The following is a 66,222-nucleotide window of genomic DNA, read 5'->3' on the forward strand; positions in this document are numbered from 1 at the left end:
GACTACATAATGCAATCTTGGTATAGAAAATGGCATACTAGTTATTACAATAAAGTTTCCTTACAGGCAATAGAACATTGACATGACATAATTATTGACATAATTAAATGTATTTATTGTCAGACCCCCCCACACTTTATGTACAATGTACATTTTCACCGTCACACGTCTGTATGCATATGGCATTTTCTCATAATACTGTAAGTGTTCACTGGCTACTTCTAATCATGCTGAGTTTATTTATGGTGGAGACGAGCAAAGAGTAGCCTAGCCTACCAGAGAAAATGCATTCAACATGAGGAACATAGAGGAATTCACCAAACAATTATAAACAAATTGTGTATTAGGTTAGGGAGTTCTAACATAATTTTAAAAGCTTAATAGATATATAATGAAGTGTTACATACATGGTATACATGTATAATAATAGAATAACTACAAACACAAATGACACTTCAAATGTATTTATTTATAGCCTATAATCATTTTTTTACTAAAATACATACAAAAGTAGATGTCATCATAAGAAAATAAACAGGTTTTTTTGGTTAAAATGAGTGTAAATGACTAGTGGGGTTTAATTAATTAATTACTTTTTAATCTGTGCCGTTCTACCCACATGCCAGATAATCATAATCAGCATTTTATATGTGAAATGTTCTAAATAATTGTACATTCTGGATGACAAAATGTACAATTTTAAATGAAGTTCACAAATTATACACAATAGATATTCCCCTTATTGTTGGCTGCTGTTCACTGGTGGGAGAGCAGTCTCCCTGTAGGCTAATAGTTTCCATAACAGGAATTATGCGTCCATTCATTTTTCTTGATCTCGTTAACATGCATTTTGATTAACAAGTTCCTAAAAACTAAATTTGCTAAGTTGCATTGCCTGCATAATTTTCACAACAATCTATACATCCTGGTGATAAACATCCCTTTATCAATTAACGTTTGCTCATCTTATTTCAAACTCAGTGCAATAAGCAGTAATGTTCAGCATTTTGGAACTTTCAACATATAAAATATATTTTCCTGAGAGATTCAAGGGTGATGTTTTCTCAGTAAATTGGTAGTTTATATGAGCTCCAAGACTTCCTAAACATCACACCCAATATTATTTATACCTTGTTCAGTTGGTATCCCAAGCATACCTGATAACAGGGAGAGGCAAATCTGTGTCAATTCACAACATTCCCCAGTAAACTCAATCCATACAGTAATTCTAGATACTGTGTGACCTATATTGATTTATTTGTATGTTAAGTATATGACAGTTAATCTCTGTCTCTGTGGATGAGCAGCGAATCACAAATGAGCTGCACTCATTTGGGAGCAGGAGCGCTGTTGCTATGTTTTAGTCTAAAAAGGGGTGGGGTGCTGGAGATGCCAGAGACGATGACCAGGTGTTAGAGCAGAGGACCTGCAGGCAGGTTATCCTGGTATCAAATGTCATCTTAGCTGTCATCTTGATGCTGGGATCAATTAATTTTACTTTATTCCATGTGTATTCACTTAATCACATTCAATATCAAAATACTAAATCTAACTTCTATTACATTCTAACATTAGTTATGTATTACTTTCAAAGTTCGCAATACATAAGCAAGACAGTAAACAAACTGTTACCTGGGGACATTTTCACTCGAAGACAACACACTGGTAACTATCACCATAGAAACATATCAGGTTATTTTGGGTAAATAGGTAATTTCTTAAAAAGTTACTGATTTAAACAATACAAAATTAAATTAAATATAAACTAATATATACACTATTTGTATTTATTTAACAGAGCATATTATGTGCCTCAGTAAATAAATGAATAGACAATATGCAAAAAAGGATTAAAATAATACTTATTCAAGTCAATTGAACTTTTGATGGTATTAAATTAGTCAAAAATTTTATTTTTCCAATTATTTGAAGTCTTTGTAAGAGTTTGGACTGTCCTCTATTGAAGGTACTTGCATTTTTATCATGCATTCAATCTTCTCAGTATTAAGAATGCAGCTGAAATGGAAGGATTCTTACCTTTTTTTTTAATCAAATCCACAGATGAGTTAATGACATTGGTATTCGATGTTTGATGTTTGATGATCACGGATGGAGCAATGTAAATTATTGATATGCAAGGGAAATGCCCTCTTTAACATTACAACTGATTTTAATGATTTTTTTTCTTAAATAGTTTGCCACTTTGCTAGATTTTCTTCATTTAATTTGTCAGAACACCATATATGTGTTCTGTCTCATGAACTGTCAAAATAGTTAAAGAGAACTGGAAAATCACAAGCCAATCCCATAAAAACATTCTGCATCAAACTTCTAGATGTTTTACAGTGAACACAAGCAAAGGTTTCTAACCAAATATGAAATTGAATAGCAAATTAGTGCTGAAAAACCTCAAGGTCAATAGCTGGAGACACTACACTTTTCAGGATACATCAGTCAATGGAGTGATTTCATTGCTATGACAGCTGTTCTATTGTCCTTATCCAATTACAAATCCAATTGACTTCAGTAAACAACTTTTTGCTTACCACATGCTGGTCTTCCATTGTCCTATTTAAGAAAGTTTCCGTACAAATGAGTTTATCCATCTACTTGTTGGAATTCACAATACTGTGAACTTCTTCGACTGCACTCTATCACGCAGCCCCAGTGATTACAGAGTAGCTTTCCATTAATAGATACAGTATACAAAAGCCACAAATAGCTCCCAGATAGAGGGCAGACTGCATACCAAAGATAACAATAATCACCACAGTACCATCAGTAACTACAGCAAAGAACATGAATAGAAATCTTCATAAAGGATAATGGTATGTTCAGATACAGATTACAAATAATTACATACTGTACATCGTATCACATGGTAGATGACTGTAGAAAGTCTGGCTTCAAAAAGTGAAATGGAGGGAAACAAAAAACCTGAAGAGATATATACACATGTAAATCAAACAATAAAAATGTTTAAAATAACAATAAAGGTCTTGTTTACCGGTCTCTGGTGACAAAGATAAATCACTCAAGCTAGCTTTCTAGTGATTTACATGTCACCAGAAATCCTCAATAGAATTATAGCCTTATTATGCACAGTTGGTTTACATTATTATTACACTGTGTAACAAAAAAATAAGAAGGTCTTCTGTTTGGTTTGTCTAGCTTGGAAATTTCAAAGTTTAGACAGGTGAAGATCAAGGGGGATCACTGCTGAATATGGGATAATTCATTATTCAAAATACAATCATCCTTCCCCATCCTGGTAGATGGTCCACATGCACACATACCCATGTGCACAAATAAACATCTAAGATCAATGAAAGAGCCCATAACCCTGCATCACCAGGTGTATACTGGAAATTACTTTTTTACACCAAGTACCATATATTCAATCAGAAGTTATCACTGCCAGGAAGCTAAGTTAATCTGTCAATTTCAAAACAACACAAATCATAGAACAGATATGATTCTGTTTGGAGATAGCTACTGTACATTTAAGTTTCATTCCTTATTTTCTTCCTATAGTATTTCAATGCATTTATTGATCATTTTTAGAAAAAAAAAAAGATTTCCAGGTCCTTTTCTTTTCAAAAGTGTTTTGATAGTTTTGAAAATAAGTTTGGTGGTCCCCAATACATTTCTGTGCAATACGAGTACAATCAAACATTTTTACAAATCGCTTTATGAGGAAATAGCAACACAGTGAATATCAGCCTATTGAACTGAATGGAGAGGCAAAGTTCGTCCTGGAGCATAAACACAACTGTGGGCCCACTAACCCAGACTTAGGGAGTTTCAGCGTTAGACTCTTCAAAACAAATGCTCAGCATCACCAAGAATCCAAAGCACATTTCACAAGTCAGCATACCTGGCATGCTTTATTTTTATTTTTTAATATGCAAATAACACAGAGATGAAATGACCTCTTTAACCCACAGGGATCAGGATTCTGTTCCCACTGTATTGTCTGCTAAGAAATAAAAATTTGCTTGGCATCTCAGTCCATTGAATTCACTCGAAAGTTAAGGTCTGGAACGTGCACGGTAAACAAATCTTTAAATTGTAAGTTCAGGACTTTAGCTTTCTAAATTAGTGTTAGTTCAGTTCACCCTGGTTAAACATTTGCCTGTATCCTGAAAACAAGGTTGTGACTGAATCCCAAACAACCAAATAAACTACAATTCTTAAACACACAGCTCTGATTAAATAAAAAATAAAAAATATGTGAGCATTGCATTTTGTTACCGCACTTTTGAAACAAAGTTCCTACTGTCTACAGAAATTCTGAAAATGTGCTTGTAATAATAATGTGACCCAATTCCACCTTGGGAGTGTATTGTGCTTAGAAATGAACAGCAGCTGGAATTATACATTTTTGTTTACTGCAGTTTCATACACCATAAAATCATGTATGGTTGTTTGTTTACTCTAGAATATTCTTGAGTAGATACCTTTCAAGTGAAATCAGATCTGTGAAGGGGAAGTTAATCCCATTTAGAGTCCCATTCCACATTCCTGCTGCAGCTGCTGTAATCAGTCTTTGACTGGAGGCTGTGGGCTCTGTCATTTCTGTCACACAGGGACAAAGGGTTGACATAGTGACAGGTATAGTAAACTCAGGCCACAAGCAAAATTATTGTGCGCCAAACCTTGAAGTGCATGCAGCTTCAGATATTCTTTTCTTTAATTTCCCATATTTCCTTTTGTCTTTTTATTGTTTTTTTTTTTTTTTTTGTTTTTTTTTTATCAGTATTGCTCCAATATTAGGTTATCATTTTTTTCTACAGCTGTCTTACCTGATTTTAAACATGCTTTGAGTTTGTCTTGCTGTGAGCTTGCCTAGCATTGAACAGACCATTCAACTCTAAATATAAACAGGATGCTTGACAGATTTTACAAACTCTTCTCTCCTATGGCTAGATTTTTTTATTTATTTTTTGTACATCCAGCAATGTGTAATTGCACTACATGTATCGTAAACACTACCTGCATGAGCCTTTGCCAGAAACATCATTTCTGTATGAATTCAACTACATCAGCACAATATACAAAGTATGTTAGTCAGTGACTTCCTGTTATACACATGCTTTTACAATTTGAAATTGCTGCTTAGCAATTAACTAAGAAATACGCTCCCACTGAGGCACATTACTAACAGGATAATTTGCAGGGTGTAAAAACAGAACAAAGGGCTTTAATACAGATTGTCTGTACGGGAACCTGGATTTTGTAACAGGTACCCACTACTTTTAACAATTTCACACTTTATTCAAACAAAGAAACACAAATATTTGGCAATATAAGAATAATATTTCCAATTTGGTACATAGAGAACAAGTTTCTTTATGAAGGTTTGCATAGTAATGGATTCTTTTTATATCATATTTAAGAAAAAAAGTCTTAATTTAAATTATATTCCAGAGCCTGAAGGTCGATTTTTTCAGACTCTAGGAATACAATATATCTTTATATACAGCTTTGTGGCTTGTGCAATCAGGTAGGGATAAAAAAAACAATGTTTGAGCAATCTGGTCAGCTCTGGCAGTCAGCATTGTCTTGATCCTCTGGGTGCTCATCAGGATCCTATGTTAACTGTTCAACATCCACGCAAGAGGTGAAGGAATGAGTGAGGATAATATGAAGTATCTTAGGAAGAACATTGAAGGGTTGGGGGATAGAAGCAGAAATTAAAAGAAAAAAATATTCAGAGAAGGAAAAAGTGCAAATAAATAACGACAATAACAATATTAAAAAAATATTTGAAGAATGATTATGTTATGTATATGACTGTGTTTAAATTGTATTTATTTAAAGCATATAATTAACAAGGATGCTATTTAATATCATCTTTAACAAAAAAAAAAAGTTTTAAATTAATTTAAATTCTATTCCTAAAGGAATATAGTGTGGTCCAGTGGTTAAAGTCCAGGGCTTTTAAACAGAAGGTCACCAGTTCAAATTCCACCTCTGCCACAGACAGTTACTTGTTCAAATCTCAGCTCTGCAACTGACTGACTCACCGTGTGACCCTGAGCAAGTCACTTAACCTCCTTGTGCTCCATCCTGCAGATGAGATGTTAAATCAGTGTCCTATTGTAAGTGACTCTGCATATAATGCACAGTTCACAGCCTACCTTTGTAAAGTGCTTTGTGATGGTGGTCCACTATGAAAGATGCTATATAAAGATATTATTAAAATACAAGCACAGACGGAATTACCCTGTAGTTGCCATTTAATAATATTTATTTAATATTTAATAATAAATTTCACTTAGCATACAGTTAGGTGGCGTTGATGATTGCAGACATTCCGGATATTTCATAGAATTAATTTCCTGCTAATATCATTTTGTTTTAAATACACACATTCAACAGTGTAATAAAAGTGTAAGTACAGTGTGGTTACTATTCACAGCCATTGGAGACAGTATCCTCTTCAGTTCCTGTATTAAAGAGGGATTTGGGGGAATTTCATTTATAAATCTTACCTAGTTGTCGTTTTGTTTATTTTATTCATAAATGTATTTAGTTTTGTTCTGAATTAATTATTTTTTGGGGGGAGCATCAGTATCATTTTCTTAAGTCCTCTTCAGATGCTGCAGATCCCTAAAAGGTATGGTTCCATATTCATTGTATAGAATGATTCATGAAAGAAAATGCTGTTATTGAGTACAGAAACTGGAAACACCACCAGCGCCATCTTGTGGATAGGCTGAGATGGTTCATTTATCGTTCACATAAATCTGGTACAGTTTTCTCTGTATGGTTTGTATATTCTCTGTCAAGATAATTGAATCTGAAATAAGAACATATGCAATGTTATTAAAAAAAAAAAAACACTTTTCCTGAAGGCTTCATCTAGGGTTAATTAGCAAACAGGATGCAAGCCATGAGTGAGAGCTCCAGAGCAATGTGCTGCCACTGCAACATGACAACTTTATATCACACTGGTTAATCATTACCATCCTTGCCATGATTTCACTGTGCTTGAATTGGTTTAACTACATATTGCTATGTTTTCACCATGGTATACCAGTGGAGAAGATGTGTGGACATACTGGCTATGTCAAGCCTTTATAGTGATTCAGTGGCTTCAACTGAGTTATAGTGAAAATTAGCTCCGTAAATTAAATTAATATGACAATTAAACATAAACATTTTTGGTCAATACAATATTTTCAAAAAATAATTTATAGAGATTTGATTAAAATGTGTTTTGATGTCTTCTGTATATTGTTATGCCTTTCATGTTAGATGCTCAAAAATATTGAAAAAGATTGATTGAAATACTGCTTTAGCGGTCTGTTGGAAACACTAAGGTCCCTATTTAGCAAATACAGTATGTGCGAAGCTGTTTCAGCTTGGGCAAAAAATGACAGTGTTAGCAAACCACCGCGATAGAGCACAAAAACATGATTTATAAGTCAGGTCTCATCCATGGGCTAACTCACATCAAATAGTGAATCGCATTTTAAGGATTCCAAATATTCGCTCAATTACAGTACGAGCACATTTAAAGGCATGGTTATACCACTGTTTGGCAGGAGTCGTGGGGTTGAGCAGCAGTGTCAGTAGCCACTGCTTCAGTGGATACCCATTATCCCCTATCAACCAACCCCTCAGACTGTCATCCCGCTGAAACACAGCTGCCATCTGCGAATTAGCGAGGATATGTATTGTATAGACAAATTTTAATGGTCATCTTGAACCTCAAATACATGTTACAAATTCAACAAAAGGAAATGTAATGATATGAAGGGCCTGTACTTTTATTTCCTCCCTACCACTAGTACTCAGTCTCCTATGTGAATTCCTGCCTTTTCAGCCTTTTCATCCTTTTGATACCTGCGAAATAGAAATCCCTCAGGAACAACAGAAAAGAACAAGTATTAATAATATAATATCTATAAACATGAAATGTGGAAATGAAAGAAAAGATAAAAAGATCTTACATAATTGTACCATTATGAAACTCAAAGATCTAAAAGGGCATACGAGTCGCTGGTGTATTTTTGTCTGTTTAAAATGCCATTAGGATTCTGTTTTACTGATTTGAATGGCAGCATAATTTAGACTGCTGTTTATTATACATTCCAATAAAATTCGCACATCCTGGAAGCTATATATATATATATATATATATATATATATATATATATATATATATATATACCCAGATATATATATATATAGGTCCAGTGTTTCACAATGATAAGCAGGAATAATGCTTTGGATCATGATCGAGCAAAGTTCAGACTTATCTTGTCACCAATAACTGAATTATTAATTAATATAATTGAGAATCATTACCAGGGTGCAGTTTCACTTTTGTTAAGTATATATGGGGGATTTTTTTGTGGCATATGTGAATAAATTAGCAATAGAAATATGTCATTTTTAAGTTTTAGTTTTTGTAGTTATTTTAGGATTGTTTTGATGCACAGTGATATTTCTTCTTGCATCTGGCCATTGACAATAACAGCAAATTCTGTATTTTATATTCACAAGATAATATTAACATAGTTTCATACAATCTGATTTTAATAATGCAAATTGCACTTAAAGGTAAAGTCACCGGTACACTTGTCCCTGTGTTACCTGAATCTGATAAAGTCCTTGATACACCTGTCCCTGTGAAACCTGAATCTGTTAAAGTCCTTGATACACCTGTCCCTATGTTACCTGAATCTGATGAAGTCCTTGATACCCAAGTCCCTGTGTTACCTGAATCTGATAAAGTCACTGATACACCTGCCCCTGTGTTATCTAAATCTTATAAAGTCATTGATACACATGTCCCTGTGTTACCTAAAGACTAAGCAACTTCAAATGACATTGTCCTTGTAATTTTATTGGCCCTTGTGGGTCAAAAGTGGCCTGTTAGCTTTTTCACTCACTAATAAAGTTAAGTGTCTACGTGTCAGTTTGCAGACAGGCTTCGGGACGAGGCGTGGTGGGCTTCTTGAAGGTTCTGAAACATCCCATACTATATGTAGACAATAATGCTATATATTAATTACCATGAAGAGATTCTGTTGTCAGGAGGGTTAACTGTAATTATGTGCCCAGATGATAGAATAAAATCATATCTGGGATGTGGGTGGAAGAATACTACTAACCAAACTAATTTTGATTGCTTTTATTCAACTGAGCATGTAAAACATGGCTATAATGATATGTCTTATTGGGAAATATACTTACTGTATTAATTCTATGTATACTCATTTAAACGCTGACACAGATTGTGGTTAGCTGGTGTATCTAAATGTTCTTGGGGTAAACCCTGATCCAGACATGAGGGCACAGCTTGTTAATATGGATAAGGACGGCCTTGATAAGAAAAAGCTTGCAATAAGATGAAGCACATATATAGAACAAGTTGTATAGTTCTGTTAAACGAAATGTGGGTGGTGTATTAACTGCTGTAGCTTGTAAGTTATATATATGGAAAAACAAACTGAAAGAATGTATGTGAAAATGTATTAATATATTGGGTTAAATTCCAGAGACAGTTGAAATTGGTTTTGTTTGATCAGGACCAGGAGATGCTTGGGTTGTGCTTTTCTACTTGCATAGCAGTGTCCTTGAACACTCTGTTGAGTAAATATCAGCTACTCGCATAGCAGAGTCCTTGAACACTCTATTGGGTACATCCCATGTTATCAAAAAATAAATATAGTAACCATTGGAGGAGGCTGGGGTTGTGTGCCAGTGGCTATAAATAACAAATGTAAAGGGTGGTCCTTTGTAGTTTTCGAGGAGCTACCCAATCCATATGACAGCATTGTAAGCTATGAAGATTTCTATTTAATAAAAACTACTCTGCTGAGATGCAATTAACAAGAGACTATGCATTTTTCTACACAAACTACACCCCCTTACATTTGTATGATATTTGCAATCATTCTGAGTTATTCTAATTGCAAATACTATATATTGTATTTTTTCTTTTTTTGTTGTTTTTTTTTTTTTTTTTAAGTGTTAAGGTGCATTTACTTTGGATGCAGTGGCAGTTCTACATGCCTGTCATAGACATAATGTAAGCTAATGTCTTTATTAGTAAGCAGTAACACCATCTAGAATACACCAGCGTATCTCCAGAAGGCTCTTACTCAAAGTGCTCAGAAGAAGACATATTTATTCTATAACAAACAGGGTCAACTGTGCTTACTTTGTATATCATGTCTGTATATCAGTTTACTTAAGTGACACATATTAATCCCAGCTGTATAAATGTGTGATCTCCCACTTTTACCATCTTACTTTAATGGCATTTTTGTTGATTTATTGACATGGCCTTTCTCTTTGACTGCATCTTGGACTTTTTTTCCTGCCATTGAACTGCATGCTGGGACAGGTTGGTTATTCCTTGAGCAGCTGGGTCCTAGGGAAGAAGCTCTGTGTTTCTGTGCTCTGTAGTTTTCATGTAAACTTGCTCTTGGTTGCATGTCCCTCTTTAATCATCATCTGAATCAGAATGGCTCAATGAGAATTTGGAAATTGGTTCCTAAAATTTAAAGAACAAGTATTAATACTAGTTTTCCTAAATGTATATATTATTGTTATAGTTCGAATAAATGTTAATACTTGTAAGTATTTAACTTGTGCCTAACTGAAATCATTATTATACTATAGCCACAGCAAGAATAATCATATCCTACTGTGTCATTAGGGTGACTTCAACAAAAACAAATATTTATATTCCTGTCATGGCTCTACGGTACGCACAGCCTCTTTTTTTCAATAAAGGGTTTACAGAAGGTTTATACAGGTTTTACACTGTTATCTTGTGAGTGTTCCCACCTGTGTCTGGATGTGTCTCAGAATGGTGATAAGAACAAGATTGTAATAGAAAATGTCAATAAATCCATCCCTATGGGTCTAAAGGTCAGAGCTTTACCGTTAAGTGATGTAAGAAAGAGTGACAATATTGATTTATGTAACACAGGTGAGAGGAGAGGTGTCTGTCGTGATAAGATGTTAAAGATGCCATATTTCCATATTGAATCATTTAAACAAGCCTTGATGTGTGCTGTGGAAGAGAACAAATATCATCTTTAAAAATGTGCCAATCTGACCTTTTCAAAATGTGTATCATTCAGATACCAATTCTTAGTTTAAAAAAAAAAAAAAACTTTAAGTGTGTAGTCAAATCACTATTTTAAAGATCTTTTTTTGCAAACATTCATTAGTTTTTGTGAACATGTCAATCATTCAGGATTTCGGTCCACTGTCTTCCCACTTTACTACTGTGCATACAACAGACCAAAGGACCTGTTCTTTCGAAGATCGGTCTACTCAGTTGTAAATGCATTTTAAATAACTGACACCTCTGTGCACCACAAACAGTTATCAGTGCATTTGTGTCTTAGGAGTCAAATATCTGAAGAGCTCAAATACTAAATGAGAAAAATGATCTTACTTCTACACCTGGATCCTCGATTACTTCAGCCTGTTGCTCTGGGATGTATAACCTCTTGCTGACAGGGAGCAGGTTATGTGAATGTCCACCATGTAAACACTCCTTGCCTGAAAGTGATGCCCAGCGAACACCAGAGATGTTCCCGTTGTGAGCACTGTAGTTAGGTGGAGGTTTTGAAGGCAACTTGTTGGACCCCTGTTGGTATTAAAATAAAAAAAAATGATATAAATATACTGAATAGTATAGTTTGTGACACATTCTCTGCTTGTTTAAACAAAAAATGGTTTAATTTTGAGTGCATATTATTATTGTAGGAAAGAGGTGTGGAGCATTAGGGCAACCAGTATACAGTCAAAGATTTAAAGGGATGTTTTTTGCATTATCAAGAACCCAGCTGACTTTGTTATAAGCATCATCTGAGGGGGTTTCTTTGCAAAATGTGAATGGAAAGTTTTTTAAGATGCCAGTTGACCCAAAGTAAACAATTCCTTCTTCTTTGTTTTATACGTTTACATAAAAAAAGATCATGTTTCAATTGACCCAACTATAATAAATATACTTTGTGATCTATCATACCTAGTCATTGACAGGGACAACACTTTTTATACCTGTATCAGCCCTATTTGATGGATTGGTTTGGATTTCTGGAGATGAATGGTATAATCTGGAAATATACAACATAGAAAAGATATATGATACAGGATTTCTTATATTTAAATACATTATACCTGTCCTGGTCTTTGTTCATGTCCTCTTCTAAATTGTTTAATTGAACCAATTAAACCTCCATCCAGACTCTGAAGTAGTTCATTTTATCTATTAAACCTGGTATGGAACGGCCCTCCAGGACTGTGATTGGACACCCCTGCATTGCACACTACATTCTGAAATTGATCTGAAAACACTGCAAATATGGGTATCAAAATTTTTGCACAATTAACATCTATGCAGATTTGCCTTCTGGGTAATGGACTCTTGAATATTTCATTAGTATAATACATTCTGCTTTAAATTTCTCTGCTGAAATTCCACATTGTGTCAATGAAATTGTAATGTGCACAACAGACAACCTAAATTAACAACCTTTTTTTTTGTTTTGTTTTGTTTTTGTTTCATATCATTATTAGTAAGGATGAAAATGGGAAGTTGATTTGTGTGCATATTTTGTAATGGTTTTCATGTTTGTACTTTTATTTTGCTACTTGCATTTTGTTTGCTAACAAAGGCGACCTCTGCTGGTTTGCCAGAGTAACTCATTTTGGATCTGTGATTACAATTCAGCAGTGGTACCGTGACAGTAGTATTTGAAGTGACTGAGGCCCACTCCAGCCTTGCAGGCTCTCAGGGGTGCTTCTGGTTTGTTGAAGCAAAAAGCTCTTACTTTGGACAAAGAGGAATGCAGCTAACGTGGACATTTGAAAACTAGTCTATATAAACTGAATAACTGCAATACAGATGCTTATAATGGTGCAACTATCATAAAAAGACAATGGGACTGTAAAAAATAGAAAATAAATATGTATTTTGAAGCAACTTACTCATTTTTTGTTTTTTTTGTTTCTGCAAGCCATGTGTTATATTTTAAGAATTGGGAGTTTTTTTTTTTTTTTTTTAAACAATTGAACTTGAGTATCATATTAAAGCTATTGTAATAATGATTTTTTTTTTTTCCAATCCATTCCTGTATTTCCCCTCTTCCCAGGCAGTACATTTGTATTCTGTGTCTATAATACAGCACAATACTAACAGAAAGTGAGATGTGAGATCAGCACTTCTATATCAAAAAACTGTGTGTGTGTGTGTGTGTGTGTGTGTATGTATGTATATATATATATATATATATATATATATATATATATATATATATATATATATATATATATATATATACTACAGGGTGGAGTTAGAATGCCTTCTTGATTTTATACCACAGTAATGCTTTGGCTTGATTTGTTATTTCCAGCAAATTGGAAAGCTATGTTACTATGACAAAAATAAAAAAATAAATAGTCCAGTGTTACAGTGTAGGTTTGTAGAGTATAGCCAGGAAGTTCGGCGTATTTAACCTGAAGGTTTAGAAAAAGAATAGGCTCAATATATTAATAGGCAACCCTTATTAACAGTATTCATCTTAAAAAAATAATGCCTGAAGTCACATAAACAAGCTAATGGGTTCAGTTACTGGGACTAAATTCTATCTGTCTGATTGTTTCCCAAACATTTACACCCCTTGGGAAATAACGTACAGCTGCTTTTATGATATATCATTAGTTTCTGAAAAAATATGTACTTAAGCTAATAATCCACCCAACAATACTCTCACTTGGAACTACAATTTCTGTGTTTGTATGCCCCTGCTCTAATATGTACTTGTATGCAGTACATATGTCATGAACGATCTCTTTACACACATAACACAGACTGCAGAATAGCATAGCATAACCTATAGTTCGTACACGTACATAGTGTATCAATATTGTGGCAGTTTCATCCAAATGCTTGTTTTACAGTTTGTGCTGGAAAGAAATTGTTTGTAATAAGACAAAGGTAATGTGTACTGTGTGTGTGTGTATATATATATATATATATATATATATATATATATATATATATATATATATATATATATATATATATATATATATATATATATATATAAGCCAGGGCTGGCAATGGAATACAAACCAAGCAATGTGATTGGTGGAGCAAGGTTCCAGCTGTCCGTATTGGATGGATACGGACAGCGCAAGCCTTATCACATATTAGAAACCACTGTGCTGCCTCACAGAATTTACAGTACCGGCAGCCATCTTGTTTACAGTTACAACAACTATAAAACTGAGAGATCATCTACCTGAAAATACAGATGTCTCAAAATACTGAACCACCAAGAGAGAAAAAAAAAAAGTAGTTACACATGTCAAATTAGAGGAATAACAATTAAATTAACTGGAAGATAACAAAACAGAGAAAAATGTGATAAAAATAAGGATATTAATAAAAAAAAAAATCATTTTTTGACCTAAACATGATTTATGCTTTTTTTTTCTTCAAATTCACTGTTTGACCTGGATTATAAATACAATAAAGCCCTTCAGGGTGCCCGTATGTGTCCAACATACAGACTTCTCGGGGGTTCGGAGACACGGCTTCGCCTCATCATGCACACAACACCCAAAGTTTATATTGCACTTATACAGACACCCTGATGGGCCTTATTGCATACATATGTATATTTGTGTGTGTGTGAGATATAGAGATATATAGATAGATAGATATATAATCTCACTTGAATTTGTACATGCTACTATCATAACAATGAATTGCAGGTATTTCAAATGTGGGCAGGTTTCTAAATGGGGCTTATATTACAGTATTCCTTGTAAGAGTTAGAAGTTAAGGATTTGGCCAGTTTTATTAGAACCTAGATTTATGGAGGACAAAGATTTTTTTGTTTTGTTTTAATAAATCAGAAACACCTGCCATAACCCTGCCAATATAGTGCAGGGTCACCATAACCTATAATGGCTCATATTCAACCTGTTAAATCTGAGAATTGTTCTGGAGTGTTATGTGACTTTCTCAATGATTGTGGCTTCTGAATTCCTTTAAAACAGTCAATTTCAGGAGCAAAGTTGGTTCTCCAGAAAAGCCCAGAATCTTTTGAGACAGTTCCTTGTGAAACTCCAGTGGTTTGTACAGTCTTGGAGACAGAAGCACCTGCCAACCAATCTCACATTATAAATTATTTAGGATATGTTGTCTTGCGTATTGTAACTGAAACAGGAAGATTAAGCTTTTATATAATAGAGAATACATATGTGGGGTGCAGTTTGCACATTTATGTGTGTGATAAATATAACAGGTGTTTTAATTTATTTTGTCCAAGCTCTGTATACTTTAAAATAAGAAGTTGCCAGGGCCTAACATTTATTTTTGTTTTAAATTAATGAACAACTTTTCATTGGAAAAACATTCTAAATGCATTTAACCTGGGCTTTACGAGTTCCTTTAATATTTATTACTGTTTTTATTGTTGCCACTTTACAAAGAATGCCACTTCTTGCCATTTAGGTAATGATATTACTACATTTAATCAGCCAGAAACCAGACATTATTATCATCATGTGAAGTCAGAGGTTTAAATTCAGGTCACAAAGAAATTAATATATTTGCTCTGTTTTTAGTGGTAAGTTCTCGGTATATAAAACAACATCTAATATTGACTACATATTATTATCTACAATAATATTGACTATATATAGGCTGTACTGCCTGTATGATTAATTACTGACAACTATCAAAAAGAAAAATAATAATTAGAACAGAATGAGCTAGGAGATAGTTATCCATGGCAGATTTTATAATAAGGTTTTTTAAAAAAAAAAAAAAAAAAAAAAAAAAAAAAATCTGCATTAGGACAATGTCGGAGGGCTAATTAGTTTATTTAAAACATTAAAAAATATATATGGAAAAAAAGACCTGTGCTGTGCTATTTTGTCAGAGGTGGCTCCTCAATTGCTGCAAAGGTGTTATATAAATCATGTAAAATTGGTGCGTGGAGTTATACTAGGATATGCATGATTTTCCTGCATATAAAATCAACTTATTTAGGCAGTTATACAGTTAAAGAAGCTCACTTTGTTCCTAGAGAATATATGACAGAAGGCACTACAAAGCTTAGAGAGGAGGATGATTTAATATTGGCTATGACTATTTCTTAACTTTTTAATTTTAATCTGGAGTTATAAACATCTGAAGAAATGGTGGGTTTGTGTCACTTACCTTCCCTTATAAATGAAAACCTGTTAATGGAATTTCTTGCAAATCTCAAAACATAACACAGTATTGTATGGATGCTCTGCTACTGAGATGTAATGGCAGTGTTAATGATACTTTTTCGGTACGATTATGACAATGATAATAATAACAATAATACGAAGAATATCACCTTGACACATGTCAATTATACGTGTGAGACACACTGATGAACAGATCAATGTACAGGTTCAAATACTCCAAGTGCTATCACAACAGGCTAAGTGGTTTGAATTATTTAATATGTTTTGACAAACGTTTCAAAGGGAAGTTATTTATTATAAACTTTGTGGGTTTGGGAAAATATACGTTATTGGGGTGGTGCTGGTCACTCCTAAAAAACTGGAATAGGATTCACAATTGTGCACATAAAATTACCACTTAATTCCGTGGGGGAAGGGGACAACACTTTCTCCAATAACATAAACTCCCCAAAAACAGACACATACAAAATAGCGAGTCCTTTATACATACAGGTGCTTCCGCCATGCCACTTTTTATTCATTTACTATTTACTTTGAACAGATATTTGAAAAACACCAGATCTGTTTGCTACAAAAAGGAAAATACACCAGTTGCATGCAGTGTTTCAACAAATACAAATGACCAGCAGGGGGCAGAGCAAACACCACTTTGTTTCTCAGCACAGACAGCTTGACAGATGAAATGGTACATTTCTTTGAAACACATAACACACCCAAATAAGTCTATTTTGTTGATATACTTTTAGTTATGCAGTAGTTTTATGCCAGCTAAATAAACTCAGTTGCATACATTTCTACTGTGCTGCCTTTTAAACAGTTTTTGGCAGATGGAAACTAAAAATGATATGCCAAAGTTTTAAGGAACTGTTGTTTGGAAAAAAAAAAATATTGAACTTCAGTTTGATTTCATATGAGGTTAGAGCTTTTCCTGTTGGTTTTATTGTGTATCTGGAGAAATAATGAGGACATTTATAAACAAGTACATTGAATGTAGTTGTGATTTGGCTGAAAGTTATGGAAAAATGTGTGTGTAGTTTTGCCTTCTAAAATGTGCAACCCCCTTTACAATTGTATATTATTCTCAGAAATGTTTTCCTTTGCACTTACTTAAAAAAGGGCCCCAGCTTAAATAACTAAGAGTGTTTTTTGCCTCTTTAATCAGATTGTGTCATGTTTCTTTACTTATGTGAAGAGCCAAAGAATATTCAAGTGACAGAAAACACTTCAAACTGTTTGATAATCTGTTCAGCACTGGGAAAGGGTATGGGAATGCACAAATAAGAAACTTCACATCACAAAGGTTAGTATAAAGGATGAGGAAGTGTTTCAATAAAGTGCCCATCACATATCTTTATACAAATGCATAAAGAAAATGATTTAAAAACAATTTCTCGCTCTTTTAGAATCGGTTCATTACCAAAATAGGATAACAATGTTTTTTGGGGTTTTTTTTGGATTCACACATTGAAACAAGGTTAATTGAATGCACTTGGGCAGGGAAAACTCAGGGATCTTTTTCACAGCAATCCAAAACAGTTATTGGGTCCGTTTTAAATATCTAAAAACAGCAGCACATCCGTTTAGAATAAAACACACTGTATTGCTTACGTAACATGGCCTGTTCTGAAACAAAGCTACAGCACGGGAAGTAACAGTAACATCAACTTCCATGGCATTGTCTTTCATATATCTGCATAGTAAACACAAGTATAACAAAATCAGCAGAAGAAAAAAGGGCACTGTGATAATATTGGTAGCGATATGCAAAAGGCAAAACAATGGATTTTAAATCCTTGATTAGCACTCCTTTAACTCTATTCTTCTGTAGCCCTCTTCCCTATATTTCTATTTTAGTAAACTAGGTTAATAATGAGGTCAGCAACAAGTGGTTTTAAATGGAATTATTCAGATACACCAGAGTTTACATTATTAATAAAACAGCCTCCCACCACTCCCCACCCACCATCTTGACAGATTTGTGCCACAATCTGTACAAAGTTATACAAGAGAAAAAAAAGCCTGTGAAAATACTGACATGAAAAAAGCCATTGGATGATTTCAGGGAAAAATAAATGGAGCATTATGGTTTTCATTTGATTTGATTTTATTGTATCAGTGGTTATATATCAGCAAAAAAAAAAAGAAAAAAAAGCCTTTGCCTGTGAGTTTTGGGCAGTATAATGTACATAATAAAATCAACATCTGAACCAGTTTCCATGGCTTTCTCTTTTGCACACAAACAAAAAAAGAAAATGTAGTGTACCACAGAAACATTAGTTTGGCACATCAGTTTTCAAAATGCATGTTTCTTTAAAGAGATCAATATATTTTTTACATTTCTACACCAACTGTATTTTTTATATTCAATAATCGATTCGTTTTAAAAATGATCTGATTAAAAAGTTAAAACAGTAAAGTCCACAATGCAGTTTCTAATTGTCAGTGTCCATGCTGGGTTTAAAAATTGCTGTTGTTATTCTAGAGACTACAACTTCCTGTCCTCACCAAGCAGTGGTATAAGAAAGTCCATTATGCACAGAGTCAAGACAATTGACAAAGGAAACCTAGTTTTTTTTTTCTACAAAAATAAAATAGACATACCAATTTAAAAATCGTCATCTATTAAGAAACTTGCTGTACAAAACATAAAAAATGTACATCATCTGAGCTGCCAAAAATGTATAAAAAGTATAACCTCTTACATCAAAACTATACAATATTTTTTTTTTATCAGTAGGTCCAAAAATATCTGGACATAATACATCCCATTATTGGTAAAGTGGGACACATTATTATATATATATATATATATATATATATATATATATATATATATATATATATATATATATATATATATATATATATATATATTATATATATATATATATATTCTAATATTACACAGTAGCAGCTACCTATATAAATAGCACGGTTTCAAATTCTTAAATATTTGTGCAGAGTAATGCTGCAAAGACTGGATGAAAACAAGGCACATTCTCCCAGTTAGCAGGGCCAGATACCATCTTACTATTATCTGGAGATGAAATTAGGTACTGGATAAGAAGGGTCCAGGCAGGATCCCAGGTGAAGGTGATAACAGTCAGGGGAGACAAGGTGGTAAATGTTTGAGGAAAAGCTTTACACGGAAGTGGTCACTCTGTCAATAGCATTATTGACCTTGTTTTTGTTGGAATCCAGCCCTTTAGCTGCATTCATGTCATTCCGTAAATTTTCTGCAGTTTTCTTCATGGTCTTCAGCTCCCCGGGGTGTGGAGTGGCTCTCCTCAAAAGGGTTGCCTGGAGAAACAAAGATGAAACACCAGTCATTGCATGATGCCCAGACACTTTCAACTGGTAAAGTTCATACAATAAAGAAACTAACATGTGGCATGTTTTCTATTTGAACCCTATATTGCATTTACTCCCCGTACTGGCCATTTGATTTAGGTACTGTAAAACGGTAAAAAATGAATTACCTGTCACCTGAACACAGTAGGCTCATGTTCACAAGTTAGTAAACGCCAGAACCGATCTGCTTTATTCAATGCAAGCATGTAAGTGGCACCTTGTATAAAGCAGCTACTTGTTTTATGGAGTCACAAAAATTAATTCACTTTTGGAATCAGATTCATTTAAGTTAGACTGTATCTTTGAATAGTAAGTTACATTAAAACATTTTTTGTCCATTTACTATATTATTTTTACAGTAATTTTGACATTAATAATTAGTTGCATAATTGTTTGGAAAAAAATATGAAAATCTATTTTAGAGAATCAAAATCTTATGTACGTGCCTCATGAAAATAGTGAGTGACTTAACATTTCTAAACCCGCCTCTATCAATGTGTTTCTCAGACAGGAGTTCTAATTTCCCCAGCAGGAACTCGAAGAAAATGCTCTGTTCACAAACCTTCCCCTCATCATTCTCATCATCCTTCTCCTCCTCCTGAAACCGAATGGCACTGATTCTGTTCACCACCCGATCGTTCCACGCCTCATCCGACGTCTCGTTAACCAAGCTGTCAATTTCGCCACAGCAAGCCAAGTTATCTGAGTGCAAGAACAAAAACAGTTTTCAAAAATATCAAACACTGAAACTGGGTGTGTGAAAACAGTCAATTTATGTATGTTTAAGAAGCTGACTTACAAATGAAAACCGTACTTTGAGTATTTTCCATAACCTCTCACCCCAAATCTGATTTACTTCCCCATTTTTGTTTGGCTCATTCCTACTTTTCAGCTGTAGAATTTAGGCATGCTGAGGAATGACAGTTTTGTGCAGTTTTAAAATAAACATGTTAGTGTTATTTTTTATTATTATTTTTAAAAACCTATATTATATCTGCACTTCCCAGGTCATATTATTGGCTAAAAGCATGTCAGTCAATAAGGGGAAGAAGCTGGTTGGTTAATGACAGGAAAGAAGCCACTGGAAGGGCAGGAACAATTTCATCCTTCAGATGTTTCCTTAACTTAGTGTAATACTAAACATCACGTTTTTAAATAAAAGTATGTGTTTGCTATAACATTCTTTTCTTGAGGCTTATAAAGCAAATGATGGTGCTCAACAGATAAAATGTATTAAATCATTTTGTTAGCTAAATATTACAGTAAGTGATTTGTATGCGTTTCTCTGGAATAAAACTCCCCTCTGTATTTACTTAGAGGAACTGCAAGTGACTTTGATCTTTCATGTGATGTGAAGCACTTAAATACATATAACATGTGTCAACTTATATCCCAAAATGACCTAGAGGGTATAACCTAGGAAAAGGATCCAGAAGATCATGGTTTCAAACACCAGCTAAGCTGCAGGCTTACTACACAAAAATCCCTGCCACACCTATCGATTGACCCCTTTAAAACGTATACACTATATTCATACCGATAAATTGGCAAAAAAAAACAAAACTGGGGAGCCCACAATAAAAAAATAACAAAACAAAAAAAACCACATCACCAGCAAATGCATTTCAAAAGGGTGTGGAATGGAGAACATTGTGTCAAGCACTACAGTTTGGATTTGATGGCCGACTGACAGATAATGCTGAGCCTCTTTAGTTATTTAATCTGCTGGCTGGCTGCAATATTGACAGTTGTACAGGAGGCAGTGTGGTCCAGTGGTTAAAGTCCAGGGTTTATAACCACAAGGTAACTGGTTCAAATCCCACCTCTGCCACTGACTGACTCACTTTGTGACCATGAGCAAGTCTTAACCTCCTTGTGCTCCATCCTGTGGATGAGACGTTAAATCAATGTCTTATTGCAAGTGACTCATCATATAATGCGCAGTTCACAGCCTACCTCTGTAAATTTTGTGATGGTGGTCCACTATGAAAGGCGCTAAATAAAGATATTACTATTATTATTATTACAAACACAATGAAAGGCATGCACAGAAATGCTGTTAATGCCTGCTGTACAGTATGGGTTGTCACTCCACACCCCTCAAACAAAATGCCATTACGTTTATTGGTAACTAGCAGAATTTGGTTGGGTTGGGGGGCGGGGAGCTAGGAAAAAAACTTTTTTTTGGGCCCCCTACAGATTTATATTAGAGTGCTGTGTAAGTGCCACCCAATTCTGTTCACGTCAACTGCCACAGTCAGACAGTGTTTATTCAAGTATAATGCCAGCAACAGTGTATGACAATTAGAGCTCAAAAACATGTTGGCATGCAGATTTAGCCCAAACTCTTGAGGACAAATGGTTTTCTTGTGTTGTTTCACCAAATATAATAATAAAACCACTTTGAGAATTAATGTTATATTATAAAAAGTCAAACATTAAATAACATGCATAAAACAGGTCTGAAAAACAGCTCAGCACCTCCTCAGAACTGTCAGCTTTATCATGCAGATAAAACCCTTAAAATAGCTCAAGACCCTCAGTAATGTATTTTATATAAAACTAGATTATAGCAATAGAAGAGTATGCAACTCCTACTTAACAATAGAACAACCAGCAACACCACAGCTATTAATCCTTTCATGCATGAAATATTGTAAATAGCTGAGAAAAAGTAGTTTTGGGACACAAATATATTTTTATTGAAAATAGTTTCAGTTTTTTTTGCTAACCTAATTGCTTTGCTGCCAGCTTCCAATTTTCCAACTAAGTAAACATTTCACAGACTGTAACTAGTGCTACATTAAACAAATAGCAGTAAAACATAATTTTATAAAATAATTTTACAGTAGCAGCTAGGGACTAGCTTGTTTATTTCAGATTATTGGAAAAAGAAAAAAAAGGAATGTACAGCAAGGGCTTTACAAAACGAGCCAGGGGTAATAATGTGGTTTAACTCTTTATTTTAGAGTGTCCATCTGAATATACCTCATCAGATTTGATACATGCTTACAACCTTGAGTTAAGTTTGATACATTTCACCTGCTTTCCACAAAGAATTACACTTTGTAACAAATATAAACCAATGAACATGAACTGCTAAATAAGCATCACATTCCTGTGAACATCAAAAGTAGAAATATGTAGCAAAGTTTTAAATTACATGTTTACACAGACAATCATGAATTAACTCAAACAAAAGGGTGTAGCGTCTCGCTTTTATTTTGGCAAATTTGTCAACACCAGCCTGTAACATTAGCTGTAAGCAGACATGTTTTGACCCTTTTTATGCACGAAAACAACCTTTCATTTGTCGAACTAATACCAACATTTGCATACGGCGAAAATATATTAGAAAAATAAATCCATCGATTTTTCATGTATAATACATTACCTAATCATTTCTTTCTTTATAAATACATATTAAGCAATGTAACATTTAAGTAATTAGAACAGTACATTTCAATGAGAATGCATCTAATACTGTAGTGTACCACCTTAAATATCATTTAACTGCTGATCCACTGTGAAAAAGACAACAATGAGTTAAGAGCAGCTATGCATTCCAGTACCGTTCTAAAACTAGTCAGTGTGCCGCATATTTTTTTTTGTTGCTTAAATTATATTCTGCGAGAACTGCAATACTGACAATTTAAGTTACCACGATCATGCAATGGATGATCATATATATATATATATATATATATATATATATATATATATATATATATATATATATATATATATATATATATATATAATTTTTTTTTTTTTTTTTTTTTTTTTTTAAAAAAAAAAATGAAATTACAAAGAATCTAAAATCGAAATAGGGTCAAACTGAAACCTGAAAACGCACAGCACAGCCCTACACATGAGCCTAAATCTCATTTTTAAATCTATGGTATTTTTTCTTTAGGAATATGTATAAATAATTGTACCTGGGCATAAGCAATATTAATAGGTTCCAACATTTCCCTTTGACTCACCATTATATCAATAATATTATATTATTATGGAAATAATAAAGTGCAATGTAATTCTGTGTTGTCGATATAATAATCACTGGAGAACAATGACTAACAATCAAAAATGAATGAATGCCGCTGATGCTTTGAGAATCTGAACGTGAGCTATTACATCACATAGCAACTCTCGCCGATTTCATTCCAGATCTGGGTTAGATTAAAAAAGAATGACGTTTGAAACATATATTTTATCTGTTTGTGAGGAAAACTTCGACCATCTTATATGCGACTGTATTAGGTGTCGGGGTGTGTGTGTGTGTGTGTGAAAAAGTGGAAGACATAATTCCATGTAGACCGCATAGCAAATGACGCCACTGATGTGGAAGCAAGTAGATTACATTTTTTGAAATTTTAAAACAGTTTGTATGAACCCTATGGCGTTTAAGAAGTTGCCCTGCTATAACTGCAAATAAGTACATATGCATGATAAAACAGATACACAGATAGGAAATGTAACATGGTACAATTGAGCACACGATGACTGAAGGGGATATATAAATATATACACTACACCACCAGGAAATAGGTTAACAAAGTACCTTGGCTCTCTGGTTTGGAAGGCATCTGAGGAAGTAACACGCAGGTCAGAACCTTTTCTCCTGTTTCAATATCCACGTCTGTTTGGAACGTAAGCAGCGGCTGGGACTGGTTTTCAGACAGCCAAAGGGCCTTCAGTTTTAGAGTTGTAAGGGACATTGGTAAATACATCAACCTGTTATTAAATGGAAAGTCAAAACACACTAAATACCTGCATAATACCCTTTATACAAGACACAACTTAAAAGAAAGAAAAAGTTAATACTAAAGGCTGGACAAATTTGTTTAATTTGTTTCTATACTGTGACCAACCAACAAACTACTTCCATGGACTACGTAGACAAAGCTAACTATGTAAGACATTAACATGCCCTGCTGCCTATTGTACTTCTATCCTTTGCATCCTAATCTTTCCTTCTGCTGTGAGCACTGCCAATATTTTTGGAATTTCCTAACTGGCATTTCTCTTTGCACGAAAGCAATTCCTACATGAGGGGAGAGACAGAATAACAACATTTTCTTAATAGTTTTGTTAATCAATTTGTTATCATTGTAATTATTATAACTAAAGACTTAGGGCCAAATATTCAAAGCAACAGAGCAACAGAAAAAAGAGGAAATATCATGCAGGCAGAATATACAGGCAACATCTAACATTCCTTGACTTGTCTACTGAAGAAGTCCTTAGTCGATTTATAATTTGATTAAACATAATAACATTTTGGTTTATAACTCAAACATTGAATTAATTTGTGGTTTATTTTAAAGAACACTAATTACCAGTGCTTAATTTGTAAAGAAAGAGTTGCCGGGGCGCAAGTAATGACGATAATACCGTTCTTAAGAAGCACACATTCCAAATCATAACAAGTTTATTTGACAGAGTATTGTACGTACTAGTGTTAGATTTTTTCACGTATTCTACATCAGATATGCAAAGCAGTAGTATGTGCAGAAAAATAAAGTAAAGGCAATTGCAGGACCAATATATGTACATAATTCGTAGGGCAGAGCCACCCCCTCTTGTGGGGGGGGGGGGGGGGGGGGGGGGGGCAATGATGCGTTTTCCCCGTCCACTTCTTTTGCTCTGTGTATATGCACTATTATTCTATGGTTTTTTTCATGGTTTGGTATTTAAATGGTTTATAATGAAATGAAAAGTGGAAAGGCATTCAGATGACTCCAGAAGACCAATATTGATATTAACCAAAAATAAAGAAAAAAACTAAACACCACAACCACCACCACCATGATGATATACGCACCCTACACAAACACTGGTTTGACCCATGGGCCATGCTGTAGTAGTATCTAGCTAGATCTAACATTATTAGTGCTGTGAATGCAACAAAACCCGCAGTTTGTGGAGATTGCAATAAATAAATACATACATACATACATACATTTCTGTTTAGGTTAGATATTTGTTAGCTGGATATTTTAATTTTTTAATTTTATTTTCTATTATTAATTAAATTCTATTCACTGAAAAAAGGAAAGAGACACCCAGACCGTTATTACTGGCTTTACACATTTTTTTTTAATAGGGGAAGTTAGCAGGCGTGGGGGTAAGGGTACAGGCAGGCATGAATGCATTTAAGTTCAACACTAACCCTGGATAAAATGTTGTTCCTGTTATTAAGCAGTAGCATTTAAAAATAACAGAAGCCAGTTTTCACTTTAGTGAAGAAGGCTACAATATTTGTGTTCATTAAACACTTCTTGTTTATTGAAAGTAATGTTCAGCTTTTATATTGAAGCTTGTTGCATACTACTCAATCAATCAAACAAGTAGTGTAGGAATTTGCTTGTATCATTTAAGACGTTTTTCAAATCAAGTAAGTTTATTTCATTTGTGTATAAAAATGACAATAGAGTCGTAGTCCTTCTTTCGCAACCAGAGTCACCTTTATGGCAAGTAAATGGTAAAGTAATTAAATGTCCCTGGCAGTGGACTGTTTTTGTTTAGCGCATGCAAAAACTTGCAGAATGGATAAAACTGTGTTGAGAATGGCAAGAAAAACATTTAATGACATTTTTAACTTTCATAGCTGAAGAGGCGCTGGGGCTATGCTTCATCATGCCCAAATAATGCATCTTCATTTTGCAAAAAGTTGTGATGGCTATATACCTCGAGAGAGAGAGAGAGAGTTGCAGTTGATCTCCTGTGATAATTAATATTAATTTTTTAATTTCCGCAGCGCTGCGATAATTGCAGTTTCTCCGCAAATCTTTTAGATTTTAATTGCTTGCGATTTTACACAAAACATTCGCAACACAAGCAGAGTTGCGAGAAAGATGAGAACATTCGCAAGACCTTTGAATATTTGCCCCTTATTTCTTACATCATACTAGACTTTCATGGAAAAATAATATTTAAAGTGTTGCAGAACATTCTGCAAAATTTACAATAAACCCATTTACTGTGAAATACATTTCTCAACAGTCACCTGGGAGCGCTGGCCAAGGAAAGAAAAAGTTTAAGGATTTCAAAGTAATGCCCGAGTTTATTTACATGTGTGTGAATAAAAATATATGAAGACTATCGGGAATATGTGGAAAAAATAAACTCCTGCAATATTGAAAATATAGGACACAGCAAAGGTAAACTAATATGTTTCTTGTAAACACTGCAGGGGGTTCTGTAACACTTTAATCCCAATAGGAAACTTCCTTATTACAGGTGGCTGTGAGTACTGTTTTTACTGTATTATTATACTAAAATTCACCTTTAAAACAACTTACCTGTTCCCAGCAACATCAAGCACGTGCAATTCAGTGGCCTGGGAAATCTCGGCAGGAATTCGTGCTAATCGGTTTTCTCGTACACAGAAGACGTTAAGACTAGTGCATCCACCAATCTAAATGCAAATAGTATAACACACTGTCAGGTTAATGATTAAATTGGGAAAAGTGTTTATCACAAGACAATTCTGCATTTCAGAAAATCTTTCCATAAGACATTTGACTTTATGCTCAATCTTAAAAAACCTTCACAAAAATATACAATAAGGCTTGGATTTGAAGTTAAAATAAGAATGACATGTATCAAAGATGTTTTATATAGTTATATATTTACAGGTTAAGAAAAAGCAGTAAACAGTATATTCTGGTTGGAATTACTATGCAAAAATACATCTTGAAAAAGAAGAAAGACATTTTAGAAGTTAAACAGTAATTAACAAATAGCGTAAGAAATTAGCAGGTCATCTTGAATTGGCAATAACTCTAAATACAAAAAATCAATCAAAATGATGCCTAAATTTGGATCTATCTATATAATCAGTAAGCCACAGTTAAATCTATGGACCTGGTGGTGCTTTTAAATCAGACACAGCGTTAGATTTTCTCAAGGAAGTAGCAAAAGTAAGGTATTATAAAGTTAGAGACAGCTATGTTGCTGTCCTGTCTTTTTATGCCTGAAAATGCTTCTTTAGTGCACAAACACAGCACAATAACTTAGTTGTGTTATATAATTATTTCAACACTATAGACCGTTAAGAGGTTTTAGAAAGATAACACCACACAAAACAGAAAACGGACAGTTTGACTTGCTTCATGCTGAAAAGCTTAACATAAATGAACATTTCAGAAGGTCTGGTGAGCAATATTTTCCACATTTAATACCTCAATAATTTACAGGAAGGCTTGCATTAGGACCAGATTTTATAATTGAACATCAGCTGTATGATAGCATGTAGCATGTCAACGCATAGCACTATTAAGAGTAAAACATGTAATTTATGCCGTTTTCCACCGTGGTCCTCTTGTTGCCAAGTTCCTCATTGAAAGGAATCTCAAGTACATTTGACCACCCCACACACACACACATTCCATTCTACTATCCATAGAACAGCAGTTTTGGACATGCTACAAGCACTGATAGAAGCAACATGTGAGATGCAGTGTAATACAAATGCTCAAATTGCAATAACGTAAAAGTTATTTACAATCAATGCGTTTCTGGATTATGGTTATTTGGAATGAATGCAGTGCATAATGCAAATGAATAGTGTCTGAAAGCACACAGAACCCGATTTTCGATAGTTCCCTGCTGAGCAAAATAGCAGATCCAGAACAACCCTGCATGCATGTAAAGGTTATGCAAAGGCAAAGACAAAACTTTCAGACTTACTCACAACGCTATAATTTTCCTAATGTTCCAAGCAGCAAATATTTAAAAGTAAAAAAAAGGATTCACTTTTCCTTATTTAGTACAAGAAAAGAAGAAAAAAGAATCTCAAATTCATAGCACACAATACCTTCATCTGTCATTTTAACTAAATTACATACATTTTAAAAAGTTTTGTATTATTATTTTGGGTCAACATAAACTGATTACCCTACGGAGTGGCAAACAGAAAAATACCTAAACCCAACACACAAACCCCAACCATTCTGGACAGTTGGTAACAGGTCTGTTTCTAGTTTATCTACTTTGCTGAGGTGATACAACATGACCTTTAGTTTCTGCATATTCACTAGATCTTTTAGCACAAAGCACAGACGCATTTGGGCCAACTGCTGATTTTGTGTTTAAAGATGTACTCAGACTTGGGAGGCCGTGTGGCTTTTGTTTTTGATGTGTTTAATAGAAAACAAAATCACAATACATTCAATAAACAAAGCTCCTAAGTTTAATAACAACATAACTAATAGACTTTGTAATCTACACACAGTTATTACGACAGTATGTGCAAATCGGCTGAGGAGCAGTTTACATCGTTTCAGGACAATATTGTTTGTTGTTGAGTTGGCCAGTTGCTTTATGAGTAGCTGCAAAGCAAAATAAAACAGTTGCAGACAAACAAAAAATGATGCATAATTTCAAAGTTATATAAGCTTGCACTGTAAAAATCAATAGAATACAGTAAATCCAGATCAATGTTATGTGGTTTGTATCACATCATTTAATATTTACATACCTCTTTTGGTAAAGTCATTAATCTATTTCGGTCACAATTGAAATTTGACATTTTCCAAAGTTTCCCAATACTTCTTGGCAAACGCTGTGGGGGGGGGGAAAAAAAATCTTAATTACTGTTGCAAAAAGCTAACCTACAGAGTACAAAAAAGAGGTGGAGGACTGACTCGAGTCACAAATATAGATGTCTGTAAATTGCTAAATGACTTGATTATAATTGAACAATCTCATTGAATTGGTGTATATAAGTATCTACAGCTGTAATTGAAATCATTGTGAACCTGACGAAAACTTGTTTTGTTGAAATGCGTAGTTCTACCATTCTTTTGTTTTTGCTCGTTTTAGAAAAAAATAAAATAAAATTAACTAATAAAATGAAGAAAATCTTTTTTAAAAAACTATAATAAATCCTGTCCCATTTATGACTAAGCGACCAATTGGTCTCTGGGAATTAAATCTACAAACTAAGGTCGGTGTACCTATTTGAGAAGGGAACATAAGCCCAAACAGACTTTCTTTTGTTTTAATAAATATAAATATATATATATATATATATATATATATATATATATATATATATATATATATATATATATATATATATATATATTATACACACACACACACACACACACACACTAAGTATACAAAACATTAGGAACACCTTCCTAATATTGAGTTGAACCCTCTTGCACTCAGAAAAGCCTCAATTCGCTGGTGCATGGACTCTACAAGGTGTCAAAAGTGTTCCACAGGGATGCTGGCCCATGTTGACTCCAATGCTTCCCACAGTTGTCAAGTTGGCTGGTAGCAGATCTGTACTCCGAATAGCTCGTTCCTCTCATCCCACAGATGCTCAACGGGATTGAGATCTGGTGACTGGGCAGGCCACTGCAGTAAGCTGAATTAACTGTCATGTTTGTGGAACTACTCCTGGACAATCCTAGCCTTGTGGCATGAGGCATTATCCTGCAGAAAAAATTCATTAGCAGATGGATACACTGCTGCCATGAAGGGATGCCCCTGTTTGGCAATGATGTTCAGATATCCTGTGGCATTCAAACGTTGCTCAACTTTTTTATTAAGGGGCCCAATGTGTTCCATGAAAACACACTCCACACCATCAAACCACCACCACCAGCCTACAATTTTGACATGCGGCATCATGGATGCACATACTCATGTGGTTTTCTCAATACCCTAGTTCTCCCATCAGCGTGAAAACAGCAGGAACCAGGATTCATCAGATGAGGCAATGTTTTTCCAATCCTCCAGTGTACAGTGTTTTCGTTCCTTAGCCCACTGCAACCGCAGTTTCTTGTGTTTTGCTGAAAGAAGTGGAACTCTGTTAGGTCGTCGGCTGCCATTCCCCATTCATGTCAAGGTACGACAAGTTGTGCATTCTTTTATGGGTCTTTTGGCACCAATGTTGTACTGGACTGTCAGTTGACTGACTGTAGCCCCTCTGTTGCTCTGCACAATTCGTGTCAGCCTCCTTTGGCCTCTTTCATCAATGAGCTGTTTTCAACCACCGGCCTGCCATTGACTGGATGTCTTTTGGGTGGTGGACCATCCTTGATACACACGGGAAACGGATGAGCATGAAAAACCAAGCAGCGATGCAGTTCTCGACACACTCAAGCCGGCGCGCCTGGCACCTACTACCATACTCTGTTTAAAGGCACTTAAATCTTTTGTCTTGTCCATTTACCTACTGAATGACACAAATACAATCCATGTCTCAACTGTGTCAAGGCTTAAAAATCCTTTAACCTGTCTCCCCTTCATCTACACTGATTGAAGTGGATTTAACAGGTTACACCAACAAGGGATCATAGCTTTCACCTGAATTCACCTTGTCAGTGTATTTCATGGAAAGAGCAGGTGTTCCTAATGTTTTGTACACTCAGAGTATATAAGGATACACTAGGAGCGTTGTTGCTAAACCCAGTGCGTCAGTAATATCATAAATTATGAACAGTTAAACATTAACATTGCAAATATTGGCTTGAGAGTCATGTATCTGTAGTAGTAGGCCTTTGTTTTTTACAATACTGCAATTTGATGCAGCAATCAATACCATGTTTTTTAAATATACAAACCTTTCTCAAATTCTTAACGGTGGTTTAAAACCTGATTCTAAATAAAGTGTTGCCTCGCCTGTATTTCTGTCCCAGCAGCAACACTGTAGTGTTGATCTTCATACAGTGTAATGTACTGCAATAATAATAATATTTCATTAATCTGATTTATATCAGTTCCAAGTATTTATTGTTTTATTATATTTAATGCTACGCCTAGTAAGCTGCAATGAACTGCTTTGTTTATTCATTAAAAAAGCTGAGAAATTGTGGTGGCAGCAATTTGTAAATCTGTGCTTGAAAACACTGCCAGGTAAAAAATGTGTTTCTAGAGTAGGATCCCTGTGTAAATGTTTGTGAATGACCAAAACCAGTTAAATATTTTGACTAGTACCACGTTTATTAAAAAACAGAATTAGGCAGGTCAAGTACTACAAAAATAAACCTTAAAAACAGTTATAATTTGTACTATCTTCTTTTTATTATTACATTTTTTTCCTTGGATACCAAGTGTATATTTCAGGCTATAAAGGAAGTGCAAGTGAGGGACTTGAACCTTGGGACGGAGCTTGGTACTAAGAGTCAAGACCAGCGGTCCAGATAAGCTGTGTATCTGCCATTTTAATGCATTAAAAATAAATGAATAAATAAATCAGAACTACGCATAAATTTAAATGTAATGCATAAAAATACACATAGCAATTTTGCTGCACAGCTTGTCTGCCTTCCCTCCCACCTCCTCTAAAACTTCCAATAGTAACTACATCTTCCAGAATATCGTAAAAGGCAACCGATAAAAAAAGGTGCCTATAATATTAAACAAACTGTTTTATAACTTATTAATGCATGTCCTTATTTTACTTATCTGTATGGCTTTATATTTAAGTTTTAACTTGTTCACGGAGTTAAAGAACTTAACGTTAAAATAGCAGGAACGTAATTAATTTGCCGAGTCAGTGTGATACTTCGAAAAGTGCGCTGAGCCGATAAAGAACCTTGTAGAACACACACGTGGTTGTACAGCAGTTCAAAGTTACATTGCATTTTTTTAATGCCTACCCCATTACTATTAAAGATTGTACAGTATTTATCAAGATCACTCAGGAATTCAAGGTAATGCTGCATTTTACCCCTTGAAAATACATTTTGCTCTCTTAGTGTTAAAATTAGATGATAAATTGGTCCCAGACCCAAAACCTTATCTGGAGCATTGTTGGGTTTGACTCTGACTCGAAGACCAGCGAATCGACTATAGTTCTGGTCCAGGATAAGTGTGATTAACACAATTCAAAATAAAATAAAAAAGGAAAAGGAAAACTCCCAAAATCAACAAAAAATGTAATTCCACAGAAAAGTGAGAAGAAAGAAATGTTTTCTAAAAAGTTTCAAATTAAACTCTCAGTATTTGACAGTTGTGAGCCTTAAATAGGAGGGGTTTTCATGCTGAAGTCCAGCACATTAGTAAACAGCAGTAGTACCATTACTTACGAGAAGCTGGTTATCAGTGAGTACAAGTTCAGTGAGGTTCTCACACTCTCCAATACTTTCAGGCAGGTGTGTTAGCCGGTTCTGGTCAACCTTTAGGATTGAGAGCTGCTTTATTTTACCTACACAAGATACAAGCATACAGGTACATCACTGTCACAGCATCAGCACTGTGCCATGCAAAACTCTCTTTCATTAGTAACAATAAACATTTTGTTTTTTCACTATTGGATGAAGGTCAATTAAGTTCAATGGGTACTATGTTTTGAGGAACGAGTCTTGGAACTAGAACAAGCTTTTAGCTTTTGTATAAAAAAGTTTTTTTTTTTTTGTTTTTTTTTTTGTTTGTTTTTTTTTAACAAGAGTTGCCAGGGTCTTTAACTTCTGCTTAACATTTTGCTTATTTGTGCTTAAGTGGCGTGAAATAAAGTGAACACAGTTTATGAAGACTGCTGTGGGTTTCATAGTGGATGCTACCTAAACAGCACACTTTTTAACCCCATGCATCCTTCACAGGCAAACGGTAAACTATCAAGTAAATAAACCTACAATGATGAATGCATTAGCTAAAATAATTGTCTGCTTTTCTTATTTAACACAGAAAAAAAAAAAAAAAAAAAAAAAAAAAAAAAAAAACACCATATACACACTGCCTGTCCAATTTATTAGTTCCTATACCCAATATCAGGTTAGGCCACCATTTGCCCAGAACATAACCTCAAATGATGTTAACTCATTCAGTCATTAATATTGGCAGGCAATCATGATGACAATTGATTTGTTCAAGTTCATCCCAAACATCCTCAATTGGACTGAGATCCAGGGATTGGCCATGGAAAATGTCTAAAGTCTATTTTTTCCCCTCAAACCATATCATCTTAAAGTTGACATCACCATCAGGATACAACAGCAGCATTGTTGAGTGGACAACTTGATTAAGTAAACTACATTTGTTCTGCTTCCAAAGTAATGAAGGGATTTGGGGTACACCAAGAGAACATTCACCACCCCAGGGTGATGAAAAACCCAACCCGTTCTCAATAAAGTGCTGGCATTGTATCAGCAAGGGTTACCTATTGGCTATGGAAAGTGAAATCATTTCACTATTTCAGGGTCAAGTAGCTAGATTTTGAATACTGGCTTCAAAATAAATGACACAGTCTTTATGTTTGCTGTGGGCTTTAGTAGGTGTTCAAACACTTAGATCATTTCTGTATGTCTGTTACTGTTAGTATTATTGAAGATCCTACAATTGATTATTATAGATACAAAAAATTTCCATGGCTGCACTACATATTCAGATAAATATATAACAATGTGAAATCAAATTAAAAAATGCTCATAGGGTTTCAGGGTTGAAAAACAGGAACACATACCAATACCATCTGGCAACACATCCAATAGATTCTGGGATACGAGGAGGTCAGTCAGGGAGCAGAGCCCACTGATCTCTTCGGGTAACCTTTCCAGTTTATTCTCAGACACATCCAAACACAGCAGGTTATTCATACCTCCAATCTCCTGTTTTAATTAAAAAGGTAAGAGGTTCATGTTCACACATGCAATGTCCAAATATTTCCCTAAAGTAACTCTGGCGTTTTTTACTAAGCAGGTGTTTTCAATGTTATTTTGTTAGATTTTTGCAGACCACAAACAGGGTAGATCATACTTTTTACAATGTCATTTTGGTACGACATAAAACATAAACTTCTCAAGTTTGGAAGTGTTGTTCTTAAGCTCAAATAACAACAAAGCTGTCCATCACTGTATTATATGTGCATTATCTATGCTCAGCAGAGAAGAGTTCTAACACTTTTGTTTCAGTGTACAGTTTATGGCCCTATTGTGATCTACCTCAATACTGTAAATCTAGTGGAATAAAATGTCCCACTGTTGTGAGGATTCTAGAATACGCACACAGTCTTTATTCCAACCCAGACAGTAGGGGTATTTTATTTCATACCTAATAGGGCTTAATTGTTTCAGGATCTGCAAATATTAACCGTACAGACATCCACATTGACAAATACACATAGACTAAGTATCACTTTATCCTTCTCTAGAATAAAGTGGTTCTCATTTTGTGTTTGTTTAAAAAGTATAAATTATCTTACCATAGGCAAATCTGCCAGTTGGTTTCCATCCAGCCAGAGATCCTTCAGGTTTAAAAGTGAGCCAATTACTTCTGGCTGTAGAGGGAAGATTATACAAGTATGTTAGTAGCCTACATGTCCTGCCACAGTTAATAACAAATCAGAGCTATCAGTATAACTCTAATAATAATAATAATAATAATAATAATAATAATAATAATAATAATAATAATAATAATAATAATAATTTATTATAGCGCCTTTCACAGAGGTGTCAAGGCGTTGTTCAAAACAAAAATCAGCATTACAAAAAAAAAGAACAATTAAATCAGTTAAATTCTATAAATACATAAATAAAAATATAAAATAGCTAAATAGAGATCAAATTGATCATCATAAAAGTACAATATATTATAATAAACAATGCAGACTGTAGGAAAATCAAAGAGTTGAGAAACGGTATAGTCTGTTTCCAATTACACTTATTGTGTTTGGAACAATTACATTTTTTAAATGTAAAATATTTCATATATATATATATATATGTGTGTGTGTGTGTACATATGACGATGGTAAGTGGAGTAAAGCTGAAGTGTTAACTTCGTATTGCTGACCGCTTTAAATGGTCTCAACAAAAGTATTTCATTCTCACACAAATACCTAAATACCTGACTACTTCCAAAAACAATGGGAAGGTCTTGTATGAAATACAAACTACTGTAAATCTAAAATACAGGGTTACAAACAGTCTTGGTGTAACAGCTATGGGTTACATGCACTACAGCCCCTCCATTCTGAACTGACCTAATTATCACACTGCAATAGATTTTCAGCTGCTTCATAAAATTAAAGTAAAATTGATCCTGTCTAACTCAATTCTTTGATTTCTCAATTCTTTTCAATTCTCAATTCTTTTCTTGAAAAGTCATATAACAGCAAATAAAAATTTAAAAAAAAATGACGCACCAAGTGATAAAGCTCATTGTTCCCTAGATCAAGTTCTTCTAGTTTGTGAAGTTGGGCCAGTGACCTAAAAAAAATAAAGAAAGAAAATATGCATAATGTGTGTAAAAATATTGATGTCACAAAAAATAATGTGTCTGTTTTGAGAGATATTTAAATATGGGGTACACGGTAGATTCATATATTCCCTGATCTAGGTTACCATTCTAAAGAAGCACAACAATCATTAATTTTACTTTATTGTTAATTTTAAAAATACAAATTAAGCCTGTAAAAAATAAACATCATACAATTAAGATACTCACTCTGGTAAATATGTCAGCAGGTTCTCCCTTAATTCCAGAGAAATTAAATTACAAAGGCTAAAAAAAAAAAAAAAAAAAATTGAAGTCATGAAAGGTACGGCGATAAATTGCATCAAGCACTTTTCCATAATACAGCCTAAAACTAAAATCCACACTACGCAGGTTATTTATGTTGGACATAATTGCAAGTACACCAACTTACAAAAAATGTAATTGACCAAGTGTGTATTATCCAGCATTGCAGGCTTCTGCATTTTGTAGCATGTTTGTTCGTCACAATACTTTGCATACTGTAATGCTTTGTATTTATTTATTATATGTTTTACCTCCTTCGGATTTGCACGGCTGACCTTTGGCAATAAAAGACAGACATGCTATAGTTTCGCTAAAGGGGAATCCCTCCAATGGGGTTTGTAGTCATGCACACATACAATTTGCCTAAGATGGGGTTGGTCCTTCAGAACCTGCTTGCTTTGTGCTTATCTGGCTGTGCTTTTCTGCAAAGAGTGCCTACATGCATCATCTTTTTTTATATAAATTTAACAATTTACAATATTTTGTTGATAATACAATTATTTGCCAAAATATAATTTTCCTGCAATACAACTTTTAACACCGTGTGCTCCACTGTGTGCAAGCTGAAAATGGGGCTGTGGGTATATTATATAAATATGACATAAATAGGCATGAATTTGAAAATTCTCGTATTTGGTATTAATGCAGGTCAAACTTGTACCAGTGCCAAAAACTGAGTACAGATTGCATAGTTATTATAAATACCAAGAATACAAAAATAGCAGTCACGCTTTATTATAAGGGCCGTTTTTTGTTTATTAACTGTAAACCAACATTGCTCATTTTTAGCTAAGGGTTAAGGTTAATAAAAACCTGATTTAATTTGTTAAACATTACTACAGTAATAATTTGAACCGACTTCAAGCATATGATCGACTGAGTATTGATCATCCATAGGGCTCTGGTGTTTGATTGCTTGATCATCCATAGAAGATCACCCATAACAGAAAATAAATAATGTACATTAACATGTTTATTATCTGTTTGCTAACAGTTAAACCAAAAAAAAGTCCCTTAAAAAAATGTGTGACCAAAATAGCTTATGCAAGCTTAAATGGGAATAATGGGATTACAGTTTTTCCGAGAATTTAATTATTTTGCTTAATGGACACAATGAAATAAACCAGGAGGTACCAGCACATGCATTCAACCCTACTGTAGCTTCATCCCAACTGCTGCACCATAGATATCTTTCACATACTGTAAAAGTACTGTAAATATCTAGTACTCAAGGGTTCTGTGAGAAAATACAGCTGTCAGAAACAACGCAACGCAATGCTGGAAAATCTAAAGCTGATACATTAAAATTACTACAGAAAAATTGTTAAATCTGTAGCACTGATGGATCTTTGTCACTCCATCTGCCAGTTTCAAATTGCAGTTCTCCTTAGAGATGCATCAACCGAGTAATGCAATTGCCTTTTACTTCATTTGCAATACAACATGCTCTACTCTGGAATCACTAACTTCAATGCTTTGTATAATAACAGCAAATAGACAACATTCTGTGAGAATAATGGACATACTGTAGTGGTAATCTTAATGCCTTTTCCAAACCAATCTATTGCACAACGTTAAATGCTGTTGGTCTCTTAAAACTTTAAAGACTGACAGAACCTTTCCGGCTGTAATTTCAGGCTACAGCTGTGTCCTATTTCTCTAGTCTGTGTTACAGTAAGTAGGAAATAAACTGGAGTAAATGCAAATCTCATATAAAAGCTACAAAGGAGCATTTTCAGAGATTAATGGCACAGTGATCAGATGAGGCACAGCAATGTGATTTATGGCAATAAATAAACAAATATCCTCTACTCCGAGATGAACTACAGTACAGTACAGTATTTTCTGCAATGCAGTCATCAACTGTAGTGCCTTGAGGACAGACAGCAAATACAACCATCTGTAAATGGCATACAGAAACGAGGAGGCAGGTTGGGCTCCTTTGGGCAGTTGGCAACGGGGGGAGGTTAACAAAGGAGTTAAACATTCAGGAGAGACTGACTACAAGACATAAAACAACAGTCCATATATGCCAAGTAGCGCCTACTATTAAAATCAGAACAATGCATAATAACAATAACAGCTACAGGAAATTATTTTCCGATTAAACAGAAATTTAGCACAGACTCAAATAAGCATAGAACTCTCCCATATCCTAAGAAAAAAGCAATTCAATACTAGGGCCTGTGCTGCAGCAAATTCAAAAGATGCATGCTGACAGCTACAGTGTTGTCTAGTTTTTGAATCAAATAGTCCTAGGACAGAAATAATGCTACATTAAAATTATATTATATATATATAATATATATATATCTAATATATATATATAATAATATATATATATATATATATATATATATATATATATATATATATATATTAATTCCAAGACTTGTAATTAATAACTTCCTCAAGACAGACTACTTTACAGTTTGTTAATGAAACCAATAGTGTGATATTAACCTGCATCTCTGCAATACTACACTCAATATAATCAATATATGTGTAAAAACAAAAAAGTTATAGGTGTAAACTTTACCCCCTTCCTTTTATAATCAGTACAGAAAGTATTCATAGGACCAAATCTTGTTTGTTTAAAACAGTATATGCAGTGCCCACTTTCTCTACAATATGTTGCAATTTTTACCTTAGTAAAAATGTGAACAGTATCTTAATAAATGGAAAATGAAGTAGAGTGACATAGGCGACACTTTATTCACTGTCACATGCCTGAGTGCAACATGTTTGGCGGCTGGTTCTGCAATGCCTTCCATTAAACCGCAAAGGACGTTTTGGTCACGCCTACTGTAGGTCAATCAGTTCCCTACATACCTCCCAAACAATTCTCATTATCTTAGCTCTACTGTTACTGTACATGATTTTCAGGCTTTTACTACATCACCAAGGTAACCCACAAATGTATAGGTTTTAAATATGACTAAATGGAACACAATGAGTGTAACATTACCCCAAATCCATAATCTGCTTTGTAAATAAATAAATAAATCCAAGTAAATGATTCTCTTGGAGCAGGCATACGTTACATCTGTGCACGGAACTGTCAAAGGCTAGTTATTGCTGCTCTCTAAAATGCTTTCTGTGAAAGAGTCCATTATTTAGATCGACAATTACAGGAACACATCAAATACCATCGGAATACTTTCATTATAACCAGACCACAGCCAGCAATAGCAAGGCAATGGACAAAATATTGTAGTGTGTAATGGTCTTGATATGGCAACACACAGGCCTACACAAACACCACATGTGGTACACAAACAACAACTTGTTGCAAGTGGCATGCTGTTTTGCACAGGTGTTATATTTTTAATTTTCTAAAATGTGTGAACAAATGGGGATTGTTGAAAGACTGCAACCTATGTTTTCAAGATTATACAATGTGCAAAATAAAGATTACAGGCTTCCTTATACTGTGCTGTTGGCTGGGTAACGTGGATCACAGTACCATTGCAAACTAGACTAATCATACAACCAATCACATAACTTGGTGCCCTGAGCCCTGTTTAAACACAGGACACTGGCGCTTAAAGTTTATTAAGCTGCCAGCCCTTTCTTTTTTTTTCCCTGTAATGGAAATCTAAATACAACACAGCATGTTGACTTTTAATCTCTGTAAAATGTTATATAAGCAAACAAAGGTTGACAGCTGTGTCTTTTTTATTGTTCTTGTACAGCTTGAGGAAAAACAACCTGCATGCCACACCTTCTACAAACAAATGCAATTCATATTTACCAAAATGTAAAACAGCATTATTTACCAGAATAAACATAAAACACAGCATGGCTTAAATGTTTGTAATCTCCTGTGACAAAGTGCCCGCCCCTTCTATATTATCTGTTATGTGTTGCGTGTGGTGTGTAGACATTGGTACACGGGATATAAACGGGTCTGTGTAACACGAGTGTTTAAAATGTATATGTCTATTTAGGCACAAGGATTGCACAGCACTTCACGTGCAAGTAAAATGTAATAATATGTGAGCACGGGGAATTGCACTTTATGAATTCAAGTGCTGGGATTCAAGTGGATAATTAATTAGTAATTGAATCCCAGCACAACAGTATATATAGATGCACGTTTTCACATACTCGCGGTTGGGTGCTCGGTGAGTGGAGAACGGGATTGGAGACGAAGGAAATAATAATAATAATAATAATAATAATAATAATAAATAATAATAATAATAATAATAATAACAACAAAAACGTAAAGTATCTGCTCACCGTGTTTGTCTGTCTAGTCCGTTTTGTTTGTCTTTTTTGTTTTGGCGACGTGTGCCGTGCCCTGTGTTTTCTGTTTGTTTAAAACTTTTATTTTTCAATAAACCGGCGCCAGCAGGCATCTTCATCATTTCATTTCATCCTGTCTGTTGTGTATTTCATTCCTTCCTGGTTCTGACGCCGCCCATTTCAGCCGTCTCTGTGACCTCCACAAGTACAGTATTTATCATATGCAGTAGGGTTTAGTGCTAAAGACCCCAGCTGAAGTAATGTATTTTCTGGATCCTGGAATTGGCAAATTCACCTGCTTGTGCCTATTAGTATTTATTTTAATATTTTAGCACCTAATATGGTTTTAAATGGGGAGAACATTTCCAGCTATGCAGAGTTTAATTAAAATGCATTTTTATTAGTCCTTAGTATGGGTGTGAAATATCTTAACCAATGTATTCTTGTTTTTTAGATCTTCACATTTTCTTCACATTTTCCTACAGTCCTATCTCATTTCCTATCTCATCTTGGTGTGTCTTTAAAGTTTAGAAGTTTAAAGCACCTTGTGGCCTCAAATGGCTCTCAGAATCATGTCATCCCTCCAAGTAAACCCGATACATCCAGGTGTAACACTCTGCCTCTAGTCAATGTAAGAACTTCTTCAGTACAAAGTACCAGGGTGTTGCAGGGGAAAAGGTTAACGGTTAAACTTTGTCGTTTTAAGTCACCATGATGTTCTGGCTGAAGCAGAAAATCTAAACACTCTGACATTTGAGGCCCATACCAAGTATCTCTTAAGTTTAAAAGGCAGTTTACAGCAGTAAGTGAACACTTGTACAAATCCTGGCTCTATTTAGATTATAATCCCAATTATTAAACTAAATATCAAACTATACCTATGAAACCTGCCATGGAATGGCACTCATATCTGGTTTATTAATATGATTTCAGCAGCCACTTCACATAATCAGCTACCAACTACACCTGGTATTAAAGGATGAGGATTACTGTCATGTCTCTCCATCACTGGAGGTCACCCATCAACCTCTGCTGTTGATGCTCCACATACAGTTTCTAAAAAAACAGAGCTAGTCTTAGAGTGGGATCAGTGCTCATTATCTTCTGATGAAGGGGGTCGTCTACAGCATTCTAATCAAATCTAATTCTCTCTTGGTCCTTTAAAACAATCATTCCAATTTAACCAGTGGTGAATAATGTGCTCTTCTATTCAAACTGAAGTAGTCAAAACTACTGCATGCTGAAATAGACCAAGACACAAACAATTGCTCAGGTCCCAACACAACCTTTTAGGATCAAGGTATTTTTTTTTTATTTTTTTTTGCGTATTTAACTGTCCCAACACGACAGCAGTCCAAAAAATAACCACTACAGATAATCTGTATAAACAGTAGCAGTCCTTAAAATGGGCACTTATTTATTTGTGGCAATTTTTGTGAAATACAGTAAAACTGGAATCCCTGACATTAAGCACACAATAAAAAAAAATATATTATATATAATTACATTTAAAATTACAAAAACAATGATTTGATTGCAACAGAAAACAATTCACATTTACACTTAAGAGTTATGAAGTTAGAGAAATTTAAACTTAGCTAAAGTACAACTGACTTTCCCCATCAAAATAACACCAATTAAAACAAAGCTACACAAAGAGTAGATACAGGTACTTACTTTCCAATGTTATCGGGAAGAGCTTGCAATGAGATGTCATTGATGGAGAGACAGGTTAAATTCCTTAATTCTGGGAAACTCTCGGGCAACCTACAAAGAAATAGTGACACCAATCAGCTTGCAGTAAAAAAAAAAAAAAAAAAAAAAAAAAAAGAAAAAAAAAGGAAAAATTACATAGTTATAGAGGTTGCTGTCATTCAGACCATGATTGATCTTGAATCTTAATTTTAATCATAGGCCGCTCTTTTTTCTGACATTACTACTTATTAATTTCCGGTGGTTTTCCTCAGCGAGGAGGCAGAAGTTTTGTGTCCAGAGATTTCCACAGTTTACTGCAACGGTAATTCAGGAAGCATCAAGACTCTAAACAAGTGTACTAGAGATCATATACTAGAGAACAGCTGGATGCAATTCTCATTCCTTTTTTTTTTTATTTATTTAAAACCCGCCTTCAGTTTAGGAATATGTTGTCATTTTAAATGAGGAAAAACAGGGGGCAGAATTTGGCAACACCATGAAGACCAGTAATCTTTAAACATATTTACTGAGAGGAAGTCTGGTGTCTAAAAAGACCATATCCATGTTGAAGATATGAAGTGGACATGCATAGAATTCAGTAACTTCTACAAGAAGGCTGGCAAATCAAAGCAATACAATCACAATATCCCCCAAAGTTCTCCTTTTGGAATACAAAAAATGCGTGTGTTCTTGAATATGTTGGTACATGTGGAGGAAGAGGGCCGCATTCTTGTCTTTGCACAATCTTTGTATTCAATTGTTTCTTCAAACATTTGCCTTTTCTTCCTACTTCTTTAACCTCTGGTCTTTTTTTTTTTAAATAAATCACCCTCCCACTTATTGTAGCTCATTCAGGGCATTCAAGAGCAGTTCACAATTTGTTGGCAAATGATCTGTAGTTACTTTTAAGTAGTGTTCCACATTTTCGGTTTCTATCTTTAAAAACATTTTCCGGGAATTTTTCTGCGTTTACTTTACATATATTAAAATAAGTAAAGAAATGTTAGCTGAAAACAAATCGGTAAAATTCAGGGTAAAAAAAACTTGTATCCACACTTTACCTGTGGAACATGATGCGTAGCAGTTCTGGCCACAAGTCAAGGCCACATTTTCCCAAGTTAGTTGGTACTTTGTGAACGTTTGGGCAATCACTGTTTTGACAGAAATATTATCTACAGAAGGTATGAACATGACATCAGCACAAAACAAGCCAGGTATATTCGTCTTGAAATCACAAAAAAAAAAAAGAAAATTGACAGAACTGGGCAGTGCAAGCCATCGGGAGACACGTGAAAAATCACACTGGACATTTACATCAATGCGTTCCATAAGTTTACCAACTAAAGCATCACCATTTTCTGTCAAATATTTACGATTAAGATTGTTGGCACTGTCACACAAAGTCACCAATACAAACCCCTCTGCAATAAACAAGTAGCTGTCCAGCAAAGCACAGCTCTCTGACAAACTAATTAGCACAGTCATTCTGCACTTTCTTTTTATTAAAGCGCCTGTTAAAAGCCGCAAAATTGATTGCTTGTCACTCAGTTCACTTCATTGTTTTAGTTTAATGTGTTGCTTATTTTTTAGTATGTTTTTTTATTGTCAGCGAGCATGAACATGCAGCACTTCAGTGCAGCAGTAGTTGCAATGCTATGCATCATCTGACACACTCCTGCTATGTTTGCTTTTTGTATACTTTGAAACACTTTCTTTTGAATATTCATAAAGTCATTTACGTTTAAAAACATTTGTGGAAGTAATTCAATTTAGTTTTTGATCAAGCTAGTAGTTACTACTCCCAGCAATTGCCACAATAATCAAACTTTGATTGGCTAACATAATCAGGTGTTTACGTGTTTGTGAAGTGACAGAGAACCACGTTTGAACGTTACTTGATCCTCTGAAGTCTAAACGTCTGCTGTATCCTAACAAATCAAAATAAAACAGCACTTTAACCAAAATATTGTGTATTTCCTAGAAAATAGTAATGGGAAAATATTGATTAATAGACAAAAAATCGGGTATAAATCAATAAAAACCGACGTCCAGTTAAAAAATTCTGTAATTATTCAGGTAAGACTCTACCCATACAGACAACAAACATGTCAGTTACAATAATATTCTATTGAAAACATATGACTTGGTTTGACACGCTAACTGAAAAAGTATTAAATAGGGGATTGTGGCAAAGTGGTGAACACATGCAGGCGAGTGCAGTGCAGAGCGGATTAAGCACACAGACGAATGATTTACAGGTGCAAGGGTGTTTATAAATGATTATAATGTCCAGAGCCTTAAGGCAAAACCTGCAAACAATAATAATGATGGAAGTGGTACAGCAGCGTTTATCACTGCTGTTTGTAATCCCACGGGTTTGACCCCCTACCAAAAAGTCCCATATTTTCTCACCCACACAAAACACAAACAAAGACACAGTTCCGACAGTGTGATTTTAGTGCTAGCGGTGCAGAGACAATTCCTGTAGTGGAAAAGGCGACTTGTGATATCCGGGTTTACGCTGGTCTGCGGCTGCAGCTCCGAATCATATTTAGTACTCTTTAGTGAGAAAGCAAACAGCACAAGACACACAGTGTTAGTACACAGACTGACAACACTCACGGCTTTCAGTCTTAATAATACGGGCTCCTTCTAGGTCGTATAGTATAACCATATGCAAAGGAACCGATCACTGAAGCTACGCCCTCCTATTTATACCCTCGCCCATGACCCCTAGGTTAACGAGCGCATCCGCTCCTCTAATCCTTGGATGCCACGCTGTCTACCGTCCGGGTCAGTGAGCTTGGGTGCCGTAGCTCCACCCCCTTCCTAAATGGCCGACTTCCACCAACCCTACGGTAAATTGTCTTGCCATTTGCTTAAGGTTATTCTGTTACTTCTTTCTAATGCCCTCACAGGTCAGGAAGGAGATCTAACACCAAGCGTCATTCAATCTCTGTCACAGGGATATATCTCTCAAACTTCACAAAGCATCAAGTTCATCCAAGTTGATAACCAGTGCACATCTCATAATCACGTAGTGTTTGCATAATATCTGAAACGATGGAAAATAGCTGAATAAAATCAAGAGCTTATCAGATTATAGATAAATGCCATCCAAAACACTACAGGAGGCTAGGATCAGAGTTTGGGTTAAGATCATGCAATATCAAGGCAGTTCCCTTTCAAGTCGAAGATGACCACCAACAATATTACACATAGGATATGACTGCCTATTGGTAGGTATTTTCTGAGCTCTCTATACCAGAGCTGCTGATAGGTCCCTTCCTGGGATCATGCCCTCGGTCCTGCCTACCAAGGGATTTAAAATTAAAACCCTGTATGTGATATCACAGCATTTTTTGAAACGTAGCGTAGCTTCAATCTACTGCAGATCCCTTGCCTTTAGGGCTGAAGCCCTTATCCTCAATTGTATTTTTACAAACCCTGCAGTAGAGTAGACCGCGCAGCTGCCTCGGCCCGCCCACGTTGTGTTCCCACTATTATTGTTTATTGTACTCCATCCACAGATTCGCCCACCGCTGCCCTCAGGTGCTTCGGTACCACGGTGCATGCTCAGCCCATTGTACTTCGGTGCCTCGTGCCTGATGTGCATAGCGCCTCGGTGCACACGGTGCTTAGTACCCCAGTGAGTATAGTAACCGTTGCTCGGTGCACACAGTACTCAGCGCACACGGCGCTAAGTCCACTCAGTGAGCATGGTGCTTTCAGTAGTGGTTCCATGTTTCCATGCCTGCACATCTTGCTAGGCAAATATGCCACTCTGTGACAATCCCCCGCTTTGCGTGCGGTGCCTAGGGGGTCCAACATGCCACGGAGGCCATGGACCAAGAGGACTTCTATGGCTAATGCACTGCTTTTTAGCCTAGGGTAGTCGCAATAGACTCAGAAGAGCCATGGGGATAGACAATTAGTCTCCCATGGCAGAGCCATCAGCAGCCCTTGGAGGCCCCATCCCCACTCCTCAGGAGATCCCCTGCGCTCAGGATCCTGTGCCAAAACCTCGCAGTAGCTCCATTTCCCCCCCTAGGCGAGAAGGGTGAAGCGCTCAAGGCAAGTGAAAGATATTATTTTCTCAAGGAGCAGATGGCCCAGGTCCTTGAGCTACTGTAAAGGCAGCAAGCTCCTGCTGCACCAGTAGAGGTCCCGGCCCAGCTACCACCTGCACCAGCTTCGGACCCTGGGTCTCCCATGGGAGCTGGAGCAGCAGTAGGTCACCTCAACATTGAAGGTATATTTAGCAGCTATCTCTGTGTGCCATGCCCCCGTAAACATTGATGTTGTTCTGTAGGCTCTCATGAAGGCCCCATTTGAGCCTATACACTCCATAGAGTTGAAGCATCTGTCTATGAAGAATTTCTTCCTTTTGGATATCATCTCCGCAAAGTGGGTCATTGAGCTGCAGGCATTGTCGGTGCACAGCTCCTGTATGCGGATTTTGGACAATGACAGCAGGGTTTTCACAGAGTACAAAACCTGCTTTCCTCCCCAAGGTGGTCACAGCCTTCCACATGAATCATTCTCTATTTGATTCAGAGGATAGGAGATTAAATTTCCGCTACCGAGTGAGGGCACTGAAGCGTTACGTCGATAGGACAATAGTGCTGCGTCACACTGACCAGCTCTTTGTCTGTCATGGTATACGGACCCCAGGACAGGTCCTCTCAAAGCAGCGCCTGTCGCATTGGATTGCGGACAGTGCCTGCGGTGTATGACAGTGCTGGCTACCACTCACCTGGGAGAGTAGCTGTGCACTCTAACAGAGGGTTGGCTACATCTTGGGCCCGCTTCAGAGGAGCCTCGCTGTCTGATATCTGTACTGCGGCTAGCTGGGCTATGCCGCATACATTCTCCAGCTTCTACAGCTTGAATGTGGTAGATCCTTCCTTGCCTTCAATCGGCACAATGGTCTCTGAGGTGGCATACCCACACTGCTAATCTAGGGTAAAGTGGTTCTGATGCGTCCCTAGTATGCTGCCATTCTTTCTCCCTCGCCACGGCTCTGGTATAAATTTCCCCAAACATTATATTGTTGGTGGTCATCTTCGAACTGAAAGCGAATGTTCGTTTACTTGCCGTAACCTTGGTTCCCTGAAAGAGAAGACGACCACCAACCAGCAAGGTCGCACTGGTTGCCCTTGTGGGTTCGATGCAAAAAGAGAAATGGCTTCCGCAGGTTGACTGTTTTAATCCCTCGGTAGGTGGGACTGAGGGCGTTATCCCAGGAAGGGGCCTATCAGCAGCTCTGGTATAGAGAGCTCAGAAAATACCTACCAATAGACAGGCAGATCCCATGCGTAATGTTGTTGGTGGTCATTTCATTGTCGTTTTATCTTTCCGGGAACCAGGGTTACGGTAAGTAACCTAACGTTATCGCCTTCACCAGACAGACTGATGGAAGGACATTATCCCATAAGGGTCCCTATTTTACTAATGAGGAGCATTGTTTTAAGCACTTTCCAGTAACCAGCCTAGTAGTTATTTTATTAAACCAATATACCACGTTTATTATGAGGTAAGTTATAGTTAATTTGCGTACAAGAAAAGAAAGAAATATTGCATACTTCATTCATATAGTATGAGACACGTGTTAGGCAGACATGTTATCCTCCCTGGCTTTCTTTCAATTGTCTCTTTGATTTCTGCATCTGACCTTCATCAAAACAGAACTGCTTGGATTATTTTAGCATGTGTTTAGTTTTTTAGTTTTTTTTATCGTCAATCATTCAAACATGTGTGTTTGGAAATGTAAATTAGTGGTTCTATCTGTCCTTACAAATTAGTTTTAGGCGGGGAAAAAATGCAGCTAGACCTATTTTTGAAGCAAGGTTTTTCTAGACAACAGTTTGTTTTTGTTTTGTTTTGCAGTGTAAATTGGTTTTAAATGTGTTTTAAAACAAACTTAATAGGTTATTTAATTTGACTAATTTGCTTCAATTTTTCAAAATGTAACAAGACAGTAAAATTACCTTGTTAAGGGGTTACCGCTAAAATCTGCCACTTGAAGAGCTTTACAGTATGAAATGCTTTCTGGAATATCCATAATATCTGCAAAGACAAATGCATGTTATTATGCAAAAAAAAAAAAAAAAGCAAGCAGTTATTGAGCAGCTAATACCTTTTTTATTTGGTTATTATTACTTCAATATCTACTGCATGTAAAAGCTGCTTTGCTGTTTTACCACTACTCTTACATATTCAGTACCAAAACGCACATCAAAGCATTGGGTTTTTTTATAATACATAATTAATGAAAATCAGAAACTGCATATGTGGAGAATTGGCAAAGGATAACTCCATGAGGTTAAACAACCGTGGGCTGAACTTTAACAATAATGAAATCCAAGTCAGTGAAAGTGACTTATCTGAGTCCAGCCTCCAGCTTTTAGTGCACTGGGTCTCACTGAACTGGGTGTAAGATGAAGACCAGTGTATACATGTTAATGTCAAGAGCTGAGGGGAAGCTGTCATTTTGTCCAACAGTTCTATCACCTCTCACCAAGTACATGCCATTTCTTAAAATAAATAAAATAATCCTGTTTACTCACCATTCCTAGATACATCAAGCTCAACTAGTTGCATAAAGTTGGCTATTTCTGGAGGGAGTCGCTGGATATCATTGTCACTTAGTCCAAGTTTGCGTAACTTTATTAACTGGAAAAATGGCTGTAAAAGCAAAAAGAAAAAAAAAAGATTTTTAGAAATAATGAATTCTTGAAAACATTTTAAAATGCACTTTATTCAAGTAAAATGTGTGCTCTTCCAAACAAAACATTAGTTTTTTTTCATGTTGAACCAAAACTTAAATCGACAGTTCTCTTTACTTTATAGCACTACTATGCCCATTCAAACCACATTTAAATTGTGCCCAGTAGATAATGTACAATTACATTGGGATGCTATTTAATGCATTATCATTTTAACTAATAAATACTTAATACATATAATAATACTGAGAAAATTGATGTGTCAATTTTAATTATTGCAAATTCAAGACTTATGAGCAGTAGTGTACACACTTAAGACTCTGTTCTGTATTAAGCTGAAATTCATTGTAATATGGTAAACATGGTGTGATTGTCTACACAGTTCCTTGCTTAAATAGACTGGGAATGAGATTTTAAAAATGACTAAAATCAGAAAACTAACTATCAGCAGACTGGTGGGCAGTGGACTTGTGAAATGCTGAAAATATTTAAGACCTGGACATCTTAGAATATTACTTTCTTCCAGCAGGTGATGGGGGCATAGGCATTATAAAAAATAGTTTTTATTCATGCACTGTACAAAAGACATAACAAAAAATGTGATGATGCCAAGTTCTGGAACTTAAAAAAAAAAAAAAAAAAAAAAACATTGACACTAAAAATATCTAAGTGCCAGTAACTTTTACCCTTTTTTCTTTTTCTCATTGTCTTCAGACAAGTTACAGTGCAACTTCCAAAAAGTTCTCTGGTTACAATTATTCATACACTACTTCTGTAAAAATGATCAGCGCAGACATGCCAAGCCAAACTCTTAGAAGTATAATTAAAGCAATCTTAAGAATCCAGACCTTTCTTTCAATGTGGGAAAAATGTGTTGTGACATAACTCCTTGAGGAGACTAGCAAAGCAATCTATATTACAGATCAGCAGTAGAGAAACAACAATTAAAAAAAGAGGCCTAACTGACCCACTTTACCAGCAGTGGTTTCAAACTGCATTGAATACAATGTAAAGAAAGCGGTAGTGATAACAATGCCAGTAAGTGCATGCAATGAAAAAAAAACACCCAACATTTCAAATAAAATTGCCTGTATGTGTTTACAAAGACTGGTCAGCTTTGTAAAAAGGAAACAACTGTGAAACACAAAATACAGTGAATCCAACCCCTGTATTCAGGCTCAACTTTCACCCCTTTGTATAGACATACAGTATTGTAGTTATGTTAAATAGAATATTTACAAAATAATCCTTAAACTTGATGGATTTATCAGAACATAAAATGTGCATGAAATTCAAAATGAGAAAATAAATAAAAGAAAACTGGTGTGTTATTTGATTTAAAATTCCCATTTTTTAAACCCTTCAGATGAAAAATAGCCTAACAGGCAATTTTTGAAAAATTGAAATTAGTGCACCCTATAAAATATAATGATGCATTTTGCTTTAGAATTAACATGGCCCTTTGAAACATACAGTAAAAGCGCAAGTATCATTATTTACAGTAAATAACTACTGTGAAAATGTACTTAAATGGCATTAAGGAGATTACACTTCATGTAGTAATAACAACCTGAAGCATTTCAGGTTCTCACCATCACTAGTCGAAAGAAGAACAGTGAACTACTGTATTGCATTGAGCAGTGTTGGCTGACATCCCAAATGCCAAAAAGTTAGGCATTAAAAGTATTCACGGGCCTGGCAGAAATTCCTCTGCTTACTCCGTTGTCCATTTTGATGACCTACTTGTCTGTCATTTCTTTTTTCCTGGTCAAACATGACAAAAGTGATATGCTTGTAAAATGATGTTCAATATTCATATTCTCACGACAGCGCAAGTTCTTGAGTTCATGCTACTCAAATATGAGTTACCGTCTTGTGTCATGTCTTGATATTAAGCTTCTAAAAAGTAATATTAATCAAAGTATACTGACAAAAGGGTTTGGTTACTGGCAATTTGATGATGTTGTTTTAAACTGACAACAATGTGAATACTTTTCATAAGACAGCCAAGCCACTGTGCAGCATCCAGGAAAAGTGCTGGACCACAACTCAACGATACATAGACATTTATTTTCCTTTGTAAGGCTAACTTTATCATACACTAGATGGACGAGACAGAAATTGCAGGATGCTGTGGATTGCACTAGGTCGTTCATTCTTCAAGTAGGCCATAACTTCTTCCATCCAACATGACCTACACACATACTGAGTGTAGTTACAAGTAGCAATGTATAGAATCAGTCAAATGACCCTCCAATATGGAAGTTGTAGTTCATGTTGACCAATTGGAATTATTATTACCTTCAGTCTGCTAATTTAAATGAACGAAAGGATTTAAAACAGGTTTTCATTCTTCTTTACAGCAACAATCACTGGTCTGTCCGTCTTCTTTATTTTCTTCTATTTATACAATTTTTTCCAGTACTACAAAAAATAAACAACTGTTTCCAGGCACCAAATCACATCTTTCACTGTAGGGCACACTGTCTAATAGTAGCCTGGCCAGTGGAGTGGGAAAAACTACAGATTGAAAAAATTTCCATTTAGTCAGCTTTTAAACTAGATGTGAATGTTTTATTCAATTTGTACGGATTACACCTAAGATAAATCAAATATAAACAAGTAGCTTTGGAAACGTGTTCTGAATCTTCAAAGGTCAACATGTACCTTTAGTTACATCCCTACTTTCATTAACAGAACGTCTCCCCCCCCCATACACTTCAACTTGTTTTTTTAAGTACATCAATTGTGCTTCTTGCTGTAGCCCCCTCCACATTTTGCCAAACAGTTTCAGAGTACTTATCTACACATCCCTTATTAGTATACTGTAGATATTAGCTTTTACGGAACATGTTTTCTGGTCCACTGCACAATGGTCAAAGGGGCAGACTCAGCTGCATACAATTCGACAATTTAGCTGATTTTCTTTATTCACCAACATTTTTTGAAAGAATTAAATTCTGCAATATAATGCTGTTAATAAGTAGAACATGTTTAAATTACCATTAAACCCAATAGCATCTGTTCACTACATGAAATCACCTCAATGTTTACTCATTCTTATCCTCAATTATACACTATATTTTAACATGAACTAGATCTGTATAAAAATTTAATTGACAATGAATCATCCAACATCCGTAATCCCTTCAAGACCATGTAGAATTGTATACTGTGTGTATATCTATCTATCTATCTATCTATCTATCTATATATATATATTAAAATTGTATGATAGATATATTAATATAGATAGCTTATTTTGTATATATACAGTACGTGTCATGCACTGTATCAATAGTACTTATTTTTTTAAACAAATACAATCCTTTTTTTTTCCCCTTCAGAGTCAAAATCAGAGACCAGGTAGAGAGTTTAAATTTAAATTTAAATACTAATTATAGAAACTTTTAATTTAAAACATCCCTTTAGATTAGACGATTCTGCAGTATGAGAATATGATCCAAAACTTCCCAAGGCAGACACCGTTTTCTGTGCCGACAATGCCCTCCTGTTAGAGGGTTATTCTGGACACACAGCCATGCGATATCCAGGACACACACACTCTACAAGTCACAGGTGTACAGGAGAAAGGCGGCAAATATTGTTCATCATGCCAAATCAAGTACATCTGCAATCAAATGGGTGGACAGTGGCCGTCTTCTCATACTTCTGCTATTTATAGATCACATAAAAGTGTTTCAAAGAGAAAGTAAACAATTTTGAACAAAAATAATTTCCCATACTAAACTGAAAGACATTATTTTAAAACAAATAATTCTCAATGCTGTCTACAAGCCTATACTGTAGGCTAAAATGTAACTCTTCTGTTTCCAGTGTCCAGAATGGACAGCAGGATTCACAGTATCTAGGTAGGGAATTGTAATCCAGATACGGTACCAAACCCATATAAACTCTAACGGATACTGTACACAATCAAACACATTGCAAGTGCAATAATTCACAATGGACTGCATGAGTTGGAGTGTGGCTTGTACAACACTAAGTTAGTGGGTATTCCATCAATTTATGAATTCTCTGTGGGTAAAGTAATTTGAATTCCTTAGGTCACTTACGTCTTGTGGTTCTTGTGGATCGTGGCTTTATCCATTACATTTTTTTATGACTAATTTAGTTTATATGCACTACATACATTTTAAAGCATAAGCATAATATACAGTGCCTATAGAAGGTCTATACCCCCATTCAAAATTCACCTTTTGTTGCCTTATAGCCTGGAATTAAAATGTATTAAAAAGTGTCATCCCCCCCAATTTATTTACACATCCTACCCCACAACTTACAAGTGAAAAAAATATTCTAGAAATTTGTAGAAAATTAATTATAAAAACTGAAATAGCTTGGCTGGATAAGTGTCCACCCCCTTGTAACAGCAATCCTAAATTAGCTCAGGTGTAACCCATCGCCTTCAAAATCACATACCAAGTTAAGTGGCCTCCACCTGTATTAAACTATAGTGATTCACATGACTTCAGGATAAATTCAGCAGTTCCTGTAGGTTCCCTCTGCTGGGTAATGCATTTCAAAGCAAAGACTCAACCATGAGCACCAAGGCGCTTTCAAAAGAACTTCGGGACAAAGTTGTTGAAAGGCACAGATCAGGGGATGGGTATAAAAAAATATCAAAGTCCTTGAATATCCCTTGGAGCATGGTTAAGACTATTATTAAGAAGTGGAAGGTGTATGGCACCACCAAGACCTTGCCTAGATCAGGCTATCCCTCCAAACTGGATGACCAAGCAAGAAGGAGACTGATCAGTGGTGCTACCAATAGGCCAATGGCAACTTTGCAAGAGCTACTGGCTTTTATGGCCAAGACTGGTCAAAGTGTGCATGTGACAACAATATCCCAAGCACTCCACAAATCTGGCCTGTATGGTAGGGTGGCAAGAAGAAAGCCATTACTCAATAAAGCCCACCTTGAATCCCATTTGAAGTATGCAAAAAAACACTCAGGAGATTCTGTAGCCATGTGGCAAAAAGTTTTGTGGTCTCACGAAACTAAAATGGAACCTTTTGGCCTACATGCAAAGCGTTATGTTTGGTGCAAACCGACACAACAAAATGTGAAAAAAGTTCAAGGGGGTGTAGACTTTCTATGGGTGCTAATATCTATCTATCTATATATATATATATATATATATATATATATATATATATACACACACACACACACACACACACACACACACACACACGATAACATATTATAAACAATATAATGTGCATGATAATTAACCTTACCAAATGTTTGAAGGTTTGTTTCTGAACACAAAAATCACGTAATAAATTGGTCACAAATAATTATGTTTTATGTTCAGAACCCTCCTTCTGTATGAACCTTGTTGTGCAATACATGCAGTAGTTGTGAATACACTAGGGTAGCTGCATTTGAACAAACAAAAAAAAAAGTAAAACACAGAGCTTAAAAGTGTTTTCTCTATTTATTTTTTTCTATGTGATTTACCCTAGCGTTTTGTTTACATGTTGAAATCCCTTGTTAAAGGAGTTACAACAGGAGATCCTGTTGTTCATGATTATTAGGCAAGTATCTTGTTTATATTAAGCAATGAAATGGTTGAATTGATTTAAGTATAATGAATCTAAAATCTAGTCCTTCTTGGGAATGTTTGTTGTAATAGTAGAGATTTTTTCTTATACAAAAAATAAGATTTGCACCACAAATAAAAAATAAATAGCAAACCAAAAACTTCCTTTAAGATATACAGAGGACTGTAATCTAAATGGAGGGATCTACTTTCCATTGCATATAAATATCATGTTTTAAAATCAGATTTTCAGTGAAAAAATAATGGATATTAAAGCGCATAAAACTATGTTAGGTAAGAGCCGACAATTTCGAAAAAGACGGAAAATTGTCAGGTAAGGCTGCTACTGCGCCCTTTCCTGACCCATATTCTGACAAGGCTTTCCAGCACACACTGCTTAACTGGTACAGTAGGTGAGTTCACTTCAGATAACGTGTGAAGTCACCAGTGGGTTTCTGAGGATTCAAAAGTTCTCTTAAAACAGCCTAATAGATATCCTTTAGAAATTTAGAAGAGTCACTGTCATAAAAGGATAAGAAAAATCTATAAGGTTCATGGACTGACTGGTTGGAAAATGCTTGTGTAACATTTGTCTAATTTCAATGATCACATTACTACGGAACCCCTAAAGGGACATGGTGTACATTAAAAGGCTACTATCTAGTGGCTAGTGGCCTTCTATTTTCATTGTTACACCATGTACCTTCAGTGGTTCCATACATTACTATGACACACATCCATCAAATTTTTTCTTCCGCCCATGTTTTTGTGTCCTTCATAAACAAAACCAAAGTCCAAAAAAAGAAAGAAAAAAGCTGAAATAGTTATGACAGTTGTAAATATTTTAGGGCTGTGTTCGAAAGTTCGACGGTTCGTTCACTAGACAGGAATTCAAAGGTAATTTTAAACCTTCGAACTTCGTCAAGTTGCATTCATGCACTGCTTTTTTTTTTTTTTCTTTTTTTTTTTTTTTTAAGTGATTTTTGTGTTCGGAAAGAAACCTTCAAACATCTGGTAATGTTTATTGCATTATATTGTTTGTAATATGTTATTATGCATTTCTCTGTATTTAAAGTATTATGGATTTTCTTGTTGTTACTGCATCTTGTAAAGCGCTTTGTGATGGTGGTCCACTATGAAAGGCACTAAATAAAATAAAGATTCATTAATTGATTAAATGTCACTCATGCAAAATCTGATCTTTTCATCTATATAAATACACATCATGTAAACAAAAGTTGGTGTATTAAAATCTACTACCAAATCGTTATACGTAGCAACTCTATACGGCGCCACATGGAGCAAGTTATAGTATGCCAAAGCACATGGGGCGGTACATATAGCGGCTGTAGTGCTTCGGTAAGACAGCACTATATACCTAGAATACCTAATGTACAAGAAAACGTAAGAGAATGGTAGAATATGTTTGAAACATACAAAATATACGCCAACACTAATAACTTTAATTCCGTCCGCCTCTCCCCCCTCCAGCTCATGTGAGGCAGAACTTTCATTCACTCGCCATCGAGAGAACAAAGCATTCTGTAACATAAACTGTATTGAAAGAAACGTCTCGAAACCTCTCTGCTGTTTGGGATTTTTTTATTGAATGCCTAGACCAAAAAAAAAAAGCTTAATGCAAACTGTGCAAGTGACTCGTATCATGGAGGCACATCCAATCTCCACGGTCACTTGACAAGCGTAAGTTCATATTATTAATAGTATTATTTGTATTTTTAGTAGTAGTAAAATGTGACTGTGACTGATAATCTGTTTGGAACAGCAACTGTTAAATAAAGCTTTGTTTTGCCAAAGTCTGCTGCAGTTGGTGTTGCTCCAATGCAAGCTTACTGTATATATCACAAGCAGCATGAACTATGTGTAAATAAAACGTGTATTTTCATTTATTTAAATTATAAAAAAAAAACATTATTACTGTTCTATATAACGTATTTTTAAACTCCATATGAATGTTTTATTCAATTTATATGGATAATAATATAACAGGATTTTCAATCAAATATAAACCAGTAGCTATGGTGACATCACCAGTAAATTATGCAAATTAGTACCATCGAAGGTTTGAACCTTCCTTCGGCAAACCAGTTAAGCAGTGTGTGCTGTAAAGCCTGGTCAGAACATGGGTCAGGTAAGGGAGCAGTGGCACCTTTACCTGACAATTTCCTGCCTTTTTCAGAATGATCAGCTCTTACCATCAAGTAAAACATAGTTTTTTGTGTTTAATATATATGAGTGGTGCAATCCGCAACCTAATTTCTTAATCGATTATCACATGTACATTTAAAATCGACATTAATTTATTTTTCAAAATCAACAACTGAGCATTTTTATCAGAAGATCCAATAACTAAAAACACTGCTGTGCATAATAGTTAAACAGCAAGGAACTACTTGCATTCAAATGAGAACACTATTTAAATCAAATCTAAAGACTTGAGTTCAATTAAAACGGAAAAGACATGAGTGCGTCCTCATCATGTCAATTTAAGACATTAATAATAATAACAAAAAGTCAATTATTTCATTGTGATATGAAATATGCTTAAAATGTTAACATATCTCAAAAGCATTTAAAAACTTACACAAAATCCACTAAATTGCCAAACAAAAATTTTTTATTTGATGCAACGATTCACCAATATGTAATCAAAGCTTGGGAAACTTAAGGACGGATGATCAATAATCAATGCATTGATTAATATTGCATCTCTATATATATATATATATATATATATATATATATATATATATATATATATATATATATATATGGACACACTATATATGTGTATGAAGACTTAAAAACATTATGGACACACTTACGAAAAAGCAAGAATAAAATACTTATGAAGAAAAAATAAGATTCAAATGAAAAAAATAACAATTTCGATTATGTTTATTCAGTGACACAGGTTTACAACTGTGTTTGTTTGGTATTTTTTTGTTTTGTCATTTTTCTCAAGTGCTAACAGAGAGCCACGGTGCCCAATGCAGCTGAACAGGTGGGCCTCAAGTAAAAAAAAGTCTGGGAACCCCTGCTGTAGAGGACAGTGTAGTATTCAACAGTAAAAAAAAATACTATCCTCTTTATACTAAGTAAATTACTGACTGTGACAAGGACAAACCAAACAATCACCACATCAGGCGACTGTCTCCTGTATGGTTTGTTCATTTAGGATTTATTATGTATTTTGTAATCACATTCAGGAAGTGAAGTTACAATGCTCTACAACTTGGCAGATGTCACTGTTTTATTCAATGTGTACTGCTCTAGCTCCAGTGTTTTATTTGTTGTTAGTACAATATTGTGACAGTTTGAGATACTACCTATCTTTCCAGCTGCTTCTTTGATTTGATGATATATTGATTTAATTCATTATTTGAACTTGCTGTGGCATTTAGTGTGGCCATATGATATTTAAAGTTTAAGGCAATCAAATGTTTTTTTTGTTCAACCATTTCAATCAACATAATTTCAAGGAGCTTGAGTTTATAGTTTAAATACAAAATCATCCTCTAATTAGTGCCTATTGTGACACGTGTAATAGTAGGCTAACCAATTTAATGTATGAGCAAATGAATCAGGTGAACACACAAAACATTAAGCTGAAATCCATGGGTGTATTTATTTATTTATTTACTTTTTAACGTCACAGTTGAATTTGGGAATAGGATATAAGGTTCTCAAAGCCCTGTGAAATTTAGCAAGGTAATTTAAGCCTCTGTGACACCATGTGGTAAAAAGCGCAGAGACAGTTTAAGCATACATGATATCACGCATGTTAAGTCTGGCTAGTGTACAGTCCATCAGAAGGCAAGATTGCAACAATAGCAAGGGAGAGGTCTGGAAGGGTCATGGCTGGGGCGAGACTGCAAACAATCTCATTTAGTTTTGCATGCCGCTTTGTAGCGCGATGTAGTCGAAGACAGCAGTTTTCCTGTCACATACTGCAAAGGACTGACTCATCGCAAAGAGGTTAAATTGGACAGCTTGTTAGGTTACACTGTAACTAGGTTTGCAGCTACAATTAACCTCATGAAACTTTCAATATAAGTGTTAATTAAAATTAGTGTTCCCAACCAGTATTGCGATAGGTAATTTAAAAAATGACACTGCTGAACAGGTAACACAAACTTGCAAATCGGTCATATTACTGTAACTGACATGTGCAAAACGAAGGCACGTGATATTAATGGGAAACTCTAGCAACTACAAAAATACATCAACTATTGAGCAGAATGCAGTTTGTCAAGAAGATGGTTGAAATGACATAATGAGCGCTACATACACTACATAGTTATTACAGTAAAAAGCAAATGCAGTGTTACAAATAAACCACTTAAGTATACATACACCAACTCCCACACATTCCCCGGCTTTATCATAACTCACGCTGTGACAACATGTAACTACTGTAAATTACCACTGTACTTGTATGTCAATGGCATGAGCAGCACATTAAAACATCACTAAAACATTATATTTTGCCGATTAAAACTAAAAAGTTAAAAGTAACACTTACCTGTACAGTGGCATTCACAGTCTTTACTCAACAACTCGTCATAAAGCCATTGGTTTTCTCACGACACAAGGTTAGCAGGTCTAGTACAGCATAACTTTAAAAAGCCACCTGCATGCATTATATGCATACTGTTACATTCTCAAATCACACATGGCTAAAATGTATTTCTTGTGTTTGCCGGTAGTAAAAACTAATTATCTGTGTTGGTCTCCCGTTTTCTACCTTCACTGTGTCTTACCTTGGGCAGGTCCCGCAACTGATTTGCGTCCAGCAATAGTTCTTCCAAGCTGCGGCTGTGTCTGTAGACTTCATCGGGTACAGACAGCAGCGAGCAGTGCCTCTTATCGATCGATTCGACTTGGCGGTTACACCGCCACAGGGGAATGCAATGGAACATCACGCGGAGGATCCAAATTTCAAAATGAAAAATCCCAAACCAAACAACAACAATTCGACTGCTTCCACAGTTCCAATTGAGAAACCATTCAAACCAAACGAAGCGCTTGTTGTAACAGGCAGTGGCTTCAACAAACTACTTCAGCAGAAGACGCAGCAGCAAGCAAAAAATAAAACTCTTTTTTTTTTTTTTTTTTTTTTGCGGGGGGGTGGTAAAACTACTCACAGGCAGTCAGCTGAGACTAACACCAAATGAAACCCCAGCTGTTCCGCGCTTTCTGTTACTCGCTATCCTAGTTTCGGTGCTTTCCGTACCTCCTCCCTTTGGAATGTTGTAATGTGAATATTATCTACACTCTCTAGTGGTTACATCTCTATATTGGTTTTGATTCTGTATTTTTTTTCTCTTGAGTTAATTTCCTCTCAGTCCAGTTTCTGACCCGGAAGACTCAGTCCCTCATTCCAATGTGACGTCTTAATCCCGGTTGCTGCGCCTCCCTTTGTTTCTCTCTCTCTAAATTTACCTCTCGTGGGAATTGGGGAAAAAAATAGTAGACTGTGTAGATGTTGCATGTTGGACTTTAATAAAAAATAAGTTTTGAATGTGTGTTGTTTATTGAAATTAACGGCTATGGTAACAAGTGGTCTCACCGTTTTAACCCTACTACGTTCAGAATTTAGGTACATCAGTTATGATTTGAGCCATATTGACCCGATGCAATTTCAAACTAATTTAAACAGCCTTAAATTGATGTATTGTTTTTATTTGCAAATATTTTACTATTTTCTGCTCTTTTAGTCCAGGAGCTGTGATAAAACTTATTTGACTGCCAACCTGAGAGCTCTTCATTTTGAAATGTCTTTACCAGTGAGATGCTGTTGCAATACTGACTGAGAAAATTAGGCTCTGCCTTGTGTATGTATATATATATATATATATATATATATATATATATATATATATATATATATATATATTTATCCAAACAAAAACAAATCTTTATAGAGCTGTCCACGACGGTAAAAGACATTTTCTGTATTATTATTATAATATAATATTTATAATTAATATTACATATTTAATTTCAAAGACCAAGTACGATAGGCTGCGTAAACAAAAAGTAATTTTCATTTTACTATTGGTTTTGTAACCAAAATATGTTTATATGATATATATATATATATATATATATATATATATATATATATATATATATATGTGTGTGTGTGTTTGTGTGTTTGTGTGTTTATACACACAAATATGGTACGTTTGTTCTAATAATGGATCACCTAATTATACAAGCGTTATACCAACAATAATAATAATAATAATAATAATAATAATAATAATAATAATAATAATAATAATAATAATAATAAATTACAACAAAGTTACCTATGGGGATACACTTATCTCCTTATGAATCTACCTGGTCCATTTGAGGGCAATGCTGCTCATTACCTATTGATTGCCTGCAATTGTGGTAATTGAAAATGAAGCAGCATAACGTAACATGTAATGGAAAGATACAAGTAAACATGTTGTAAAGTTTCCCCATATTTGTAAGGAAATAGTTTTGTTCCTCTATTTGTCTCAATTTCTGCTGCTGTATATGGTTATAAACTTATTTTTTTCCCACCCGGATAGATGGCTGTAGTGCAGGCACCATACTATACTTGCATACTGTATGTCACACTTACAAATGTTAGTTCTATTGTCGAATTGTGATAGCACCTGGTATGGACATTGCTTTACCAATGAGTTTCTGGTCTCTGATTGATTGGGCTAATAAATACTATTTTTGCACTTGCCTCGATAATTTGACCATATACTGTACTGTGTGAGTGTACAGGATGACCTATCATCAGTACAGACACATGACTGATTGACAAATTGAAGGTTACAGTATATGGAACAGCTAGTCGAAATAAGGTTCAAAAGGTGTCTGTCTTACCATACTTATATAATGAGTTCAGGAGTTGCTCTTCAGCTCTATTTACCTGCCATAGATGTAATGTACAGCTCTGGCCAAAAGGTTGCATCACCTATAATTTTAGGATTAACACATAATTAGAAAAAAAAATACTACATGAGCACAATGTTGTCGCAAAGGTCTACCAGAAGCCATAATAGTAGTACAGTGTTTCAGGTTAGAATTTGAAATGTCACATTTTTCAGTTTGTCAGTTTTTTGTTAAGTATATGGAAAACTACAAAGCGGTATGTAATTCAATACATTAATGTAACATTTTTCAGCAGGTTTCATTTGACTTTATAAAGCAACATTTGTTAATTCTATAGGGTGATGCAAAACCTTTGACCATAACTGTAGGCTAGATCAACCAAAATACCTTTATATTAGTAAGAGCTAGAACCATCTATTTCACAGCAGTATATTGCTAGCAAAGCTAAAGGAAACTTGATCTAAACTGGTAGATTCAGACTAGTCTATATAACATATATTATACTATATGACAGACGCTGAAAAGGAGCCATTCCCCTAGAGATAGCAGTGCCCAAGAACCACATGTGTCCATCAGGCAGGAGTGTTTTGTTTTAATGTAGTTAGATATTTTGAGGCTTGTTTTTTGGGTTAATTAGATTCATAGTATGACAGAACTAAATAATAATGGACACAATCAAAAATGGAAAGTACCATACATGACTTTTGCTTTTTTTTATTGATACATTTTAAGTGACTTTTGTCCCATTTTAAGCACCTATCTCTGTACAGCATGCCTGTAAAATTAGTAGAATATGTATTGTGTTTGTTTCTTCCTCTTCACTATAGATTGTGTAATTTAAGGAAGCTGGGTTGACATTATGGTAACCCTTTAGTCTTCTTCAGATATTTTAGAGTTATGTTATTTGAAAAGTTATTTTTTTTAATTGTTTTTTAAATGTATGCATAAATCAAATTTCTACTGTGCTTTGTTTTTCAGCTTCAACGCCAGAGGGTTTAAATACGTACTTCAAACTACACTGTTGGGATAGACATTCGTTGCGATACCTGAAGTTTGTTGCCTTTCGCCTCTTGCTGTGGAGGGATAAGGGAGGAGGCAGGTCAACACCATTGCAACCAAACAAACAGCAACTTCCGTGTCTACTTTTTAATTTTCAATCAAAAATCTTTTATTTCTCATTAAAGAAAAATAAAGCCAAAAACTGAGGTGGCAGCAGGTTTTCCTGATGCTGTGATTACTTTGAAAGCAGGAGATGCGCATGATGTTGTAGCATGTTATGGAATGGAACTTTAAAGTGTAAAGTATTTGCTGCAAAAATTAATGTTCTTTGTGCTCTGTACCCACAATCCATTATTGTTATGCTGTCTTCTGGAATAACACCATACTAGCCTTCTCGTTGTTTCAACCTAATAGTACACACAGGGCCGATGTAAAGATTCGTGCAAAGTGGCTTGCGGCTGCAAAACAGCAACATTACGGTCAAAAAAATGTGTTTAGCTGGTGTTAAGTGGGATTTAGCGGTCACTAGAAAAGCTGCATAAGTAAGTAAATGGTTTTCACCTGGCATTCTGTACCCGCTATCAAATTATCACTTTGCCATCATTACTCCATTTAAATGATATTGAAATATATAAAAATGAAGAGCATGTAATTGGGCGGGGAACTGGAAAACTAAGTGGGCACAAACATTGTAATGAGATGTAAGGACTTTGCCTTGCACTTGGCCATTTGCTGACCCTCCAACCACCTTGCATGTCTTCTGACAAAGTGCAAACCATTATAGAAGCAAGTAATTGAGCCACACCTTCAGAGACCTGTCATTGGCCTCAGCATAGCAGCCATGGTACACTTCCTGATGCTGTGATGCTTGGCTCTTGTTGAGAACAGGTTGAAAAACCTTCAGACCAGACGGGCAAGACGGAGAAGACACTGCGTATTCAAACCCAATGTTTTAAAAATGAACTGCACTATACATTTTGACTAGATAATTTTTATATCATGAACCTAAAGAGATGGTTTAACTTGCTTAAACTGGAAGATCTCTCACCTTTTTACATTCTGGTGCATGGGGTGTCTGGTGTAGTTTTCAACGTGTGAAATCTGCAGTTTATATCGTTTCTTGAAGGCTGCTACCTTCATGGTCATGGTGAAGACATACTACTAGATGTTTTTTTGTAGATTATATCCTTTCCTGATACAAGCCATAATTCAGATGTGTTGTGCAGCATGAGGAGGAATCAGGTGTTTTTAACCACCTGAGAAGTGGGTTGTGACAGTAACCCCCAAGTCTTGAAGTATGTGATTGCACTTAGAAAATTATTTGAGTTTATTTTTAAACTGTTTGGATTGGAACCAAATTAGACATGAACGATTGGTTATACTTTAACAATATGACAGGAACATATTAATAGCCAACCAGAATACAGGAAACTTCCAAGCCACTTTTTTAAATGCAAAGTTGTGCAGGGTGACCGCATGAGGAGTCATACAGTTAGGAGTGATAAAGTTGCGATGTTGCCAGTTGTTGCTAGGGATGTCACAAGGAGCAATGCGTTGGCTACAGCAATCCTACTGATGAAGGAGGCAATGGACAGGGACCCGTACAGGCTCTTTTGCTAAAAACCTGGGGCCCAATCTTCGATCTTCGCGCAATCCCTCGCTAAATTTGTGCTTCGCAAAAAAATAGTGCTTTGGCACAATATTAGAGATATTCCAAAATGGCACAAAGCAGTTGCGACACATTGGAATATAACGGTTTTTAAGCAATTCACCAATCTGTTTGTGCCTCGCAAAACCGTCTGTGCATTCACTACCAATATAGTAACTGCACACAACAGCTAAGCAAGAATGCAGAATGATGGACAGTCACCATTAGTAATCATTACCCGACAAGCTGCTATCATTGGTGTCGCCACAGTAAGTACCAATATGACAGCAGACGAGACCTCACAATATATCCTGCACACATACATACGGAAACATTCAAATACAGAATTGGCTCCATAGCTAAGCGTAGAGTTTTAAAATTAATGAACTGACAATGCCACTGTTTCATTGAATATGGAGAGTATTGTATCACGAGGAAATAATATATAGGTTTCTTTAAAGGCCAGCTGATCCGACATAGCTGTATGTTGTTGAAGAAATAATAATAAAGTCTTTGGATATTGCCTTTTTTTCTGAATGAGGACTTTTTTATATATAGATATATATAAAGTCATGCTGTGACAAAAATCTACTGCGGTAGCACACTCTCTGATTTGTAAATGTAATAAGTTCATTCACCGGTAAAGTAAACATCAATCAAGCATTTTTATATACACAATACACAGAAATGTCTTGTGTTATTCATTCTACTCACCCAGCTAAACAACATGATTAAGTTGTTTGCCAGGTTTTGAGTGTCGCTGGAATGGATTTTTTTCATTATGACTTTTTTTGTAAGAATAATTAATTCTAAATATGCTCCTAAAATGTTAATTGTTGCCTACTATGATTTCTCAGTAAATGAACAGTCTCTGTAGAATTAGCAACATCGACATTCATTAGACTGGACAGCTGCGTAAAAAAGGACAGAAATTACAGTTAACAGAACTGTTTGTCTTGCCTCAGCTAACTTATGATTGGACTGCTGCAGAGAAAATATGGGTATTTGATTGGTTGATTGTATCACCGGTCTGACTTTAGGAAAACGTTAGCATGCCTTTCACAGCAAGAGTGCCCTGACCATGATTGGCTCTCTGAACTGCAGCTGCCAACCCCTACACCCGTAATACACAGCAACCATTGGAATAGCCAAATAAAGCAATGGCCCACAAGATGGGTGTATGACATATTTATACAATTAATTTACAGGTGTGTGATAACACACAGCAAAGATAACAGGCAGGACCCCCCCCCCCTCTTCTTTCTTCTCTTAATCTTCATTTTCATACTTTGGTACACGTTGGATGTCGATATGCCTGTGTGAAGAACACATATAACTGTATATGTAAAACACACTACCGCTGGCCATCATATCAATACAATGTGTGGATGTGGAGGGGGTTAGAGTTCTGTACTATTGTACGTTCAACATTGCATTGCATATCATAACATGACAAGGACAAGCAGTTGATCAGAAAACCATTGAAATATATTGAGCACACCTTACTATCACATTCAAAAGTCAATGGACGCTGCATGCTACCCAAATCAGTGCTGGAACGGTAGGGGAGACCAGGGTCAGTTGTAACAAGGCTCGTTTGTAACACCTTGAATTTCTCCAATCAGAGACAAGCTAGAGTGATGCAACTCACTCTGTACATGTTCAGTTAGGTTCCCTGTCTGCTTGTGAAAAAGAAACTGTGTGATAGAAGCTTAAGATCTTATCCACAAAAAACAGATTTGAGGTAGATAACTTTTCACCAACTTTATTTTTTGTAATATATCCCTGCCTTTCCCACTTAATTTAAACCTATATATATATTTTTATAGCTAATCTGTGTACTTACAATACACATGTTTATTTGTTTTATTGTTTCTTGCCAGGACATGCAGTTTAATCATGGCACCCAGGGTTGGGGTTAGTTGTAACACGTGTTACAATTGACCCCTACAAACCTAGCTTTTTTTTTTTGCTTTCAGTATGCCAAGAGTTAGACTGAGGAAGACAAGTAGGGGTGTGCCATTACACATCTTGGAGCAAGCATCCAACGAAGTTAACAATGAGGTTAAGTCAGTGAGAGCTGTGGCAAAATCATTTGAGATTTGCCATGTAACATTGTACAGATTTTGCAAGGCCAGAAAGTAGTTAGCTGAGGAAGGATCTACTAAATCTACCTCCTGTAGGCTACACCTCAGGTCACTTCTCCAACCACATGTTATTAAATAAAATACACAAAATGTTACATCTGACCCCGATCACTGTTACAACTGCCCTCGGCCATGGGGTCAGTTGTAACAGACTCCTTGCATTTGAAGCAATACTATGGTCTTTACATTATACAAACATGAAAACTATG

At 35.4% G+C, this 66,222-nt stretch overlaps 2 protein-coding genes across 5 annotated transcripts in view; both read right to left on the reverse strand.

Annotated features, from left to right (window-relative positions):
* Nucleotides 1-2,654, reverse strand: part of LOC121315750 (muscular LMNA-interacting protein-like) — a 22,660-nt gene extending 20,006 nt beyond the window's left edge. For all 3 annotated transcript variants that reach the window (XM_041250124.1, XM_041250122.1, XM_041250123.1), the window contains exon 1: nt 2,547-2,654. Coding sequence is in view for 2 of the 3 variants with exons in the window: in XM_041250122.1 (XP_041106056.1) it covers nt 2,547-2,606 (60 nt within the window). In the remaining variant the exon portion in view is untranslated. The remainder of the gene's footprint in view (nt 1-2,546) is intronic.
* A 16,496-nt stretch (nt 2,655-19,150) lies between these two features.
* Nucleotides 19,151-59,712, reverse strand: LOC121315751 (leucine-rich repeat-containing protein 1-like). 2 transcript variants are annotated; one of them, XM_041250125.1, is made up of 14 exons: nt 59,098-59,712; nt 48,588-48,705; nt 48,009-48,087; nt 42,001-42,090; nt 35,998-36,054; nt 35,696-35,759; nt 34,751-34,825; nt 34,013-34,157; nt 32,640-32,758; nt 29,072-29,155; nt 26,892-27,007; nt 24,149-24,321; nt 20,147-20,286; nt 19,151-19,533 (listed from the first exon to the last, which is right to left on the reverse strand). In XM_041250125.1, exons 1-14 carry the CDS (start codon nt 59,254-59,256, stop codon nt 19,375-19,377), a joined length of 1,578 nt encoding a protein of 525 aa, XP_041106059.1. In that variant the 5' UTR covers nt 59,257-59,712; the 3' UTR covers nt 19,151-19,374. The 2 variants fall into 2 exon arrangements, with proteins under 2 accessions (XP_041106059.1, XP_041106060.1); XM_041250126.1 differs by lacking the exon at nt 29,072-29,155.
* Between the last annotated feature and the right edge of the window lie 6,510 nt (nt 59,713-66,222).

This window comes from Polyodon spathula, chromosome 5 (genome assembly GCF_017654505.1).
Source record: "Polyodon spathula isolate WHYD16114869_AA chromosome 5, ASM1765450v1, whole genome shotgun sequence".
Lineage (NCBI taxonomy): Eukaryota > Metazoa > Chordata > Actinopteri > Acipenseriformes > Polyodontidae > Polyodon > Polyodon spathula.

Coding starts and splice junctions, on each gene's coding strand:
- LOC121315751 (XM_041250125.1), bottom strand. CDS start 59,256: ATGTTCCATTGCATTCCCCTGTGGCGGTGTAACCGCCAAGTCGAATCG. Junction 34,826..35,695: donor ACAATGAGCTTTATCACTTG/GTGCGTCATTTT, acceptor TTCCCTCTACAG/CCAGAAGTAATTGGCTCACT. Junction 19,534..20,146: donor ATGAGAATGATGAGGGGAAG/GTTTGTGAACAG, acceptor TTGTTTCTCCAG/GCAACCCTTTTGAGGAGAGC.